Below are 65,640 nucleotides of genomic sequence, written 5' to 3' on the forward strand. Positions count from 1 at the left end.
CTAATTTCATGGCATTTAGTCAATATTCTAATGCTCCCCATTGTGGCATCATCACAGCCAACAGTCTATTTACTGTAAATACAACAATACAACGTTTGACAAAAATGGGCTACTTTGAGATCTTTGTTAACAACTTAGACAAAATTCTTCCTCTACTTCTCTGCATTTCAAATATGACAGCGGAACAACATCTTATTCTGAAAAAAGGTTACATCTGTTTTAGTAACTTCATCAACAACATTTTATGTAACTTTTTTGTAAGCAACTGACATTTTTACCATTTCCCGAACAAGTTGGACAAAAAGTTTAACATCTTCGTCTATTTCTATGCTATTTAAATCTGGCAAAGGAATCCAAGTATATTTTATGGTTCTAAAGATACAGCTGTTTTTAGTAATTTATAATAAAAAAATCCCAATTTCTTCCCAAACAACTGCCGTTTTGACCACTCCCCCAACAAGTCTGACAAAATCTTAGTGTATGCAAAAACATTTTTGAGGCTTAGGACATCTTTGTCTACTTCTCTGCTATTGAAATCTGACAAAGGAATCAATATCTTCTACGGTTTTAACGATACAGCTGTTTTAGTAAATGCTTTAATAAATGTTTTCCCACCTTTTGCAAACAACTGGCATTTTTAACACTTCCCCAATAAGTCAGACAAAAACTTGGTGTATGAAATCTCCCTCTACTTCTCTGCTTTTCAAAGCAAAAATGCAAACAGAAATATCTTCAACCAATAAAAAGTTAAAGCTGTTTGTTGTAGTTTAGAGTGACAAAAAGTATGTAGCTAACGTCAGCTAACCCCTCTATGTCTCATCAATTAGAAGGCCAAACGGACCATTGAAAAATTGTGAGGGTGAGGAGTGAACACAATTATTGACCACAACCACACAACTAATTACCACAAACAACTGCTGACCACAACTGCTGACCACAACTATTGACCACAACTACATAAATATTGACCACAAAAGTAAAGAACCACACAAATACTGACCCCAACCACTGCACTGACCACAATTACTGACCACAAATACTGACCATAACTGCTGACCACAACACTACTGAACCACACAACTATTGAACACAACCACAAAACTACTGACGAAAACTACTGACCACAACTATTTACCCAAACAACTACTGACCAAAACCACAAAACTACTGACATCACAACTACTGACCAGATCCACTGACCATAACTAATGACCACAACCAAACAACTACTGACCATACCGACTGACCAACACTATTGACCATGACTAATGACCACAACCACACAACTATTGACCACAACCATACAAACTACTGACCACACAACTACTTACCACAACCACATAACTACTGAACACAACCACACAGCTACTGACCAAAGTTATTATTAGTAAGGAAAACAACTACTAAGGCAATGCGGGCGCCAGCCGGAAAATGTGCCAGGGGGAAAAACTTTACGTAGAACTTTAAGTTCTGTTCTGACTGGAGATGCGCAGATGTTTGTATACTTGATCTGGGAAACACTGGGGAAGTGCTTTGAGCTCTCATCGAAGAGAGAAGTTTCTCCGGCTCAGTAATGCCTCAAACGTAAATGGTCCGCAACAGTGAAATTGTTTACTTCTATGTGTATTAATGAGGAGGCGGAACACACCTCAATTCAAACGGCTGTTAGAAAATACAACTTTGAATAATTTGAAATTGACAAATTGAAACATTGCCTACAGATAATTAGCATGCAGCGTATCTTGGTTTGAGGGCAGTGTGGGTAAACTATCCTGTTGCTTAACAATCACATTTTGGAACAGTGAGTGCATTCTGACATCAGGCTGGGGTGACTGGCAGCTTCATTAAATAGTACCCGCAAAACACCAGTCTCAACGTCAACAGTGAAGAGGCGACTCCGGGATGCCTTCTAGGCAGAGTTGCAAAGAAAAAGCCATATCTCAGACTGGCCAATAAAAAGAAAAGATTAAGATGGGCAAAAGAATACAAACACTGGACAGAGGAACTCTGCCTAGAAGGCAAGCATTCCGGGGGTCGCCTCTTCACTGTTGACGTTGAGACTGGTGTTTGCCGGTACTATTTAATAATGAAGCTGCCAGTTGAGGACTTGTGAGGCGTCTGTTTCTCAATCTAGACACTCTTGTCCTCTTGCTCAGTTGTGCACCGGGGCCTCCCACTCCTCTTTCTATTCTGGTTAGAGACAGTTTGCGCTGTTCTGTGAAGGGAGTAGTACACAGCATTGTATGAGATCTTCAGTTTTTTGGCAATTTCTCGCATGGAATAGCCTTCATTTCTCAGAGCAAGAATAAACTGATGAGTTTCAGAAAAAAGTTTTGTTTTTAGCCATTTTGAGCCTGTAATCGAACCCACAAATGCTGATGCTCCAGATACTCAACTAGTCTGAAGAAGGCCAGTTGTATTGCTTCTTTAATCAAGACAACAGTTTTCAGCTGTGCTAACATCATTGCAAAAGGGTTTTCTAATGATCAATTAGCCTTTTGAAATGATAAACTTGGATTAGCTAACACAACGTGCAATTGGAACACAGGAGTGATGGTTGCTGATAATGGGCCTCTGTACGCCTATGTAGATATTCCATAAAAAATCTGCCATTTCCACCTACAATAGTCATTTACAGCATTAACAATGTCTACACTGTATTTCTGATCAATTTGATGTTATTTTAATGGACAAAACATTTACTTTTCTTTCAAAAACAAGGACGTTTCTAAGTGACCCCAAACTTTTGAATGGTAGTGTATATTTGCAACCATTTGCATAAAAGAACCCACCAGCATTAACTCTTGAACCGTTGAAGCTAGATACATCAAATCTACTTTCAAATGTTCAGGCTATCCTAACTTTTCATCTACCTATTTTTCTGTAACCAGTCACCACCATTACTACAGCAGACATTACCACTACCTTAATATATTTCCAATACTTTAACCCTTGTTTGGTGTTCATGTTTTTGTTATTCACCCAATGTTCGCGGGTCTGATGGACCCACAACATTTGGTTTTCTTCCTTCAATCCTGTCTCTCCTGAGAACATTGTAGGCAGGCACAATCAAAGCAGCAGATGGAGAGTTTTTATGGAGCCATGTCTCTGAAAGGCAGAGGATGTCAAGGTTGGAGTCTGTGAGAAGATGTTGAATTTGATCACTTTTTGGAATGACACTGCGAATGTTCAAGTGCCACCCTTGTAGTTCCCTGGGCTTAGATGACTCGATCGTGATTGACACATTAAAAAAATATATACATTTTCTGTGGTTTAGTTTATGACGTTTTGTTTCGTTTTGATTAGGGGCAGTTCGGTTGTGCAATTAACTGTCCCTCCCCGCTTGCTTTGGATGCGGGGAACAAATTAAAAAAGCTTGCGTGCCAGAAGCTGAGTCTGAGATCACGTATAGCGACTTGGAGATGTTTGGAGAGTCAAATGTAATCTTGGAGCTTAGAGAGAAATCATGGGATCATAGACAATATTCAGAACATTATGGTATGCTGTATACTGTCCGCTCCCGTGGAACGGTGAACCTATGTGTTTGGTGTTGATATTCTCCGGCAGTAGATTGATTGTGTCATCCCAGCAAGGACGCACTGAGATTATCAGTAGAGCAGCTACATAATCATGGCAAAGTACTGGAGATAAAACACGTCAGTTACTTAGCTGGGGTCGGCGTACACCTGATAGTGTAGTTGTGTGTTCAGTAGTTGTGTGTTCAGTAGTTGTGTGTTCAGTAGTTGTGTGTTCAGTAGTTGTGTTTTTCAGTAGTTGCGGTCAGTAGTTGTGGTTGTGGTCAGTAGTTCTGTTGCTGGTTCTTTGGGCCCTACAGTATGGACGTGGTCAGTGCAGTTGTGTGGTCAGTAGTTATGTTGGTCAGTATTGATCAGTTGTGTTGGTGAGCAAGTGTGTTGTTGTTATGATGAATAGTTGTAATGTCAGTAGTTGTGTGGTTGTGGTCAGTAGTTGTATGGTTAAATAGTTGGGTGGACAGTAGTTGTGGTCAGGAGTTTTGTGGTTGTAGTCCGTCGTTCTGTGGTTCAGTAGTTAAGTGGTCAGTAGTTGTGGTCAGTATTGTAGTCAGTAGTTGTGGGCAATATTTGTAATCCAGTACTGACCAATCTTGGGTTTGAGCTCAATTTAGAGTCGCATAGCAAGGGGCCTCCATCATTCTTAAATGGAAGAAGTTTTAGAACCACCAAGACTCTTCCTAGAGCTGGCCGCCCAGCCAAACTGAGCAATCAGGGGAGAAGGGCCTTGGTCAGGGAGGTGACCAAGAACCCGATGGTCACTCAGAGTTCCTCTGTGGAGATGGGAGAACCTTAAAGAAGGACAACCATCTCTGCAGCACTCCACCAATCGGGCCTTTAATGGTTGAACGGCCATGTGAAACAAGACACTCTGGTCTGATGAAACCAAAATTGAACTCATTGGCCTGAATACCAAGCGTCACATCTGGAGGAAACCTGGCACCAGCCCTACGGTATAGCACGGTGATGGCAGCATCATGCTGTGGATATGTTTTTCAGCAGCAGGGACTGGGAGACTTGTCAGAATTGAGGGAAAGATGAACGGCGCAAAGTACAGAAAAATCCTTGATTAAAACCTGCTCCAGAGCGCTCAGGACCTCAGACTGGGGTGAAGGTTGACCTTCCAATAGGACAATGACCCTAACGCTTCGATCACACCAACAGTGTCATTGCGCAAAATAGTATGCAGCATCATCTGGATACGTATGAAGCAAAAGTTAAACATTCACCTTCTGCTGCCATTTCTGTCAAGCCGTCTACGCATACAGTTTGATGCATATGTTCGATAAATCCAATTTATGCACCACACAGAACACACTGCAACTGCCTCTGTAACGCAATGCTGCAAGGTAAACAGTGTTTCATTGGAAATTAATGTAATTCTGGTGTACCAAAATGCAATGACGCTGTCGGTGTGTTCGAAGCGTAAGCACACAGCCAAGACAATGCAGGAGTGGCTTCGAGACAAGCCTCAATGTCCTTGAGTGGCCCAGCCAGAGCCCGGACTTGAAGCTGATCGAACATCTCTGGAGAGACCTGAAAATAGCTGTGCAGTGACACTCCCCATCCAACCTTGAGAGGATCGGCAGAGAAGAATGGGAGAAACTCCCCAAATACAGGTGTGCCAAGCATGTATAGTCATACCCAAGAAGACTCCAGGCTGTAATAGCTGCTAAAGGTGCTTCAACAAAGTACTGAGTAAAGGGTCTGAATACTTACAGTGGGGCAAAAAAGTATCTAGTCAGTCACCAATTGTGCAAGTTCTCCCACTTAAAAAGATGAGAGGCCTGTAATTTTCATCATAGGTACACATCAACTATGACAGACTAAATGAGAAAAGAAAATCCAGAAAAATCACATTGTAGGATTTTTAATGAATTTATTTGCAAATTATGGTGGAAAATAAGTATTTGGTGATTAACAAAAGTTTATCTCAATACTTTCTTATATACCCTTTGTTGGCAATGACACAGGTCAAACGTTTTCTGTAAGTCTTCACAAGGTTTTCACACACTGTTGCTGGTATTTTGGCCCATTCCTCCATGCAGATCTCCTCTAGAGCAGTGATGTTTTGGGGCTGTCGCTGGGCAACACGGACTTTCAACTCCCTCCAAAGATTTTCTATGGGATTGAGATCTGGAGACTGGCTAGGCCACTCCAGGACCTTGAAATGCTTCTTACGAAGCCACTCCTTCGTTGCCCGGCGGTGTGTTTGGGATAATTGTCATGCTGAAAGACCCAGCCACGTTTCATCTTCAATGCCCTTGCTGATGGAAGGAGATTTTCACTCAAAATCTCACGATACATGGCCCCATTCATTCTTTCCTTTACACGGATCAGTCGTCCTGGTCCCTTTGCAGAAAAACAGCCCCAAAGCATGATATTTCCACCCCCATGCTTCACAGTAGGTATGGTGTTCTTTGGATGCAACTCAGCATTCTTTGTCCTCCAAACACGACGACTTGAGTTTTTACCAAAAAGTTATATTTTGGTTTCAGCTGACCATATGACATTCTCCCAATCCTCTTCTGGATCATCCAAATGCTCTTTAACAAACTTCAGATGGGCCTGGACATGTACTGGCTTAAGCAGGGGGACACGTCTGGCACTGCAGGATTTGAGTCCCTGGCGGCATAGTGTGTTACTGATGGTAGGCTTTGTTACTTTGGTCCCAGCTCTCTGCAGGTCATTCTCTAGGTCCCCTCGTGTGGTTCTGGGATTTTTGCTCACCGTTCTTGTGATCATTTTGACCCCACGGGGTGAGATCTTGCGTGGAGCCCCAGATCGAGGGAGATTATCAGTGGTCTTGTATGTCTTCCATTTCCTAATAATTGCTCCCACAGTTGATTTCTTCAAACCAAGCTGCTTACCTATTGCAGATTCAGTCTTCCCAGCCTGGTGCAGGTCTACAATTTTGTTTCTGGTGTCCTTTGACAGCTCTTTGGTCTTGGCCATAGTGGAGTTTGTAGTGTGACTGTTTGAGGTTGTGGACAGGTGTCTTTTATACTGATAACAAGTTCAAACAGGTGCCATTAATACAGGTAACGAGTGGAGGACAGAGGAGCCTCTTAAAGAAGAAGTTACAGGTCTGTGAGAGCCAGAAATCTTGCTTGTTTGTAGGTGACCAAATACTTATTTTCCACCATAATTTGCAAATAAATTCATAAAAAATCCTACAATGTGATTACATGGATTTCTTTTCCGCATTTTGTCTGTCATAGTTGACGTGTACCTATGATGAAAATTACAGGCCTCTCATCTTTTTAAGTGGGAGAACTTGCACAATTGGTGGCTGACTAAATACCTTTTTGCCCCACTGTATGTAAATGTGATATTTCAGTTTTTTTCTTTTTAATAAATTAGCAGAAATTTCTAAACCTGTTTTTGATTTGTGATTATTGGGTATTGTGTGTAAATTGCTGAGGGGAAAAAATATTTAATCCATTTTAGAACAAGGCTGTAACGTAACAATGTGGAAAAGGGGTCTGAATTCTTTCCCAACGCACTTTGTCTAGTCCTAGAGACAATCCAAGAATTCATATGAAAACTAAATATATGGGCTAATACAAGACAAGCATGCAATCCTTTCATGGTCCCACTATGAATGCTTTGAAATCCCCTGCAGGACCACTGTTGTGTTCCAGAAAACAGAATCATTATATCGATCTGGTTCATGTAAAAAGCTGAACTTGAATATGGGTTGTCAAGTAACCCACACCATGCACATTTTACACATCTGTATTGCTCAAAAATATGAATTCATTTCAGGGTCATCTGGCCAACTCAATGATCTTGCATTCTGGAACAGACAGACCACATACCAACTCAGCACTGATGAGAAACACCGAGTACAATAGGAGAGAAATAACTGGCAAAACAAATGCAGGATTTTATTAGTTGTGGTAAGTAGTTGTGCAGTTCAGTAGCCGTGTGGTCAGTAGTTGTGGTGAGTAGTTGTGTGGTTGTTGTTGTGGTCAGTAGGTGTGGTCAGTAGTTGTGGTCAGTAGTTGTGTGGTTGTTGTTGTGGTCAGTAGTTGTGGTCAGTAGTTGTGTGGTTGCTGTTGTGGTCAGTAGGTGTGGTCAGTAGTTGTGGTGAGTAGTTGTGTGGTTGTTGTTGTGGTCAGTAATTGTGGCGAGTAGTTGTGTGGTTGTTGTTGTGGTCGGTAGGTGTGGTCAGTAGTTGTGGTCAGTAGTTGTGTGGTTGTTGTTGTGGTCAGTAGGTGTGGTTGTTGTTGTGGTCAGTAGTTGTGGTGAGTAGTTGTGTGGTTGTTGTTGTGGTCAGTAATTGTGGTGAGTAGTTGTGTGGTTGTTGTTGTGGTCAGTAGGTGTGGTCAGTAGTTGTGTGGTTGTTGTAGTCAGTAGTTGTGGTGGGTAGTTGTGTGGTCAGTGGCTGTGGTCAGTAGTTCTGTTGCTGGTTCTTTGGGCCCTATAATATGGACATGATCAGCAGATGTGTTGTGGTCAGTAGTTGTATTGTGGTCAGTAGTTGTAGTCAGTGAGTGTGTGGTTGTGGTCAGTAGTTGTGTGGTTGTGGTAGTAGTTGTGTGGTAGTCAGCAGTTGTGTTGTGGTCAGTAGATGTAGTTAGTGGTTGTGAGGTTGTGGTCAGTAGTTGTGTGATTCAGACGTTGTGTGGTCAGTAGCTATGTTCAGTAGTTCTGTTGTTATTTAGTAGGTGTGTGGTTGTGGTCAGTAGTTGTGTGGTTCTCGTCAGTAGTTGCGGTCTGTAGTTTGTCAGTAGTTGTGGTCAGTGGCTGTGGTCAGTAGTTCTGTTGCTGGTTCTTTGGGCCCTATAGTATGGACATGATCAGTAGTTGTGTTGTGGTCAGTAGTTGTGTGATTCAGACGTTGTGTGGTCAGTAGCTATGTTCAGTAGTTCTGTTGTTATTTAATAGGTGTGTAGTTGTGGTCAGTTGTTGTGTGGTTGTCGTCAGTAGTTGCGGTCTGTAGTTTGTCAGTAGCTGTGTGGCTGAGGTCAGCTGTTGTGTGGTTCAGTTGTTGTGTGGTCAGTAGTTATGTTCAGTAGTTCTGTTGTTATTCAGTAGTTGTGTGGTTTTGGTTAGTAGTTGTGGTCAGTAGTTATGCTCAGTGGTTGTGGTCAGTAGTCATTTTGTTGGTACTTTCGGCCCTACTGTATGGAGTCGTGTGGTCAGTAGTCATGTGGTTTTGGTCAGTAATTGTGTGGTTGTAGTCAGTAGCTGTGTGGTCAGTAGTTGTGGTCAGTAGTTGTGTGTTTGAGCCGTAGTTCTGTGGTCAATAGTGTTGGTCAGTAGTGGTCAGTAGGTATGGTCGGTAGTTGATTGGTTGTGGTAATTAGTTATGATCAGTGGATCTGGTCAGTAGTTGTGATGTCAGTATTTGTGGTCAGTAGGTGTGATCAGTAGTTGTGGTTGTGGTCATTAGTTATTTTGCTGGTTCTTTGGCCCTACAGTATGGACATGGTCAGTAGTTGTGGTCAGTAATTGTGGTTGTAGTCAGTAGTTGTGCAGTTCAGTAGCTGTGTGGTCAGTAGTTGTGTGGTTGTGGTCAGTAGTTGTGGTCAGTGGTTCTGGTCGGTCGTTATTTGGTCAGTAGTTTTGGTCAGTCGTTGTGTCCTTTGGACCCTACATTATGGACGTGGTCATTCGTTGTGGTCAGTAATCCAGGTCAGTAGTTGTGTGGTTCAGTAGTTGTGTAGTTGTATGGTCAGTAGTTGTGTAGTTGTGGTCAGTAGTTGTGATCAGTAGTGTTGGTCAGTAATGCTTAGTGTCTGTGTGGTTAAGTAGTTGTGTGGTTAAATACACAGCTGTACATTTCGATGAAACATGGTGAAGCCACAAAATTGCCTACCCTGGAAGCCTGTGTTTCATACTTAAGGAAGTGGATGGCGGCAAATGTTCTTCTTTTAAACTCGGACAAAACAGAGATGCTAGTTCTAGTCCCTAGAAACAAAGAGATCTTCTGTTGAATCTGACAATTAATCTTGATGATTGTACAGTTGTCTCAAATAAAACTGTGAAGGACCTCGGCGTTACTCTGGACCCTGATCTCTCTTTTGAAGAACATATCAAGAATAATTCAAGGACAGCTTTTTTCGATCTACGCAACATTGCAAAAATCAGAAACTGTCCAAAAATTATGCAGAAAAATTAATCCATGCTTTTGTCACTTCTAGGTTAGACTACTGCAATGCTCTACTTTCCGGCTACCTGGATAAAGCAATAAATAAACTTTAGTTCGTGCTAAAGACTGCTGCTAGAATCTTGACTAGAACCCCAAAATTTGATCACATTACTGCAGTGCTAGCCTTTCTACACTGGCTTCCTGTTAAGGTTAAGGCTAGGGCTGGTTTTACTGCTAACCTACAAAGCATTACATAGGCTTGTTCAAATCAAAGTTTATTTGTCACGTGCGCCAAATACAGTGAAATGCTTACTTACAGGCTCTAACCAATAGTGCAAAAAAGGTGTCAGGTGAACAATAGGTAAGTAAAGAAATTAAACAACAGTATAAAGACAGGCTATATACAGTAGCGAGGCTATAAAAGTAGTAAGGCTACATACAGACACCGGTTAGTCAGGCTGATTGAGGTAGTATGTACATGTAGATATGGTTAAAGTGACTATGCATATATGATGAACAGAGAGTAGCAGTAGCTCCTACCAATCTCTCCGATTTGGTCCTGCCGTACATACCTACACGTACGCTACGGTCACAAGACGCAGGCCTCCTTATTGTCTTTAGAATTTCTAAGCAAACAGCTGAAGGCAGGGATTTCTCCTGTAGATCTCCATTTTTATGGAATAGTCTGCCTATCCATGTGAGAGACGCAGACTTGGTCTCAATCTTTAAGTCTTTATTGAAGACTCATCTCTTCAGTAGGTCCTACGATTGAGTGTAGTCTGGCCCAGGAGTGTGAAGGTGAACGAAAAGGCACTGAAGCAACGAACCGCCCTTGCTGTCTCCGCCTGGCCGGTTCCCCTCTCTCCACTGGGATTCTCTGCCTCAAACCCTATTACAGGGGCTGAGTCACTGGCTTACTGGTGCTCTTCCATGCCATCCCTAGGAGGGGTGCGTCACTTGAGTGGGTTGAGTCACTGACGTGATTTTCCTGTCCGGGTTGGCGTCCCCCTTTGGGTTGTGCTGTGGGGGAGATCTTCGTGGGCTATATTCGGTCTTGTCTCAGGATGGTAGGTTGGTGGTTGGAGATATCCCTGTAGTGGTGTGGGGGCTGTGCTTTGGCAAAGTGGGTTGGGTTATATCCTGCCTGTTTGGCCCTGTCCGGGGGTATCGTCAGATGGGGCCACAGTGTCTCCCGACCCCTCCTGTCTCAGCCTCCAGTATTTATGCTGTGATAGTTTATGTGTCGGGGGGCTAGGGTCAGTCTGTTATATCTGGAGTATTTCTCCTGTCTTATCCGGTGTCCTGTGTGAATTTAAGTATGCTCTCTCTAATTCTCTCTCTCTTTTTCTCTCTTTTTTCTCTTTCTTTCTCTTTCTTTCTTTCTTTCTTTCTTTCTCTCTCTCGGAAAACCTGAGCCTTAGGACCATGCCTCAGGACTACCTGGCCTGATGACTCCTTGCTGTCCCCAGTCCACCTGGTCATGCTGCTGCTCCAGTTTCAACTGTTCTGCCTGTGGCTCTGGAACCCTGACCTGTTCACCAGACGTGCTACCTTGTCCCAGACCTGCTGTTTTCTCTAGAAAACTCTCTAGAGACAGCTGGAGCGGTAGAGATACTCTGAATGATCGGCTATGAAAAGCCAACTGGCATTTACTCCTGAGGTGCTGACCTGTTGCACCCTCTACAACCATTGTGATTATTATTATTATTTGACCCTGCTGGTCATCTATGAACACTTGAACATCTTGGCTATGTTCTTTATAATCGCCACCCGGCACAGCCAGAAGAGGACTGGTCACCCCTCATAGCCTGGTTCCTCTCTCGGTTTCTTCCTAGGTTCTGGCCTTTCTAGGGAGTTTTTCCTAGCCACCGTGCTTCTTCATCTGCATTGCTGGCTGTTTGGGTTTTAGGCTGGGTTTCTGTACAGCACTTTGTGACATCAGCTGATGTAACAAGGGCTTTATAAATACATTTGATTGAAATTTGATTGAAGTAGTTGTGTGGTCAGTAGTTGTGTGGTCAGTAGTTGTGTGGTCAGTAGTTGTGGTTCAGTACTTTTGTGTGGTTCAGTAGGTTTGTGGTTCAGTAGGTTTGCGGTTCAGTAGTTGTGTGGTTTTGTTGCTACTTTTCTGGGCCCTACAGCATGGACATGGTCAGTGGTTGTGGTCAGTTGTTGTGTGGTCAGTATTTGTGTGGTTTTGGTCAGTAGTTGTGTGGTTCAGTAGTTGTGTGGTTGTGGTTCAGTAGTTGTGTTGTTCAGTAGTTGTGTGGTTTTGGTCAGTAGTTGTGGTCAGTATTTGGGTGGTTCTGATGCTACTTTTCTAGGCCCTACAGTATGGACATGGTCAGTAGCTGTGGTTGTGTGGTTGCGGTCAGTAGCTGTGTGGTTGTGGGCAGTAGTTCTGTATTTAAGTTGTTTTGTGGTCAGTATTTGTGTGGTTCAGCAGTTGCGTTGTTCAGCAGTTGCGTGGTTATTGTCAGTATACAAGCACACCATTCCAGACCGGTCTGCCTGTTTTACAGTTTGAATGGCTCTTCTAGCTAAAATGGCTGAAGACTTGTAGTGACCAGAATTTTCCCATTGTAGTCTTTGGCTCCTGAAATGCATTGGGATTCATGCAAATATCGTAGTAGTGTGAAAAGTATTATTAGTAGTATCAAAAAACATTTAAGAACACTGACCAGTGGTAGTCTGGACATTTGACAGTTGTTTTGGTGTTGGTAACTTTTGCGGTTTTGGCAGCAGAATAATAATATTATTAAGTATGAACAGTTCGTAATGTTGTGCTTTGCTTTAAGCAAGCACACCTAATTATTTCAGGCCACTAATTCAGCTGATTGGCAAGGTGAGCATCAACAAGCCCAAATTGGAGATGTGCTGCCACAAGTAGGATCAAAACTGGTGGCTGCCTTATTGGTGGCCCTTCTGCCGAGAGCTGTGCTGGCGAGCAGCAACCAACCATTCAGCGTAAGGAAATGTGCTCAAGGAGAAGCTGGACAATTACATTGTGGCCGTCCCAGATAACATTTTCATTCATTTTACCTCATGTTACCAGTTTCATATACAGCGTCTATATGCGTTCTCATTGTGCTGGAAGATGATTATTTATTGGAAAGTCTAGTAATAACTTTGTTTGAACAGATCCCTACTTATCAGCCACTATTAATGGTCATAAATGTTATTTTTTCTTCTCTCTTCCTTTCATGGCTCCTTTCTTCTCTCTTTTATCTCTATCTCTAGCCTATCATTTTATTTTTATCCTTATGTTCCCTTTTTCTCAACATTTCTCTCTTTTCCCCTTGCTCTCTTCTCTGTCTTTATCCTCTCACTTTCCCCTCTGTCCTACTTTCTGTCCATCCATTTTTTCTCTTTCTCTCTTTTTTTCTGTCTTTGTCCTCTCACTTCCCCTCTGTCCTACTTTCTGTCCATCCATTTTCTCTCTTTCTACCTTTTTTCTCTTTCTTTTTCATCCTCTTTTTGTATTGTTTCTCCTCACTGGCTCTACCCTTCTCTCTATCCTTCTCTCAATTTCCCCTTCTTTCTCATCTCTTTCCCCTCTACCTCCATTCTCTTTATCCTATTTCTACCTTTCTCTATTCTCTCGCATTCTCTTTTTCTCATTTTATCCCCATTCCTTCAGCAATTCCACACCTTTTTTCAGGGAATATTTGTTTTTCATTTTTGTCATATGCACAGCGGATTTTGATTACGTTTTTGGGGTATGTTTTGTGTGCGCACACGCTTGCTTAAGTTTGTGTGATTCTTGAGATTGTTGAAGCTTTTTATTGATCTAATTCAATGTTGCATTATGTCAGTACCATAAAGCATTACTTTTTTGGTCACTTCAACCAAAATAGGGTGGGACAAAGACCATAGTATCATGGTAATAATACATTGTAAACAACTACCATGCTTTCCTGTTTACATGCTGCTAGTACTAAACCATATATAGTCACTCCATCTGTGCTAGTACAAGCAACAAAATACATGGCTTTTTGGTCACTAGCATGGCAGGAACATACTATTGTATTTGCACCATGAACCATGAAAAATATGAAAGGTCCATGGTATTTTTTTTCCATTGTACTACCATGGTACATCTTTGTAAGGGCTGTCTAGTTCTTAACCGTACATCCCACACACATTAGGTCAGTTTGAGAGGCTCACAGATCAATGCTAAACTATCAATTGCCTATAATAAAATTGTTGAATTGTGCTGTGTAGGCCTCTATTTGACATCTACAAAAGACTGTTGGGTGGGATGAAGGTGTTTTGTTGAGATGCAAGAAGACAGTCAGTGTCTTAGTCATTTAACTGGAGGGGTAGTTAGTTTGACAGGGGTATCCCTTGGCAACAACAACATGTGGAAGACAGCCTTTTGCTAAGAGATTTCTTCAACCAGAAAAGTGGACCCCCCTTCCTTCCTCCAAAGGAGATTATAGCTTACAAATGCAGGTACTCTCACTCTATCCATTAGTTTACATGTTCCGAGTTGCCCTAATCAGAAAAGACCCCCCCCTCAAAAACAATATGAACTTTGTGAAATAGTTTCAGCAGAAAGGTTTGTTGAGTTCCGTAAATATCCATCCATGGCCTGCCCTATGACATTCCCTAGCCTAGCTTGACTAGTCAGTCAGTGATAGCAGACCTTATTTCCATGAGAATGGCAAGGGGCAGGGAAAGGGTTAAGCCTGGACTGTGGGATAAGGAAGAATAGGCATTCAATGCAACGCTAATTTTCTGCCCCGTGGGACACACCAAGAAAAGAGGACAAAGCCCAGCATAAGACATGCTGAGAACCACGGTATACTGTGTGCACCTGCATGCTCTAAAGCAGTGAGGGAACAATGAGATTTACCGAAACGGGCAATTATGCTCTGAAGTCCACTCTCCTTTTCTGTTGGGAAAGAAGCGGGCAACGGTCTGGAGAAAGTGGATGTAGACCTATATAGGACTTTTACTTATACCAGATTTTCTCAAGCTACAAATAAATGTAAAAAAATGTATATGAAAATCTGTCTCAATGTTAATCCTAAAGCTTAGCTACATTTTATGTAAATGGTGTTTTGTTTAGGAATTTATCATAGAAAAATTGTGACGGTAGAAAATAGAAAAATTATAAAACAAATCTTTATTTCTTTTATTTTTACATTATTATCGTCAAGTGACTTGAAATAACAATACCCTTACTATAAGGGCATTAATAAAAACATTATTCAATACATTTCACAACTCTAAATAAGGCCTGAACCTTAGAAAAGCAGCATTGATTTAAACTAAACAATAACAAAATCCTCAAACATTTGTTCAGTTTTGTTTCAAAAGGTTGTGAAATAAAAACCAACTGCTGTTAACTTGAATATAAATCAAAGTGTGTAGACCCATTTAGATGTACATTCGTTTTCTGAACAGACAGAATTGACAGTCTGAGAGAAAAACTTGGGATTGTCAGCGTCGAAGCCATTTTGTTCAGAATTCATGAAAATAAAGTCCACTTCAACTTTTTTAGATCCCATTGCAGTCCTAAAAACTATTTTCATATAAGGGGGTTTAGAGAAAGGCCAGAATGGGGCAATATCTGAGGTTTGCAAAAACTCATAATCATTGAGGCGTTCCAACTAAAATGTACACTGAAACCAATCAACCAATCAATGACATCATCTTGCCACAAAATAGTGTTTGTGTCAGTGACTGATCGCATCTTTGTATTAAAATTAAGTTTTTCTTTCTTCAGTCCCTACACATTTACTAACCACATCAGTCTGCCACCAGTCAATCCCAGCAGATCAAGTGAGATCAGGTTGTGGGTAAGAGTGAATTCAAAGGTGGGTGAGTGGAGCTGACCCTCCCAGGTAATGCTGCTGGATGTTAGCTGCGGAGACAGAGTACCCCCTCTGGGCATCTGAGGCATCTCCCCCAGGCATGTACATGCTGATCATGTCTCTGAGATGGTCCCCCTGGACCTGGAGACCACGCTGGGCCTGGTGGTGGTTGTGGGTCCCCGTAGGGGAGGGAGACATGCTGTGGCCATCAGACTGCTGCTTCACCATAGACATCACTGGGCTGACCTGTTGGGGGCTGCTGCTGTAGGACATGGGGCTGGATGACAGAGATTGGAGAGTGAGTTACTAATCAATTAAGGCAAATAAATGAGAGGAACTATTGGACTTGAAAAAGTCACAAAATAACAGAAAACAAACCTAAAACCTACATTAACAAGGTGGGAATAGGCTACCAGTATCCTTAAAACAACCTGGCCATTGGTTTTGTTGTTCCAACATCTCAATGACTGTTGATTAGCAACAGTTTAGGCCTATAACTCCCATTGGAAAGGAAATATAGCTGAATACACAGCAATTCCATTCACTGACAAAAGGTAACCATCTAAATTCACCTGTATGCGTTGGCACCATTCATGTAGGCCTGCGCCTGGGCTACGCTGGACTGATACTGAAGTGCTGACAGGTCATAGCGGTGAAGTTGCTGGCTGTAGCCGAGGGCCTCGCTCTGCATCGCCGCCGTGTAGCCCCCGGTGTGGCCCCAGCCATAACTGTCGATTCTGGGGTTTCCACCTTGTCCCTGAGCCGTGGACGCACTCAGCAGGTGGTTACCAGCCGACATCTGATACTGCGCGGCTAGAGTATTGTTCTTCGGCATTAGTTTGGTTTTACGACGGGGTTTGTATTTATAGTCTGGATAATCCTTCATGTGCACCGCGCGGAGGCGCTTGGCCTCGTCAATGAAGGGCCTTTTCTCTGCGTCTGTCAGAGATTTCCACGCGACACCCAGTCGTTTGGATATCTCAGAATTGTGCATTTTGGGATTCTCCTGAGCCATTTTCCGTCGCTCACCGCGAGACCATACCATGAAAGCATTCATGGGCCGCTTGACTTTGTCCATCGGGTCAGGTTGGATTGCAGGTGGTTTGGATCCTGTGTGGCCGCCCCCGTGCCCCCCTCCTGCATTCGCAGGTGGCATCCCTGTTCCAAGATGGTGCGAGGGACCAGAGGACTTGAGTTGGTGCTCCATAATGTTATACATATTTACCATAAACGAAATATACAATTTGTGAACAAAGTTTTAAAATTACGCCTGCTGTCCTCGCAGTGGTTGACCAACCTTCCTTGGTAAAAAAGTCTGAGAAAATGTCAACCAAGCATCCCAAGCATTAGTTGAAAACAATACAATTAAAATGTCAGAGATGTAAATAAAGTCGTAGCAAAAACATCCTGCTACCAACTCACTATTCAGATGCAGACCTTTAGGCTACTCTGAGAATTGAGATCTAGAGATACTGCTGTAGAGTTCCTTCTTGAAATCAAAACTCCCTCTCCCACTGGTAGCTTGGTGATTATAAAACGTATTCTCCACTAAATCCGCTCTTAACTTCCCTCCCTTCCTCCACCCTACTCATTTACATCACTATAGAAGGGGTGCGGTGAATTTGGAATGCACTTGAGTGAATATGAAAAGAGGAGGAATCGCTGAGGGAGGGAAGGAGGGGGGCAGGGGGTCCCCTCAACCCCCCCCCCCCTCTCTCTTTCCAATAGCAAAGACAAACTTTAGTTTGTTACATGTATATATAGTTCATGTTTATTTAATATAAATAATACTTTTGTTTCAGGCTTCTTTCCATAACATAAATGTCATATAAGAATGAAATCTGTAGTGTATTTGAATGACCTAATATATGACAATATACATTCCATTGCCGAGTGCCTGGTAGACCTATGTTTTCAGAGAGAAAGGATGTCAACAAAACAGGATCCATTTCCCAATATAGCCCATGATCCATGCCCCCTCTATCCAGTAGATGCTCCCTGCTGTTCTAAAATAAGGCTAGGTGTGATATTACTAGCAGCTACCAATTGACACCCTTTTCTAGTTTCTATGGTCATCACTTTACACCTCCATTGTTGGTTAGGTGTTCACCCATAGCCATCCATCAGAAAATAGCTAATTCATTATGCTTTGCAGGATCATGCTAAGAGTCAGTGCTTGAGTTGGGCCAGTTCCCAAAGGTGTACCGGCAACTCTTATAGAATATAGGCAATACAATGTGATGAGTACGGACACCTAAATAATAAGACTGCTGGGCCGGCATCATAAATGAGTCCTAACTGGCACCTATTTCAGTTCACTTCAAACTGAATAGAGTGATATAAGCAAGTAGGTTGATTACAATAGCTAAAAATAGACCACAATGTGCACAATAATCCCAGTCCCCCTCAGCTTCAGGGAGATTTGGTTGGTTGAGAGGTCAATCTGTTGATTTGGACTTGTCTAAAAGTCCACAATAATATACACATTATTTTCCTAGCCACCGTGCTTCTACACCTGCATTTCTTGCTGTTTGGGGTTTTAGGCTGGGTTTCTATATAACACTTTGTGAATTCAGCTGATGTAAAAAGGGCTTTATAAATCAATTTGATTGATTTGGAATAGGAATAGTTCCAATCGCCACAGTATTACGGCCATTATGCAATTTATTTGGACTGATTCCAATGACCAAGACAATACAGCCATTATCCAATTCATTTGACTTTATTTGTACTTATGGAGTGAGTGTTCGTCTCCTATTGTGCCAGGGTCATTCTTATTGTGAGCATAATATAGGGGAAGTAGAGGAAACACATCTATGTCTCCTGGTGTTGTGATGGTGACAATCAATTCAGCATTAAAGTGGACAAATAAAAGACAGACAGGGAGGTTTGAAAGCCTCAAGCATTATATACATAATAAAAAAATGATTGGCAATGACAGATTTGAGGCAATGAGGCAAAGGAAAATGAAGTGAAGAGGTTGAGAAGAAAGAGGGAAGAAAGAGAGGGAGGCAAAAAAACAGAGTTGCACAAAGAAAGGGTTGGTGATGGGGGGTTGGTGGCTAGGAGAGAAAGTCCTCAGAGACAAGCAGATTGAAAGCCGCTCTATTCATCGCTCTCTCCTCCGGCTCTTCTCATGTAAATAGCCCTGCGGTCTCCCAGCTATCCGTCACAGGGCAGAAGAACCCAGGCAGTGCCCTTTACGAGCCTCCCGCACACACAATTGCCCTGCCAACAATTGGGGTGCCAGTGGGGGGTGGGCGGTCACGGTTGGGAGGCCAATCCTGGTGAGAGAAATACTGGAGGATGGATACCAGAGGGGAGAGAAATTAGAGGAATGGCCACCGACACTGAGCCAGAGAAGCGTACATTGGTTTAGGTTGGTTGTGTTTAATAACATAAGGAAAAGCAATGAAATTACAAGAGAAACAGTGTGAGAAATTCAAGAGGCTGTTTGATGTCATTCTCAAGTGTAAAAAAGTTGAGGGTGAAGATTTGTTTCTTATTGAGAAAGAAATAGGACGCCAAGATGCTTTTATTTCCTAATAACTGATTCATTTAAGACTTGCTCAATTGACAAACAGAGATCTTTAGAGGGGGCTATAGCCTAAAGAGTAGTTATTTCAGGACACAGGAAAAGTAGCTGCTGCATGTGCAACAGCTTATGGAGATCCTAATAAAGTAAACATAAACTAAACACAAAGACAATATAAATTACTGAAATGTACTCCAATAGCATATCTGAAAAACATGATTACATGGGATTATTTTTCACTTGATCCACTTCATGACTCCACAGTAACTAGTAAAACAATGTATACATTGTACAAAAATTGGTTGGTTTATCAATATGACACTTGAGTTCAAGACTGAGTTATCTTCTATCTCTTGTGGGTGCATTTAAACAGAAAGTGATCTGTATTTCTTAAAATCTAAATGTCAGAAGTATAGGATTGCTGAGTCAAGCAGCAGCACTGGATGGAAGGCACCCAAGACTGGAAAGTATTTGGAATCCATCTGGTGGTAGATAATGGTATAACAACCCAGTCATTATGTAATATATTCATTTTTCCTCTGACAGGAAATGTCAAGCTGTAACATTCTACTCCTAAAATGGGACTGGTCAAGCTTAATGCATTTGCCAAACCTCAACAATACATGTTCAATTTACACAAAATTTAATTAAGTAGTACTCTGTAGTATGCTCAACTCTAACTCCAATCAACTGCAGATATCCAAAGTTGTTTCTCCAAGAAGCAGTCAGACGGTATTAAATCAAAGACATCCAGACTTACATAGAGCAGCATCCAATGTATAAAAGCTTACATTGTTCATGTTAAAAGATATTGATACAAATTTCAGCTAGTCTACAACATCAATGTTTAATTATGTTTGAGCAGCAGACAACTGTTTGCATGATAAAGTTGCTCACAGTATACATACAGTACATTGGTAAAGTATTCAGAACCCTTAACTTTTTCCACATTTTGTTATGTTACAGGCTCATTCTAAAATAGATAACATTTATATACAAACAATACCCCATCATGACAAAGCAAAAACAGGTTTTTAGAAATTATTGCAAATGTATTAAATATAAAAAACAGAAACACCTTATTTACATAAGTATTCAGACTCTGCTATGAGACTCAAAATTGAGCTCAGGTGCATCCTGTTTCCAATGATCATGCTTGAGATGTTTCTACAACTTGGTGTCCAGCTGTGGTAAACTAAATTGATTGGACATGATTTGGAAAGGGACACACCTGAGAGTGCACGTCAGAGTAAAAACCAAGCCATGAGATTGAAGGAATTGTACGTAGAGTTCAGAGAGAGGATTGTGTCGAGGTACAGATCTGGGGAAGGGTACCAAATCATTTCTACAGCATTGAAGGTCCCCCAAAACATAGAGGCCTCCATCATTCTTCAATGGAAGAAGTTTGGAACCACCAAGACTCTTCCTAGAGCTGGCTACCCGACTAAACTGAACAATCGGGGGAGAAGGGCCTTGGTCAGGGAGGTGACGAAGAACCCGACGGTCACTCTGACATAGCTCTAGACTTCCTCTTTGGAAATGTTAGAACCTTCCAGAAGGACAACCATCTCTGCAGCACTCCACCAATCAGGCCTTTATGGTAGAGTGGCCAGACGGAAGCCACTCTTCAGTAAAAGGCATGACAGCCTGCTTAGAGTTGGCCAAAAGGCACCTGAAGGACTCAATGATTTTCTGGTCTGATGAAATCAAGATTGAACTTTTTGGCCTGAATGCTAAGCATCACGTCTGGAGGAAACCTGGCACCATCCCTATGGTGAAGCATGGTGGTGCCAGCATCATGTTGTGGGGATGTTTTTCAGCAGCAGGGACTGGGAGACTAATCAGGATCGAGGGAAAGCTGAACGGAGCAAAGTACAAAAGATCCTGTTCAGGACCTGACGGGGGCGAAGGTTGACCTTCAACAGGACAACGACCCTAAGCACACAGCCAAGACAATGCATGAGCGGCTTCGGGACAAGCCTCACTGTCCTTGAGTGGCCCAGCCAGAGCCCGGACTTGAACATCTCTGGAGACATGAAAATAGCTGTGCAGCGACACTCCCCATCCAACCTGACAGAGCTTGAGAGAATATGCAGAGAACGAGAAACTCCCCAAATACAGGTGGGCCAGGCTTGTAGCATCATACCCAAGAAGACTCCAGGCTGTAATAGCTGCCAAAGGTGCTTCAACAAAGTACTGAGTAAAGGGTCTGAATACCTATGTTAGTGTTTTTAAAATACATTTGCAGAAATTTCTAAACCTGTTTTTGCTGTCGCCGTGTGTAGATTGAGAGGAAAAAATATTTAATCAATTTTAGAATAAGGCTGTAACATAAATGTGGAAAAGGGGTCTGAATTCTTTCCACAACGCACTGTATACATTTGTCTAGTCCTAGAGACAATCCAAGAATTCATATGAAAACTAAATATATGGGCTAATACAAGACAAGTATGCAATCCTTTCATGGTCCCACTATGAATGCTTTGAAACCCCCTGTAGGACCACTGTTGTGTTCCAGAAAACAGGATCTGGTTCATTTAAAAAGCTGAACTTGAATATGGGTTGTGGTTGTCAAGTAACCCACACCATGCACATTTGTATTGCTCAAAAATATGAATTCATTTCAGGGTCATCTGGCCAAGTCAATGATCTTGCATTCTGGAACAGACAGACCACATACCAACTCAGCACCGATGAGAAACACCGAGTACAATAGGAGAGAAATAACTGGCAAAACAAATGCAGGATTTTATTTGGTAACTTTATTGAAGTCATCCCCCTCCCCCAATTTGTAAAATGAAACCAAACTAATGAATAAAAAAGTGGTGGAAAATAAATAGTTTGTACTGGATTTTGATTTGCCTATAGGGTTTGTCGAGTCCAAATATCTTTGCACCCAAAGAAAACTCCCAATACCCCCCTCTGTACACCGTTATGCTCTCCCCAAAAACTTGTAGAACAAGGGGTCAACGCCAACCCGTGTGAAATGTCGATTATACACACTAGAAATATCTACCAACATGTTTGGAACACCACTAAGAGTATTCAAATAATTGCTGTACTTCCAAGGGGGCACATGGAACAAAAACATAAACAGATTAACAATGTCATCCCTTGTTTCTGTTTAAAAACACTCCTGCAGAAAAACTACTGCATATCAGCAATGGATAGTGATACAATATAACTTCGATGCAAATAAAGAATGGAACTGAATGATGCAATCCCCATCACCCAAGAAGTCACCATTTCCTATTGAAATGGAGTCGCAAGGGTCCAAGTAGACCACAAGGAAATCAAGTCTGCTGCTAATACAAACATAGCAAATCTCGTCTGTGGCCAAGTAAAATACAATTCTTGATTTTTATTAAGCAAGGCGATCCATAGAAAACCAAATGAGTGGGGCTGAGCTGAGAGACCGCAGAGGGCATGGAAGAGGAGGAAAACAGGAGTTCCCCTACCCCATTTAAGAGCGCAAAATTGGGATACATGGGAGGCTTGGTTAGGTGGGTGATAGGTAGGAAACGGGAGATGTTAGAGAATGAGGAATTGGGGGGCGGGGGGGTAGTGGGATGATGATGATGATGGTCCATAGAGAGTGTTAAGGTACCACCAGCAGGCAGGGTGCCAGGGGTAGTCTAGATCAGGTCAGCCACATTCATTGGCATCTCTTCTACTGTGGTGTTGTAGAACGTCTCAATGTCCCGGAGTGTGCGCTTGTCCTCTTCAGTCACCATGTTGATGGCAACACCCTTCCTGCCGAAACGACCTCCTCGCCCGATCCTGGCACACAACAATTAAAGACCAGATAAATACGAACCCTGCCAATCGGAATTTAGAATCAAAATGGTAGCGAAATAAATACGATATGAACGAACAAACCAGGAGGAATGAGACCAGGACATTATAGAACAAGTCAGAAAAAGTAGGATATTGGTTTGTGGTTAGCTAGTTAAATTTCAAAGATGTATGAAATGGAGGACGTCAGAAAAGCAGGACCTCCTGATTAATCAGGAAAATTCACACCCCAATATGAACCATGTTGATTGCCAAAATCAAAACAGCAGTGACATAAGTTACTCCTATGGAGCTTTGTTTTTAGTATAACTCAGGGTCCCTCCTACCTGTGAATGTAGTTCTCACGATTGGTTGGCAGGTCATAGTTGATAACCAGAGACACCTGCTGGACATCAATTCCTCGGGCCTGAAAGCAGCAACATGATCAGCACCTCTGCTATGCCTGACCTCTAGCTGCCATTGCTTTATTACCCTGAACCCTGGTGCAGGCTAGCTTGGTTCCATGTGAATCAGTTGGTAAACGTGCAGCGCTAGCAACACCAAAGGTTATGGGTTCGATTCCAGAGAACATACAAAATATGTGCAACTTGACTAAAACTTTGGTATTACTGAGAATAGGCTAATTAAATAGATCATAGAGCTCACTTACACATTTAATTTCACTGTAAAGGAAGTCACTTTGAATAAAAGTGTTTGCCAAGTTGATTAACATAGTAAGAAAAATTATATTTATTACATTCAACGAATGAAAAGATTCAGGTCACAGTGTGCTCTGCCCAGGTAGTAGGGTGCTGCTGCGTCTCCTGAACTCAACTCACCAGCAGATCTGTGGTGATGAGGACACGGCTGGACCCAGAGCGGAACTCCCTCATGATTAGGTCCCTCTCCTTCTGGTCCATGTCACCGTGCTGGTAGGAAGGAAGGTGTCACACATTTTACATTTAGTACTCTTATGCAGACCCACTTATAGTCAAACACGACAGTCAGCCTGGATCTGTGAACACCACAAGCACTTAATTTTACATTATGGAAATCAAAAACCAAGAAATGCTGATCTAACCAGATCAACAGGATGTTTTCCACACAAATAGAGGCACTAAGAAGCAATGGAGGAACTTGAGAGGATTCTGCATATAATGTAAATTAATGCTGACACCTCAATACAATTTATAACCTCCATGGGATCGGTGACACCCCCCCACGGGACAGTTGAGCTAACATGTGCTAATGTGATTAGCATGAGGTTGTAAGTAACAAAAACATTTCCCAGGACATAGACATATGATATGGGCAGAAAGCTTACATTCTTGTTAACCTAACTGCACTGTCCAATTTACGGTAGCTATTACAGTGAAAGAATACCATGCTATTGTTTGAGAGCACAGTTATGAACTTAAATTTATCAATAAACCACAGAATGCTCTTGTGCAGGTCAAGGGCAGTCAGGTCCGGGGTGAACCAAGGGCTATATCTGCTCTTAGTTCTACATTTGTTTTGAATGGGGCATGCTTATTTAAGATGGCGAGGAAAGCACTTTTAAAGAGCAACCAGGCATCCTCTACTGACGGGATGAGGTCAATATCCTTCCAGGATACCCGGGCCAGGTCGATTAGAAAGGCCTGCTCAATGAAGTGTTTTAGGGAGCGTTTGACAGTGATGAGGGGTGGTCGTTTGACCGCGGAACCATAACGCACGCAGGCAATGAGGCAGTGATCGCTGAGATCCTGGTTGAAAACAGCAGAGGTGTATTTAGAGGGGAAGATGGTCAGGATGATATCTAAGAGGGAGCCCATGGTTACGGATTTAGGGTTGTACCTGGTAGGTTCCTTGATAATTTGTGTGAGATTGAGGGCATCTGTCTTAGATTGCATAAGTGTTTAGCATGTCCCAGTTTAGGTCACCTAACAGCACGAGCTCTGAAGATAGATGGGGGGGGGGGCGATCAATTCACATATGGTGTCCAGGGCACACCTGGGGGCTGAGAGGGGGGGGGGTCTATAACAAGCGGCAACGGTGAGAGACTTGTTTCTGGAAAGGTGGATTTTTAAAAGTAGAAGCTTGAGTTGTTTGGGCACAGACCTGGACAGTATGACAGAACTCTGCAGGCCATCTCTGCAGTAGATTGCAACGCCACACCCTTTGGCAGTTCTAGCTTGTCGGAAAATGTTATAGTTAGGGATGGAATACAGTGTCATCTGTATGTGTGCAGCGCACGCATGTCTACAACTATAACCGTTAGTGATGCTAAGGATAAGACTTCTGGCTTTCCCAAAAACCTTCTCATTAACTAGAAAATGTGCAGTTTTGTCACAAAACAATGCCACCGATGTCGCAAGTTGAGGGAGCGTGCAACTGGCATGCTGACTGCCGGGATGTCCACTAGAGCTGTTAGCAGAGAATGTAATGTTCATTTCTAAACCATAAGCCGCCTTCAACGTAGTTTGAGAGAATTTGGCCATATGTCCAACAGGCCTCACAACAGCAGACCTTGTGTATGGCGTTGTGTGAGCGAGCGGTTTGCTGATGTCAACATTGTGAACAGTGCCCCACGGTGGTGGGGTTATCGTATGGGCAGGCATAAGCTACAGACAAATTGCATTTTATCGATTGGCAATTTGAATGCACAAAAATACCATGAGATCCTGAGGCACATTTTTTTTTAAAGGTATCTGTAACCAACAGATGCGTAATCCATATATTAGGGCCTAATGAATATATTTCAATTGACTGATTGTCATGAATTATAACTCTGTAAAATCTTTGAAATTGTTGCATGTTGCATATTTTTGTTAAGTATATAAAAGAGGCAAATTTTGGTCAATTTTGCCTGAAACTAAATGACCCTCATTAACCGGTCAACAGTTACATTTTTTCTAAACAGTAAAATTACGTGACCAACAGAAAACACTATCAGAGATCTGTATATAATGACGAGATGCTTATGTTTCTTCCCCCCAAAAATGGGAGTCGTCCCAAGGCGGAAAGGCAGGCGACAAGCATAGGCCCAAAATAAGCCAATAGAAATGCATTGGACAGATTTTGGCGAGAATGAAACCTCTCGCTTTTTTTCTCTTCCTCTGATACTATGCATGCATACCTACAAGGACCCAACACTTTTTTATTAAGAGCTTAATGGAAACATGAATCAATAGCAAGCCTATCGTCTTCCAGTCAAAAGGCTATAGCCTGTTATTAACCTCTCTGGGCTAGACGGGACGAATTCGTCCCACCTACGCAACAGCCAGTGTAATCCAGTGGCGCGATTTTGAAATACCTTAGAAATGCTATTACTTCAATTTCTCAAACATATGACTATTTTACAGCATTTTAAAGACAAGACTCTCGTTAATCTAACCACACTGTCCGATTTCAAAAAGGCTTTACAACGAAAGCAAAACATTAGATTATGTCAGCAGAGTACCCAGCCAGAAATAATCAGACACCCATTTTTCAAGCTAGCATATAATGTCACCAAAACCCAGAAGACAGCTAAATGCAGCACTAACCTTTGATGATCTTCATCAGATGACACACCTAGGACATTATGTTATACAATACATGCATGTTTTGTTCAATCAAGTTCATATTTATATCAAAAACCAGCTTTTTACATTAGCATGTGACGTTCAGAACTAGCATACCCCCCGCAAACCTCCGGTGAATTTACTAAATTACTCACGATAAACGTTCACAAAAAACATAATTATTTTAAGAATTATAGATACAGCACTCCTTTGTGCAATCGAGGTGTCCGATTTTAAAATAGCTTTACGGTGAAAACACATTTTGCAATATTCTCAGTAGATAGCCCAGCCATCACGGCTAGCCATTTAGACACCGACCAAGTTTAGCCCTGACCAAACTCCGATTTACTATTACAAAAGTTTGATTACCTTTGTTGTCTTCGTCAGAATGCACTCCCAGGACTTCTACTTCAATAACAAATGTTGGTTTGGTCCCAAATAATCCATCGTTATATCCAAATAGCGGCGTTTTGTTCGTGCGTTCCAAGACACTATCCGAAGTGTAAATAAGGGTCACGAGCATGGCGCAATTCGTGACAAAATATTTCTAAATATTCCATTACCGTACTTCGAAGCATGTCAACCGCTGTTTAAAATCCATTTTTATGCCATTTTTCTCGTAAAAAAGCGATAATATTCCGACCGGGAATCTGCGTTAAGGTAAACAGAGGAAAGAAAACAATGCATTCGGTCGACGCGGGCACGCGCCTGAGTCTCACAGTACTGTAACCAGCCACTACCCAAACGCGCTACTTTTTTTCAACCAGAGCCTGCAAAGCCACGATTCAGCTTTTTGCCGCCTTCTGAGAGCCCATTGGAGCCGTAGGAAGTGTCACGTAACAGCAGAGATCCTTTGTTTTGGATAGAGATGACAAAGAAGGCCAAGAAATGGTCAGACAGGGTACTTCCTGTACAGAATCTTCTCAGGTTTTGACCTGCCATTTGAGTTCTGTTACACACACAGACACCATTCAAACAGTTTTAGAAACTTTGGAGTGTTTTCTATCCAAAGCCAATAATTATATGCATATTCTAGTTACTGGGCAGGAGTAGTAACCAGATTAAATCGGGTACGTTTTTTATCCAGCCGTGTCAATACTGCCCCATAGCCCTAACAGGTTAAACATGCAGCTCCTGTAATGAAGCAGCTAATAAAACCATTTTCAAACATTTGCCCAAATGCAATTAGTTGAAAACAGTTCTAAACGGCACACCTAATGCGAGCAGTTCCATATGTGACTGAGATAAAAAATCTTTTAGAAACTTAAAGGGAATCTAGTAGCAACTACTATGATGGGTTTCTAATATGACTAGGATTGTACCTTTGGCTTCTGGACAATTAAATAATGTTATGAAAACCAATAGAACCAGGGATGCAAACTGGTGAGGGCCCAAAAAGGTGACACTTTTTTGCACTAAAACATGCAAAAACAATATCCCTGCTAGGGGGGATAAAAAATAAATATAAAAATATCAGCTTTAAAATCCTAATTTCTAGTGATTTAGGCTGGATCCCTTCTTGAAATGCAGGTTTTACCTAATTAAACAAAGAATATGATCGACATGATCAGTCTGTGTAAAATAAGTGGTTAATGTGAACCTAACTCACAGCTAAAAATGTAAAGAAAAAAATAATGTAAATGTTTCCAATGTTATTTGTTGCCTAGACTTTAGTGGAAATGACACTCAAGTCTTGAGAAAAAAACAACACTAAAATTGCAGTTAGCCAACATTGCACTTGGAAAAAAATACTCTTAAAGTAGAAACAGAATGAAACAAACTTATAGTTAGTGGCCACTATAGTAGACATCGATCAAGTGCACAAGGCTACCTGCGCAGGAATAACATTCAGAGTAAAACATTAAATAATCCCCCCTCACTTAAGTGTTACTGTCAAGTTCAACACAACAAAAGCAATATCTTTGGGCTACACATTATTACATTGTACACTTTCTGCCTGTGGACATCTGTTCTACAATGTGCCAGCAGAGCATGATAAAATCTTTGCCTCCACGTTTCTATGGATGGATTTTTGCAAGGCTACTTTAAAGCAAAATAAGATATGATTATTTGAAGTAAAACATTCAGGTTTTAAACAATTATACTGCCTCAAGCTCCCAAAGTGGTGGGGGGGACACTGAAGGTCAACAGTAGGCAGTCTATAGTCTACGTAGCCGAATGGAAGGCGCGCTTTACAAGTTGAGAAATAAAAATAGCTCAATTTTAAATTGTGGCCACTAAAGTGAACACGCGATTGTGTTTAGAATTGTTATTTGTTCCGCAATGACTGGGCTTACAAAAGCAGCTTTCACTCCAGTAGTCTACAGGCTTTTTGAGGACCTACCCGCGCCGTCTTGACAGATGGTAGGTAGGCTATTCCGCTTCTCAAACTAGGCTCTGTATGCTGTGCGTGAGATAAATAAAATGCATGCCAACTAACAAAAATACACACGACAATTGAATTCCACAAAATTATGCAAATTAACATATAGACCGATAAGCATGACTGGTCAACTGTATTTTCGGCAAATAACCAATTAGCATCTATCGGTAAGACAACGCTGTGGGACATGGACAGCGAGCTGGAAGTGCAGGAGCTCTTACCAGGGCAGAGACTGTGAAGTCCCTGGCGTGCATCTTCTCAGTCAGCCAGTCCACCTTTCGGCGGGTGTTGATGAAGATCACAGCTTGGGTGATGGTCAGGGTCTCATACAGATCACACAAGGTGTCCAGCTTCCACTCCTAACAAAGGAAAGGGGGTTGAATTGAGTCTGAAGACATGGGAAAACTTCAAGCCTAAGACCTGGTCAAGAACACCTATTTCAAGCTATCGTGCCAACCCAAATTACACTATCCATGCAAGGAAATTTTGTTTTGATATTACTGTGTTCACATTTTCCTTATCCAGCAGTTTCAGGCTAGTAACCTGGCTAGTGCAGTAAATATTGTCTCAGCTCATTAGTGTGAAAGGGGGTACACTACACATAAGGTTGGTTGATATTACAGTATTAGCAAACGTCTAAATTATGAAGAGCATGAGGTTGCTTTTAAGTTAAAGCTGTGGAGAGGGACAAAGAGGCCAGCCATAGTGGAGAGCAGTTGACTTCCTCTGCCAAAGAACATTGTTCCTGCAACAGCTTGGGAGACGCCATAAAGAGGCCAAGTGAGAGGTTTCACTCTAGCCTACATCTGTCCAAAATAAGCCCAATGTGTTTCTATGGGCTTATTTTGGACCTAAGCTTGTCGCCCGCCTTCGGGACGACTCCCATTGTTAGAGCGGAGACATGAGCATCTCTTCATTATATACAGATCTGGAGACGCAGAGGGAACTTGGGACCCCAACAACATTTCCAAAGTGCTCAAGAGGATATAGCTAAACTCATCAGAATCATTGTAGCAAGCTCTTTTCATACAAAATCAACCATCTTGATAATCAAATACTACAATTTTAAGAAAGGAAAGGCCATTTCTAAATGTCTCATTGATTATCATTCCATGTTAACAGGACAGTTACTGTGTTGTATTGACCAAAAGGGGCTACTTCATGACTTGACTTATTCCTGTTAGTAGAGCAAAGGGCCTCACAAGATTGTAATAATGAGTATATAAATAGAGCAATACATTCATTATACGTGTGTGTATACACACATACACACACACACACAAACGCATCCATTACAGCAATACCTCTTTCTCCACGTTGATGTAGAACTGGCGGATACCCTCCAGGGTGAGCTCTTCCTTCTTCACCAAGATACGGATGGGCTCACGCATGAACTTCTTGGTGACCTCCAGCACATCCTGAGGCATAGTGGCAGACAGGAGAACCACCTGGAAAACAGGGTTGAGAAAGGTATTAGGTCTATAGAGCAATCACTTGACAAAGGAATACATGGGTCATTGAAGATTACTATGGTGTGCTCAGCTGTTCATCTCCCTCTTGCTAGCTTTTTCTTTCTCTAGGAGCACTACCAGGGAGGAGGGTCAGGACAAGTACTAGCTAAGATTGAGAAAAGCACAGTACATTCTACATGAAAAAAAAAAAAATATTCTACATTCCCAGAGATTATGCTTAATTGACCCTTTGCTATGCCCCGCCCCAGAATGTGGGGAACCAATCGCAACGCTCCAATGGATAGCAACTGCCGTCAAGTCTGACACTTGGGACAAGATCACATTTAAGTCGCATGAAAGCCAGCGGCAAAAATAGTTCAAAAAATGTATTGTTTAAATGGATAAATAATTGAACACTGCAGCAGAAGTACTTGCTACTGTGATTCCTGAAATGCAGAGCATGTTGGGCAGGTAGGAGCGCTGGGCCAGTAACCCGAAAGGTTGTTGGATCAAATCCCCGAGCTGGTAAAAATCTGACGTTCTGCCCCCGAGCAAGGCAGTTAACCCATCGTTCCCCGGGCACCGATGACGTGGATGTCGATTAAGGCAGCCCCCCGTACCTCTCTGATTCAGAGGGGTTGGGTTAAATGCGGAAGACATTTCAGTTGAATGCATTCAGTTGTACAACTGACTAGGTATCCGCCTTTCCCTTTTTCTAATCCAAAATTAAAAACTTGTTACAATATTTGCTAGCTCAGCTGTCTAAACTCAGTCTCATTAAACACCAAACGTTGCTAACGCTAGCTAGGCACGTAATACAACTTCTTCTCGAAATGTGTTAGCTAACTAAGTTAGCAATGATATGAAAACAACTCCCATCTGCTGTACACATCAGGATACCATGAGAGCACTAGTGAATTCAGAGTATTTCAATGTCTAGCTACACTACAAAGCAATTGCAATGACAGTTCACAACATACCCAAGAGTTTGCTGATTAGCAAGGGGTAGTCTGTAGGGATGTGCATCTTTCCCTTTCAAGACGATTCGATACGCATCTATACTGAACAAAAATATAAACGCAACATGTAAAGTGTTAGTCCCATGTTTTAAGCTGAAATAAAATATCCCAGAAATGCTTCAAACGCACAAAAATCATTTCTCTCAAATTTTGTGCACAAATTTAAAACAGTATGATCATTACACAGGTGCACCTTGTGCTGGGGACAATAAAACGACACTCTAAAATGTGTAGTTTTGTCACACAAGACAATGACACAGATGTCTCAAGTTTTGAGGGAGTGTGCAATTGGCATGCCGACTGCAGGAATGTCCACCAAAGCCAGAGAAATTAAATGTTAATTTCTTTACAATAAGCCACCTTCATTGTTTTAGAGAATTTAGCAGTACGTCCAACCAGCCTCACAACCGCAGACCACATGTAACCACGCTAGCCCAGGACATACACATCCTGCTTCTACACCGGTGGGATCGTCTGAGGGGAGTATGTGTCTCTGTAATAAAGCCCTCTGGTGGGGAAAAACTTGTTCTGATTGGGTGGGCCTGCAGCACCCCTGCCTAGTCATGTGAAATCCAGAGATTATGGCCTAATGAATTTATTTAAATTGACCGATTTCCTTATATGAACTGTAATTCAGCAAAATCGTTGAATGTTGTATTTATATTCAGTGTAGATACATGGGATCTAATACGTTTTCATTTTAAAATTACTCCGTTTCATTAGAGCAAGGATCTGGCGGACCCGGACCAATCTTTATTTGTTTTACTCAGTCAACTTACTGTTGAGCGTTAGAATAGTAGAATACACCATGTGAAATGTAGTTATTTTATTTGTAAATTAGTCTAACGGGCAGTTATCTAAAATTGTAGAAACATTGTGGAATTACCAACCGGTGGGCCCCCGTCGATTTTGATAGTCACTCTCACTCAGATACCATATAAATAAATAAAAAAGCGAACATTTCTCTGCACCCTGTAGGTATACAGACCTGCATGCCACTGCTGCCTCATGAGTTCAGATTGTGGCACCCACCCCATCAAAGTTGCCCATCCCTGGATTAGAGGAATGAATCGATGCACTAACATTTGCTGTAGGGCTGACCCCATTTATTAGACTGGTCAGTCAATAGGCTGATGGTCGACCGAGATGTCTTTAGTCGCCTGTCTGAGTGGACTGATCCATTGTGGAGGCCGTGTGGATGGCACAGTCCATCACTAAAACACATGCTACTGAAATTGTATACGTTTATATTACATAACAATGGTGCAACACTAATAAAAATACTATTTTATAAAAAGCACCTTCTCCCGCGTTGGATAGCGGTCGCGGTCCGTGGTTCTGAAACATCAGTGAACTGTTGAATTGGCGCCTTTTCCTAGACCATGTCGCTATGTGCATAACAGCAAAAGTTAATCAGCATATTGGTGTTGAGAACAATGCGGTGGAGTCAGCAGCGGAGATAGGAGATGAGAAAATAGCTCGCCTTAATTGTCCAAGAAAAGTGAGGAGAGGAAAACAACTTAATTAGGTCAATAATCAATAGCCTAACTTCTAAAATGTGCCTGGCTTTATAAATCATCCATATATATATATATATATATATATATATACACATACAGAAATAAGACAGATCCTTCTTCTGTTGCCTGTTTGTTTAATAGCCTGATTCCGTGAGCATCTAGCCTCACGCAACCACACAATCTCCAGATAGCTCCCGAGTGGCACAGCAGTCTAAAGCACTGCATCGCAAGGCTAGAGGTGTCACTATAGACCCTGGTTCGATCCCGGGCTGTATTACAACTGGCCGTGATCGGGAGTCTCAGAGCAGCGGACAATTGGCCCAGTGTCGTGAGAGTTTGGCCGGGGTAGCACGTCAATGTAAAATAGAACAGCCAATATGGTATTAGAATGTATTTAGTGTCGTTTACACTGTTCCAAATTGTCAGAAACACATTAGCCCTCTGTTGATCTCCTTGTTAATATTACTATTATGATCATCATGATAATAAGTAATATCATTAGTATGCTTAGCCTTCATTAACCATAAGTTACTTAGGATTATATTTCAATACTTATATAGGCTACTGTTTCAATCAATAATTTGTTCATGTCATCACACAGCATACAAGTCATTCATGATTGGAAACGCAAATCAAGCATTTTAGTTTGGAAGTCAAATAAAGCAAACCTTGAATAATTAGCGTAGACTAAAACCATCCCATTTCGAAAATTGCATTCAGCAATGAATGCGAATGTTTAGTCTGAGGTAAAAGGCTTTACAAAAAAAAAAGTTAGACTCCGGTAGGCTTATCATTTATTTAGTAGTTTACATTGTTCCAAACAGTCAAAAAGTTTCAATATAATTTAACAGCAACAGTTTTGCAACATTTATTTTACATTCTATACTGAACAAAAACATAAAACAACTTCAAAGACTACCGAGTAACAGTTCATAAGGAAATCAGTCAATTGAAATACAATTCATTAAGCTATGGATTTAAGCTATGGATTTCACATGACTGGGCAGGGGGAGCAGCCATGGGTAGGCATAGGCCCACCCACCTGGCAGCCAGGCCTAGCCAATCAGAATTAGTTTATCCCCACAAAAGGGCTTTATTAGACAGAAATACTCAGATGACCACGTAGGTGAAGATGGAAGTGGAAGTCCTGGGCTGGCGTGGTCACATGAGGTCAGCGGTTGGATGTACTGCCAAATTCTCTAAAACAACGTTGGTAGAGAAATGAACATTCCATTTTGCTCCTTACCTTTTTCTTGATCTGTAGTATTTTCCACAATGAGTCAAATTTATTCCACACATCTGAATTCTCCTTTACCTCATGAGCAACCAGTAAACATTCCCGCTTTAAGTCCATCTGTCACATCCTCTGCATCCACTTAGCTGTCACATGTACGCAGTGTTTGTTATAACCAAGTTATTGATGTGATGATATGCTACAAGTCAGGCCCCATCAGTCATGTGCATGAGATGCATATACATGTTACGTAAAGAGAGCAAGGGTTGCGAGAGTATCCCAACTGCACACTCCCTCAACTTGAGACATGTGGCATTGTGACAAAACTGCACATTTTAAAGTGGCCTTTTGTCCCCAGCAGAAGGTGCACCTGTGTCATGATCATGCTGTTTAAAATCAGCTTTTTGATTTCCCCCCCGATTGATGAGGAATTGAAAAATTGTATGGTTGAACAGGATGAGGAAAAAGGAATGGCAATCTAAGTTTGGTTGCAAAACCGATTGGCAAACATACTACAAATTGAGAAATACTGTGACTAAACTGAATAAAAGAAGAAGAAACTACAATGAAAGAAAAATTATATAAAGAAGGATAAGTAAAACGCTTTGGAGCACCATAAATTACATTTCAGACAAAAAGCCAAACTCAATCATTCATTGAATCAGCTGTCTCATTCATCACATAACCCACTGATATTGCTAATGACTTTAATGATAGTTTGCTAATCTTGCCTATGGAAATAAGGCATGACGTGCCAGCAACAAACACAGACTACACATCCAAGTATATCTGATCAAATTAGTTAAGACAAGCATTGTAATTTTGAATTCTGTAACGTGAGTGTGGAAGAGGTTAGTAAATTGTTGTCTATCAACAATGACAAGCCACTGGGGTCTGACAATCTGGATGAAAAATTACTGAGGATAATACCGGACAAAATTGCCATTCCAATTTGCCATATCTTCAATCTAAGCCTACTAGAAAGTATGGGCACTCAGGCCTGGAGGGAAGCAAAAGTAATGCCGACACCCAAGAATAGTAAAGCCCCCTTTACTGGCTCAAATAGCAGACCAATCAGCCTGTTACCAACACAGTGTAAACTTTTTGGGGAAAAAAATGGTGTTTGACCAGATAGAATGCTATTTTACTGTAAACAAATTGACAGACTTTCAGCACGCTTATAGGGAAGGACATTCATTAAGGACGGCACTTGCACAAAAATGATTGATTGGCTGAGAAAAATGTATGATTACAAGATTGAGGGAGCTGTTTTTTTAGACTTCAGTGTGGTTTTTGACCTTATCGATCAGTCTGCTGCTGGAAAGACTTGTGTTAAGGCTTTACACCCCCTGCGATATGGTGGATAAAGCATTACCTGTCTAACAGAACACAGAGGGTGTTATTTAATGGAAGCCTCTCCACATAATGCAGGTAGAACCAGGAATTCCCCAGGGCAGCTGTCCAGGCCCCTTTTTTCAATCTTTACTAACGACATGCCACTGGCTTTGAGTAAAGCCAGTGTATATATGTGTATATATGCAGATGACTCAACACTATATGCATCAGCTACTACAGTAAGCAAAATCACTGCAACATTCAAAGAGCTGCAGATAGTTTCAGAATGGGTGGCAAGGAATACGTTTGTCCTAAATATTCCAAAAACGAAAAGCTTTGTATTAGGGACAAATCATTCACCAAACCTCAACTAAATCTTGTCATAAATAATGTGGAAACTGAGCAAGTTGCGGTGACTAAACTGCTAGGAGAAGACCTGGATTGTAAACTCATGGTCAAAACATATTGATACAACAGTAGCTAAGATGGGGAGAAGTCTGTCGATAATAAAAAAGCTCCTCTGCCTTTTTAACACTATCAACAAGCCAGGTCCTACAGGCCCTAATTGTTTCACCTGGCCTACTGTTCAGTAGTGTGGTCAGGTGCCACAAAAAGGGTCCTCTGAAAATTAATTGGCTCAAAACAGGGCAGCACAGCTGGCCCTAAAATGTACATGGAGAGAAACAATAATATGCATGTAAATTTCATGGCTCAAAGCTGAAGAGACCGACTTACACACTACTTGTTTTGTAAGAAGTGTTGACATGTTGAATGCACCGAGGTGTTTGTTTAAACTACTAGGACACAGCTGACACCCATACATAGCCCACAAGACATAGAGGTCTCTTCACAATCCCCAAGTCAAGAAGAGAAAATGGGAGGCGCACAGTACTACGTAGAGCCATGACTACATGGAACTCTATTCCACATCAAGTAACTGATGCAAGCAGTGGAATCAGATTGTTTTTTAAACTGATAAGAATACACCTTATGGAACTGCAGGGACTGAAGAGACACACACATACACATAAGACATGCACTCCACACACGTACACATGGATTTTGTGTTGTACATATGTGGTAGGGAGTATTGGCCTGAGGGAACACAATGTGCTATGAAATGTAATATCTTAAAATGTACTAGCGTAATGTTGCTGGACCCAGCTAATAGGGATCCTTAATTACAATAACAAACAAACGTGACTGGGGAACTATGCCAACTTCATAATGTAAAATAATGTGACCAGTGAAATTAAAATACCATCTGCTTTATCTCCTAACGCATTGCACAAGTTGGCTGCAGGAATTTCCTTAAAGAGCTACAAATATTAACCTCTTATGGCTAGGGGGCAGTATTTTCACGGCTGGATAAAAAACGTACCCGATTTAATCTGGTTACTAATCCTACCCAGTAACTAGAATATTCATATACTTATTATATATTGATAGAAAACACCCTAAAGTTTCTAAAACTGTTTGAATGGTGTCTGTGAGTATAACAGAACTCAAATGGCAGGTCAAAACCTGAGAGATTCCTTTACAGGAAGTGGCCTGTCTGACCATTTCTGGAACTTCTTTGCCATCTCTATCTTTTACAAAGGATCTCTGCTCTAACGTGACACTTCCTACGTCGTCCATGGGCGCTCAGAGCCCGGGAAAAACCTGAATGTCGTCATCCCAGCCCCAGGCTGAAACACATTATCGCCTTTCTCAAGTGGCCGATCAAGGGACTGTGGGCTTAGGCGCGTGACCTGGCCGCCCCCGTCTTTGTGATTTTTCCTCTGTTTGCCGAAAAGGAGATTCCCGGTCGGAATATTATCGCTTTTCTACGAGAAAAATGGCATAAAAATTGATTTTAAACAGCGGTTGACATGCTTCAAAGTACGGTAATGGAATATTTAGAATTTTTTTGTCACGAATTGCACCATGCGCGCGACCCTTATTTACCATTTCAGATAGTGTCTGGGACGCACGAACAAAACGCCGCTATTCGGATATAACGATGGATTATTTTGGACCAAACCAACATTTGTTATTGAAGTGGCAGTCCTGGGAGTGCATTCTGACGAAGACAACAAAAGGTAATCAAACTTTTATAATAGTAAATCTGATATTGGTGAGTGCTAAACTTGCCAGGTGTCTAAATAGCTAGCCGTGATGGCTGGGCTATGTACTTAGAATATTGCAAAATGTGCTTTCACCAAAAAGCTATTTTAAAATCGGACATATCGAGTGCATAGAGGAGTTCTATATCTATAATTCTTAAAATAATTGTTATGCTGTTTGTGAACGTTTATCGTGAGTAATTTAGTAAATTATTAGCAAATTCCTCCGGAAGTTTGCGGGGGCTATGCTAGTTCTGAACGTCACATGCTAATGTAAAAAGCTGGTTTTTTTATATAAATATGAACTTGATTGAACAGAACATGCATGTATGTATAACAATGTCCTAGGTGTGTCATCTGATGAAGATCAAAGGTTAGTGCTGCATTTAGCTGTCTTCTGGGTTTTTGTGACATTATATGCTAGCTTGAAAAATGGGTGTCTGATTATTTCTGGCTTGGTACTCTGCTGACATAATCTAATGTTTTGCTTTCGCTGTAAAGCCTTTTTGAAATCGGACAGTGTGGTTAGATTAACGAGAGTCTTGTCTTTAAATAGCTGTAAAATAGTCATATGTTTGAGAAATTGAAGTAATAGGATTTTTAAGGTTTTGAAAATCGCGCCACAGGCTGCCAGTGGCTGTTACGCAAGCGTCCCACCTAGCCCATAGAGGTTAACAAGAAGTTCATCTTTAAGCCGATGTATAATTCTTGTATGTTTTATGAATTTTTATTATGAGTATCTGTTTGAATTTGGCGCTCTGCAATTTCACCGGATGTTGGCCAGGTGGGATGGTAAGCATCCCACACCCCCTAGAGAGGTTAAGTACCCTGCTAAAGATCTGGGGCTGATTCACTTGACCTCTTCTTACTACAGCTATCTGCCCCACTCATTGGTGAACCTTAACCTGTTAGGGCTAGGGGGCAGTATTTGCACGGCTGGATAAAAAAATGTACCCGATTTAATCTGGTTACTAACCCTACCCAGTAACTAGAATATGCATATACTTATTATATATGGATAGAAAACACCCTAAAGTTTCTAAAACTGTTTGAATGGTGTCTGTGAGTATAACAGAACTCATTTGGCAGGCAAAACCCTGAGACAGATTCTGACAGGAAGTGGATACCTGATGTGTTGTATTACCTTTAAACCTATGCCATTGAAAAACACAGGGGCTGAGGAATATTTTGGCACTTCCTATTGCTTCCACTAGATGTCACCAGCCTTTACAAAGTGTTTTGAGTCTTCTGGAGGGAGATCTGACCGAACAAGAGCCATGGAACGATGATGGCCCATTAGACACCTGGCGCGCGAGTTCATGTTGGGTACCCTCGTTCCAATACGTTATAAAAGAGTATGCATTCGTCCACCTTGAATATTATTCATGTTCTGGTTAAAAAAGGCCCTAATGATTTATGCTATACAACGTTTGACATGTTTGAACGAACGTAAATATATTTTTTCCCCTCGTTCATGAAGTGAAGTCCGGCGGGCTTAGATCATGTGCTAACAAGACGGAGATTTTTGGACATAAATGATGAGCTTTTTTGAACAAAACTACATTCGTTATGGACCTGTGATACCTGGAAGTGACATCTGATGAAGAGAATCAAAGGTAATGGATTATTTACATAGTATTTTCGATCTCCCCAACATGGCGGCTAGTCTGTATCGCAACGCGTATTTTTCTGGGCGCAGTGCTCAGATTATTGCAAAGTGTGATTTCCCAGTAAGGTTATTTTTAAATCTGGCAAGTTGATTGCGTTCAAGAGATGTAAATCTATAATTCTTTAAATGACAATATAATATTTTACCAATGTTTTCTAATTTTAATTATTTAATTTGTGATGCTGACTTGACTGCCGGTTATTGGAGGGAAACGATTTCCTCAACATCAATGCCATAGTAAAACGCTGTTTTTGGATATAAATATGAACTTGATAGAACTAAAAATGCATGCATTGTCTAACACAATGTCCTAGGAGTGTCATCTGTTGGAGATTGTAAAAGGTTAGTGCATAATTTTAGCTGATTTTATGGTTTTGGTGATGCCCGTCTTTGAATTGGCAAAACATTACACACAACTCTTGTAAATGTACTGTCCTAACATACTCTAAATTTATGCTTTCGCCGTAAAACCTTTTTGAAATCGTAAAACGTGGTTAGATTAAGGAGATGTTTATCTTTCAAAGGGTGTAAAATAGTTGTATGTTTGAAAAATTTGAATTTTGACATTTATTTGGATTCAAATTTGCCGCTCTTGAAATGCACCTGCTGTTGATGGAGTGCACCACGGGTGGGACGCTTGCGTCCCACCTAGCCCATAGAGGTTAACTTCTTAGAGCTAGGGTCTATTTTCCTGAATTTCCACCTGACTGACGTGCCCAAAGTAAACTGCCTGTTACTCAGGCCCAGAAGCCAGGATATGCATATAATTGGTAGCATTCGATAGAATTTTTTTTTTTTGAAGTTTCTAGAAATGTTAAAATAATGTCTGATACTATAACAATTGATATGGCAGGCAAAATTAAAAACCAGAATTATTTTTTTTTAGCTCCCAGGCTCTTAATGGAAAGCTATGGGTTCTATGTAATTCCAGCACCCAGATTGCAATTCCTATGGCTTCCACTAGATGTCAGTCTGTTCATTCTTTCAGGCTTGTTTCTGCACAAGCAATGCGGAGTTTTTGTACAGACTCCCAGTTCAAAATACGTCTGTTGGCGCGTGGTGAATGAGGACGCGGGCTTACTAATTTTACTTTTCTATTGAACATACTTCTTTCCGTATAAAATATTATAGTTGATTTACATTTTAGGATACCTGTGGATTAAATAGAAACTTAGTTTGAACAAAGATTAGCGGTAGCTTTTTGGACTCCTTTGTCTGCATGTTGAACGAGTAGATTACTGAAATCGATGGCACCAGCTAAACTGACTTCTTGGGATATAAAGAAGGATTTTATCTAACAAAAACGACCATTCATGTAGCTGGGACACTTGGGATTGCAAACAGAGGAAGATTTTCCAAAGTAAGTGATTTATTTAATCGCTATTTGTGATTTCATGAAGCCTGTGCTGGTTGAAAAATATGTTGATGTGATTTTTTTGAGGACTGAGCCCCACATGGTATGCTTTTGCTGTAAAGCCTATTGTAAATCGGACAACGCAGTTCGATTAAGAATTTAAGCTTTTAAATGATATAAGATACTTGTATATTCATAAATGTTTAATATTATGATTATTTCTTTGAATTGCGCACACTCCAATTTTACCGGATGTTGTCGACTGGTGTCCCACTGACAGGATGCCTATCCCTAAGAAGTTTTTAACCTGTATTTTTAACTTGACAATTGCTACCAGTGTTATCCCTAAGAATTGGGAAGTTGCACATGTCCTCCCCCTACATAAAGGGAGAGATCTTTCTGATTTTGATAGTTACCACCCAATCTCCAAGTTAAAGTATGTTGCCTAGCCAAGGCATTAGAATCCTTGACAAACTCCCAGCTAAGAAGGTTTTCAACTTCTCACTAATATAAATATGCACCAGTTTGATTTTAGATATGGACATCATACTGTTTCAGCCACTATTTTTGTTTTAGACGTGCTACTCATTTAAAAACGGTCTGAAACGGGCATGGACAAGGACTCTTGCAAATGGTTGAAGAGCCATCTGACTGACAGGACCCAATGTATGCTTTCTGATTCTGTCAAGTCTAGTTTCCTCGATATTACAAAAGGTGTACTGCAGGGGTTGGCATTGAGACCTGTTTTCTTTACTGTTTATATAAATAATATTGGTCTATGTATTAACCTCTCTAGGGTAGGGGGCAGTATTTTCACGGCCGGATGAAAAACGTACCCAAATTAAACGGCCTACTACTCGGGCCCAGGAACATGCATATTATTAGTACATTTGGAAAGAAAAACAGTTTCTAAAACTGTTTGAATGATGTCTGAGTATAAAATAACTCATATGACAGGCAAAAACCTGAGAAGAATCTAACCAGGAAGTGAGAATTCTGGTGCTTGTAGTCCTTTCAAGTCATTGCCAATCGAACACAGTGAGTTAGGGTTCATGTTGCACTTCCTAAGGCTTCCACTAGATGTCCACAGTCTTTAGAAAGTTGTTTGAGGCGTCTATGATGAACAGAGACCGAACAAGAAGGCTGGGAAGTTGTAGACCCATCAGTTCATTGGCGCGCGTTCATGTGAGAAGGGACCTGTGTTCCAAAACGTTTTTCAAGACACAGGAACCGTCCGGTTGGAATATTACTGAAGTTTCACATTCTAAAGGCCCTAAAGATTGATGCTTTACAACGTTTGAACGAACGTAAATAGAATTTTTTTTTTCCTTTTGTTTTCGGCACGCTTCCTACATTTGGAGTAGCTGAACTGAACGCGCGAACAACAAGGAGCTATTTGGACATAAATTATGGAGTTTATCGAACAAAACAACATTTATTGTGGACCTGGTATTCCTGGAAGTGCCTTCTGATGAAGATTATTAAAGGTAAGTGAATATTTATAACGCTATTTAATATTTAGATGACTCCAAAATGGCGGCTATCTGTATTGCCTAGTGTATTTTTCTGAGCGCAGAACTAAGGTTAATGCAAAGTGTGCTTTCCCAGTAAAGTTATTTTGAAATCTTTCACAGCGTTAGCACAAAGGAGATGTTCATCTATAATTCTTTGAATAACAGTTTAATATTTTATCAACGTTTATGACGAGTATTTTTGTAAATTGTAGCGCTGATTCACCGACAGTATTGAGGCAAAATATTTTCTGAACGTCACGTGCCAATGTAAAATGCTGTTTTTAGATATAAATATGAACTTGATCTAACAAAAAATGCATGTATTGTGTAACATGATGTCCTAGGAGTGTCATCTGATGAAGATCGTCAAAGGTTAGTGCTTCATTTAGCTGTGTTTTGGGTATTTGTGATGCATGCTAGTTGCTTGGAAATGGCTGTGTGGTTATTTGTGTCTATGTACTCTAACATAATCTAATGTTTTGCTTTCGCTGTAAAGCCTTTTGGAAATCGGACGACGTTGTTCGATTCAGGAGAAGTGCATCTATAAAATGGTGTAAAATAGCCCTATGTTTGATAACTTTGAATTATGACATGATTTGTCACTGGCTGTTGAATAGTGTGGGACGATTGCGTCCCACCTACCCTAGAGAGGTTAAATCCTGTAATATTCATCTGTATGCAATACATTTGTAGGCTATTGCACCGACTGTTAACCAAGCAATGTTAAAGCTGCAATCTGATTTTGTTGCATTACAGAAAGCTCTTGATTTAAAACTTGTACTTAATGCAGGCAAAACTAAATACATACTCTAATTCACTGAAAAATGTCTCAGATGGGCTACAGTCTTTCATTGGATGGCTCTCATTGAGCGGGTTCCTGCCTATAAATATCTGTCCGTTTGGATTGATAAAGATCTAACGTTTAACAAAATATACTGACGACCTTGTTAAAAAGCTAAGATTTAAAGTGTATTTAAAAAAGAAAAAGAAAAAAAGATCTTGCCTCTCCATTAACAGCAGGAAGCAGATTGTGCAGTCAACTTTCCTGACAGTTCTTGACTACGGTGACACCATTTACCAGAATGCAGCAGCCACTACTCTCAAACCATTGGATGCAGTCGACCATAGCGCCCTTCGTGTTATTACAGGTGACAGTTTTAATATTCATCACTGCATCCTGTATCAGAAGGTCAGCTGGACCTCATTAAAGTTCTGTAGATCACTTCATTACTCCCTTCTTTTTTGCAAAGCTCTGCTCCACAAGCTTCCAACATAACTCACTTCACTGTTGAAATACAAAAATATGAGCTACCACACTCATTCACAGGGTTGGTTAACTCTTGAGTTCCCACTTGTGTCCACAAAGTTAGGTAAATCCGTCTTTAGTTTTAACGCGCCAGTTACCTTGCAGAGCAAATTACACCTGGATTCCCTGGTGCCGATTGGGTAGTTTAAAACTGTTTAATGAAGTGTGCAATTGTTTCAATTGACCATTATAACTTGGAATAACCTGATGTAATGTATTTATAGCTGTCTTGTAGTTTATCTTTTTGTTGCAAATGAGACATGACACTGGTCTCAGTTGGGCTACATTGAATAAATAACAGTAAATAAAAGGTAGAGCATAACTTCCTAATGTACTGTTAGACACAATCTGTCTTCATACCTGTGTGCTAGTGCCAAGCTTCTGGAAAATCTCGTAGATCTGGTCCTTGAAACCCCGGCTCAACATCTCATCAGCTTCATCCAGGACAAACATCTTGATGTACTTAGCAGCTGAGGGGGAAGATGAGCACTTGGTTTAGACAAAACTTGAACACAAAAATGAAATGTCAATACTCTTCATTAAACAGAAACATACAGCTGTAAACAATGTTAAGAAAAGTTTGACAAACGATTGTTATCTGAACAAATCTGGCAACAAAAATAAATATACTGCTCAAAAAACTAAAAGGGAACACTAAAATAACACATCCTAGATCTGAATGAATGAAATAATCTTATTAAATACTTTTTTCTTTACATAGTTGAATGTGCTGACAACAAAATCACACAAAAATAATCAATGGAAATCCAATTTATCAACCCATGGAGGTCTGGATTTGGAGTCACACTCAAAATTAACCTCAATGGGCAAGGCGGGACGAATTCGTCCCACCTACGTAACAGCCACCTGAATTCAGTGGCGCGATTTTTGAATCGTTTGAAATACTATTACTTCAATTTCTCAAACATATGACTATTTTACAGCTATTTAAAGACAAGACTCTCCTTAATCTAACCACACTGTCCGATTTCAAAAAGGCTTTACAACGAAAGCAAAACATTAGATTATGTCAGGAGAGTGCCCAGCCAGAAATAATCAGACACCCATTTTTCAAGCTAGCATATAATGTCACAAAAACCCAAACCACAGCTAAATGCAGCACTAACCTTTTATGATCTTCATCAGATGACACACCTAGGACATTATGTTATACAATACATGCATGTCTGTTCAATCAAGTTCATATTTATATAAAAAAACAGCTTTTGACATTAGCATGTGACGTTCAGAAAAAGCATACCCCCGCAAACTTCCGGGGAATTTACTAACAGTTTGCTAAATTACTCACGATAAACGTTCACAAAAAGCATAACAATTATTTTAAGAATTATAGATACATTACTCCTCTATGCACTCGATATGTCCGATTTTAAAATAGCTTTTCGGATGAAGCACATTTTGCAATATTCTAAGTACATAGCCCAGCCATCACGGCTAGCTATTTAGACACCCGGCAAGATTAGCCTTCACCAAAATCCTATTTCCTATAAGAAAAATGTTCTTACCTTTCCTGTTCTTCGTCAGAATGCACTCCCAGGACTTCTACTTCAATAACAAATGTAGGTTTGGTCCCAAATAATCCATCGTTATATCCAAATATCCTCTGTTTTGTTCGTGAGTTCTAGACACTATACGAATGGTAAATAACGGTCGTGCGCATGGCGCGACAAAAAATGTCTAAATATTCCATTACCGTACTTCGAAGCATGTCAACCGCTGTTTAAAACCAATTTTTATGCCATTTATCTCGTAGAAAAGCGATAATATTCCGACCGGGAATCTGCAATAAGCTAAACAGCCGAATGAAATTTCTCCACGGGGGCGAATCGTGCACGCGCCTCATTCAATGGTCCTCTGATCGGCCACTTGGATAAGGCGATAATCTGTTTCAGCCAGAGGCTGCCTCGTCATCGTTCAGGTTTTTCCCGGGTTCTGAGAGCCTATTGGAGCCCTGGGAATTGTCACGTTACAGCTAAGATCCTTACTCTTCAATAAACAGATGCAAGACGCACGACTCCTTGTCAGACAGGCCACTTCCTGCATGAAACCTTGTCAGGTTTTTGCCTGCCATAGGAGTTCTGTTATACTCACAGACACCATTCAAACAGTTTTAGAAACTTCAGGGTGTTTTCTATCCAAACCTGAACAATAATATGCATATTCTAGCTTCTGAGTTGGTGTAGGAGGCAGTTAAAAATGGGCACATATTTTTTCCCAAATTCTCAATACTGCCCCCTAGCCCAAACAGGTTAAAGTGGAAAACCACACTACAGGCTGATCCAACTTTGATGTAATGTCCTTAAAACAAGTCAAAATGAGGCTCAGTAGTGCGTGTGGCCTCCACGTGCCTGTATGACCTCCCTACAACGCCTGGACATGCTCCTGATGAGGTGGCGGATGGTCTCCTGAGGGATCTCCTCCCAGACCTGGACTAAAGCATCCGCCAACTCCTGGACAGTCTGTGGTGCAACGTGGCGTTGGTGGATGGAGCGAGACATGATGTCCCAGATGTGCTCAATTGGATTCAGGTCTGGGGAACGGGCAGGCCAGTCCATAGCATCAATGCCTTCCTCTTGCAGGAACTGCTGACACACTCCAGCCACATGAGGTCTAGCATTGTCTTGCATTAGGAGGAACCCAGGGCCAACTGCACCAGCATACAGGGGTCTGAGGATCTTATCTCGGTACCTAATGGCAGTCAGGCTACATCTGGCGAGCACATGGATGGCTGTGCGGCCCCCCAAAGAAATGCCACCCCACACCATGACTGACCCACCGCCAAACCGGTCATGCTGCAGGATGTTGCAGGCAGCAGAACGTTCTCCACGGCGTCTCCAGACTCCGTCACGTCTGTCACGTGCTCAGTGTGAACCTGCTTTCATCTGTGAAGAGCACATGGCGCCAGTGGCGAATTTGCCAATCTTGGTGTCCGCTGGCAAATGCCAAACGTCCTGCACGGTGTTGGGCTGTAAGCACAACCCCCACCTGTGGACCTCGGGCCCTCATACCACCCTCATGGAGTCTGTTTCTGACCGTTTGAGCAGACACATGCACATTTGTGGCCTGCTGGAGGTCATTTTGCAGGGCTCTGGCAGTGCTCCTCCTTGCACAAAGGCGGAGGTAGCGGTCCTGCTGCTGGGTTGTTGCCCTCCTACGGCCTCCTCCACGTCTCCTGATGTACTGGCCTGTCTCCTGGTAGCGCCTCCATGCTCTGGACACTACGCTGACAGACACAGCAAACCTTCTTGCCACAGCTCGCATTGATGTGCCATCCTGGATGAGCTGCACTACCTGAGCCACTTGTGTGGGTTGTAGACTCCGTCTCATGCTACCACTAGAGTGAAAGCACCGACAGCATTCAAAAGTGACCAAAACATCAGCCAGGAAGCATAGGAACTGAGAAGTGGTCTGTGGTCCCCACCTGCAGAACCACTCCTTTATTGGGGTGTCTTGCTAATTGCCTATAATTTCCACCTGTTGTCTATTCCATTTGCACAACAGCATGTGAAATTTATTGTCAATCAGTGTTGCTTCCTAAGTGGACAGTTTGATTTCACAGAAGTGTGATTGACTTGGAGTTACATTGTGTTGTTTAAGTGTTCCCTTTATTTTTTTGAGCAGTGTACATGGACATCACTCACAGAGGAACTTGCGGTTCAACATGTCGAACACGCGGCCTGGTGTTCCAACCACTATGTTGGGAGCCTCAGCCTGGAGCTTTGTCACCTCGTTCCGGACGTTGGTTCCGCCGATACAGGCATGGCACGAGGCTCCCATGTAGTCGCCGAGGGCCAGGATCACCTTTTGGATCTGTTGAAGAGGGGGGAAGTCAAACTCAAAGCCAGCAGTTGTCACAAAGTACTTTTACTGTAACACAGCCTAGACTAGGGAGCAAGCAGAAGCACAGTGGCCAAGGAAAGCTTCCATTGGCACGTATTTGTTTACATGTCCATGGTCTCTTAGTAGGTAGGGCAAACCCATTTTGGTGATTTTTGGTATATCATTCAAATCACAGCATGTTTTTGGACTCATTGAGCAGTTATTACCTGATTAAGAACAATACAAAATGTTGAAAGTTGAATTTATAAAACTAACGTTAAATGATGCTGTCGCTGCTTCCTGATAAAACATTGATAAAATAACCCAATGTCAAATCACAGCTTGAAAGTGTCCAAATCAATATGCAGAAACAGTTTGTGATATTTGTATTTATTATGGATCCCTTGAATGAGTCCAAAAACATGCTGTGGTTGAGATAGATAGATAGATATCTCTCTCAACACATTGTGTGCCCTCAGGCCACTACCACACCCATATGTAGATGTGTATAGAGCATATGTTGTCATGCGTATGCATCTTCACAGTCCCCACTGTTCAATAAGGTGTGAAAAACGAAATGTACCATCTACACATACATGTGCAACAATAGTGATATCACTTGCATTTTTTTCTTCTTCTGACGAGCACTTTATAAAACTGCACACACACAACAAAAACACTTGTTTTGACAAGTGGCAATAAATAACTCATCGATGAGGGAGAGATATGCGCTGTGGAAACTACCACAAAAACTGGGGATATTTTCACATCACAGGTTGGAGAACACAGCCAGCTACATTTTGAGATTGGGGTCACCGAAACAGAAAAGCAACACTGTCAATCACTCAAATCGATTATCATGTTGAAATCAATTGTGAGAGAGGGGGGAGATGAGCTTACACATTCTGTTAAAACTAACAGCTCAAAAAGCTGAGGAATCTGGCAATAATGTTTACATCACTGGTTAGAGAACAATTGGTAGAAGACTGCTAGCTACATTTTGAAGTGTTGCATTTTGATTCAAGTGGGTCGCCAATGCAGTAAGTAACGCAACACTTTTTTGTTAATCACTTTCATCGATATCACCTAAAATCAATAGAACTGGGGCAAACATTTGGGGTGTAGAGCAATTTAAACTAATACCATTCAAAGGCCACACGGAAACCTGGAATAATAACCTATAAATGGTTGGTTAGATGAGAACTTGTAGAAGGCTTAAAATCTGTGTTTTGAAACGTTGGATGCTTATTTTGGGAGGCTGCCATCATGGGAAAGTGAACAAACCACTTTTTCTGGTAGCTTCAACTAATCATGACGCGGCATAGGATATTAACAGTGACAACTGTTGGCTGCTATTTAAAGCCAGGTGTACACTGAGCCTCTCACATTAAAAACTACCGTCTTTCCTGTAGTGTTTAGCCAACTAAACAACGTGGCACACTAAACAACGTGGCACAGATGGGGGTCACACACTACAAGATTCTTCACTCGGTTGTGAGAATTCTCGACACCACGCCGTCTCACGAAAACAACAATGGGATTAGATTTAACACAGCTACAACGAGCTGTGTCTCAAAGCAGCCTCAAACGTTTTCAGTCAGACATTCACGCGTCCCATACAGAGTTGAAATATCTAGCCAACATTGTCAATTGAACAACATTGCTTGTGAACTTCAGAGCTGTAACAATGACTATTTGGCTTTGGCTAAAGACAACTACAACTGCATACTAGTAGTAGTCATTGCACCTGCTTGAGAGTACACATTCTGGGTGATGCGAAACAAGGTCAACTCCCTGGCTGCTTCTCTGGCGAGCTCTCATTGGCTATTGCTAATGACCATTCTCAAAATGTGTCCTTGCACATCTCGCACTAAAAGAGCATTGCAAATTGTGCCGATAAAAATCAAACAGGTTTGAAAATATCGGGATGTCTGGGACTGCTCAAAGACTAGATTGGTAGCCCTCAGATTGTGTCTGACCTGTTCACATTAAACGAGTGTCGGTGATAGCTGCACCCTTCAAGTAGGCGACGACATGGGGATTTTGTTTCTCCGATCTCAAAAACTTCTGGGACAGCTAAATCGGGGCCAAAATCGTGTAACGTACCCCCGGCTTAAGTGATCATTTTTCTGTCACATCCGTGTATTGGTGTGTGGCCAGTGACTTTTATAGAGAGAATGTCCCTGATTGTTTGTGTCTTATGAGAGTTTGAAAATGAACTCAGTTCCAAGTCCTGCGCACCCCATTGGTTTTGTACAGTTTATTATGCGAAGTTAATGACCTGTTTTAAGCAATTGATCTTATGTCACCAATTGATCTTATATCATTGTGATGACTACAGTTTTATACCATCACCAATTTTATACCACCACCAATCTGAGCAAAAAAAGGATGTAGATTTCCACTACATTTTATGGGATGAAAATGCAAGCTTGTGTAAGGCAGTAAAACCTGTCCACATTAAGGAAATTAGCGCAATATAAAATAATTCAAACGTCAATTTAAGATGTTATGTTGCCTGCTCTATTGATTACAAATTGAACCATTCAGAGTTTCAAAGGACACTTCAAGATTTTTCAGAGTAAGATGAACTCATGGATACCATTTCTATGTCTCTGCATGCAGTTAGAAGGAAGATGCTAACTAGCGCTAGCGCAATGTCTGGAAGTCTATGCTACCTACTAGCTTGATAGTACTAGTAGATAGCGCAATGACTTGAAGTCTATGGTAACACTAGCTGGCATTGGCTCACTAAACTACCTCTAATATTCTTCATACTGGATGCAGACATAAAAATGGAATCCTTGAGTTCATCTGACTCTGGGGAAGTAGATAAAGCGCTTCACTGCCAAAATCCCAAAGAATCCCTTTGAAAATGCTCTCAAACAATTTAACCAGGCGCTCTAGAGCCTCCATAGTGTCAGTGCAGTAGCCTGAACATTTGACTTCCCTAATCTAAGTCACATTTTAAGTACTTCCATGTTCAAGATAATTTTAGCATACATGTTCATTAGTTTGTTAGTTGTCATCAGACAAGCAACAATACTTTTGTAACTCATGAGTTTGTGCCCTTAACATGAACCAGCCTGTTGCTCACTGCACAGGCAATTGGGAAGAATCTCTCTCATCCTGACAGATACAAGACTCAGTCCCACTCAAACACACCGCCTTGCCCAGTGACAGGGGTGGCACATTACAGCATCAGGCTACAGGGTTTGATTCACACAATGGAGCAGAGTCAAGCCAAGCTGTACTGTGCTGGCTATTCATCCACCATAGGTTGCTAGAACACTGCTGAAAGGCCCACGTGATATTAAAATATCAGATCCAGCATGGTACGTTTGAGTTGGCACGAAAGTGTGTAAAGGGTACAGAAGTTGCATTTAATGTGGACTGTTTTTAGGGCAATTTAAGTGTGTGTGTAACCTGCCTGCTGAGCCAGCTCTCGGGTGGGGGCGAGGACCAGGGCCTGGGTGCCCTTAAGCTCGATATCAATCTGCTGGAGGATGGAGATGGCGAAAGTGGCAGTCTTCCCTGTGCCAGACTGGGCCTGTGCAATGACATCATAACCTGGTGGGGAATGAAGGCTGGTATTCATTAGTGGACACCATAACAAAACACTAACATAAAAAAAAAATCAGGTGTTTCTTATTGGACAAATTCAGACCGGTCCCTCCCAGTTGGTTCCAAGTGAATATGACCATGGATAAGTTTTATAGGCATTTGGTTCACTGTTTAGACTCATGATTAAGAAAGTCTCCAAACCTGACATGTAGGATGCAATGGAATAAATAAAAGCCAGTGTACTAATGTTCCACATAGAAATTAAGATGATTAATTAAGTATAGAAGCAACTTCCGTCAACAACAACTTATGCTAGATATTAACAGAAAAAGACCACAACAAAAATCAACACTATTGGCATTGAAGTTCTACCCATCTTGGAAATGAACATGCATGCAGAGGTCTCCCACAGACAATATCCTTTGTGTGGGAGTTGATTTTAGGAAACTTCAACTTACCCTTGATACAAGGGAGGATGGCCCTCTGCTGAATGGCAGATGGTTTCTCAAAACCATAGGCATAGATTCCTCTCAGGAGAGTCTCACGCAGGGCCATCTCATCAAAGCTGTCCACAATCTCATTCCAGTTACTCTGTGGAGAGAGAAAAATACCAGACCACGGTTAGTCTATATAGTACCCAGATACTGTACTCCTTACACAGATTGCCAGTACTGTTTTACTGCCAAAGGAGAGATGGAAAACCAAGCAAGACCCTGATTGTGGGCAAGAGATGTATGCATCTTCTCCTCCACCCCATTGGACTACATGCCATTCAAATATTCAACAATTTAACTGGTCCTTCACCCAACTTTTGACAAACTTGCCTGACACAAACAAAACATTTAACTTTACCTCAATGATGCCATCTGGCTCCATGCCCTCAGGGCCATTGTCTCTGTTGGAGAGGTCTCTGGAGGAAACGTCCACATGTCAATACTAGATGATACGTGTTTCATAACACATTAGCAAATTCTAATGATATCATGAACAAAAACATTTCTAACCAGTAATGTATCAGGGGTCTAATGCCAGAGTTTATGATTGTAATGGGGATGACATGCCTGAATACATCTAGAAGGTGTTTGATGCCAGAGAGAGAGTGATTGTAATGGCATGACATGAAGTGCCAATGACTGCATCGAGGACCCCCATGTATAATAAACTCGCATAAGATGGTGGTGCTGGCGACCAACGATGCAGAAGTTGGGGCGCACACACAACCAACATTTGTGACGCCACTCAATTTAAAAAATATATATATTTCATTATGTCTTCCCAATGCAGACGACTCGAACACGCCCATGCAGTTACTTGCACTCAGAGAGATTTTGAATAGAATAATGGTCATGGTGGATACATTGGTGGTGCTTCTCTGGCTGGTTAGGCCCGAGTGCTCATGGTGGATAACAAATTGGTGGGGGTTCGCTAGCTAACTAGGCCCGAGTGGAAATGGAAATGATTAAACTACTAACCTTGGCTAGCTAACAAGCAAAACGACGCATTCAACAGGGATAGCTAACCATACTAATTGGAAGTAGCAGTCACTCAACCGGATGGCCCATCCGATAGAAAATCCTTCAATTTTGTAATAAAGAAAAAAATACAAATAACGCACCGCCACCAGGCCTAGCGACCCTTTACCCGAAAAGCATGTGCTCGTAGCGCACAAGGTTAGCTGAAAGGGTTGCTCCACCAAAAGAACAAGCGACCCAGCAAACTCGTACGCATAATATTTCGGATAACAACTGTAGCTAGCGAGACACTAGCTACCTGGAGTTGGTGTTAACGTCTGTTAGCTAATGTAGCTAAACGTGACCAAAGACACTGCTGGACAGAAACTAATTTGTTTACCATGGCGGGGCTCGCTGGTGAGACAGGCCACCATTTTCCCGCAACCCCTGTCTGGTGTTCGCCTGCCAAATTATAACTAGTTAGCCATCTTAACCGATGTTAGCAGTTCGCCTTCACCGAGCATTACTCGATTAACGTTCGTGGGCTGGCCAGCAAATCAGTGTTTACAATAATACAGGGCACAATATGAGCCAACTACCTAGCTAACATGGTATAACGTGAAAAATGTACTACGGGCTTGCAGTTAAACCTGGCCAGCTAGCTAGTGGCTCCAACACGGCTACCACTAGCTAGTTTACAGTTGCTAACGTTAGTTAGCACTAAAGCGACAGCACAAGGAAACCATTAATGTTTCATTTTTATAAAGGAATTGCGGGGCAGACGGGTTATTTCATCGAGCCATGTATAACTGGTCATAATAAAACAATGGAACAATTTGCAGGATTCTTTACCTCTCTTCATAATCTGCCGACATTATCACAAAGGGCGAATACGCCGCGAAAATGTTTTATATACCACAACGTGGTTTGGAAAGCTCAAGTTTTGATTGCTGAAGGGGACTATCATTCAATATTGGCAACACCCAGAGTCATATGTTTAAACCCATTGTGACATATTATTGGCTATCTAAGAAGTCACTAAACGTATGGTGTCCGCCTTTATTTGACCATAATAGGAGCGAAAAGGAGGACTCGACATTGGGCTCCTCCCCAGCAACAACACCATTGGAAGCAGAGACCCTAATAAATGACTAAGTCTATGATTAGAACCAACATAACGAACAATGCTTTCATTGGATTTGTTGATTATGAGGCATAATACAATAAATACACTATTTGAACTCCACTAGCCATTACCTTATCACAAGATAGACAATTAGAAACCATGTTTCATAAAATGTATACAAATAAACTGAACATAAGGTTGTGTCCCATCAAGACTTTCCAACTCTGTAACACTGGCTATCCCCCAACCCTCAATGACACCAAGGACAAAAAAAATATTACTTTGTTTAGTGTCCTCATAGGATCTCATGAGAGTACACTACATTTGGCCTAAATCAACAAAAGGAACAAATAATCAGATATGAAAGTGAGTGGTTGTGAGGAAGAAAAAAAAGCAACAACGTCCATATTGTAAAAATGGTGATACCTAGAGAGCTAGGGGAAGGGAAGTGTGAATAGTCTTCATCTTTTTTCATTATGTGATAGCTAGTTGTTTCAATATAACTCACAGTGAGAGCTTGCAATGACAACTGTTTGTACATTAGTCTCCTTAACTTTGGCATATCCAGCTGGCCAAAACTGAAAGGCTGCTCCAAGGCTAGGAACTTACAGTACTGTGGGGGGAACAGTGTGAACTAAAGTTAATGTCAATATCAATAGCAAATGCAATGATATAGTAGAGTACTGTTTTTATGACAGATATCAAAGCAAATTACTTTGCTACCGGTATGTGTGTAGCATACCGGTAGCAAAGTAATTTGGAAACAACGTTTTTGAACAACATGACTGAATAGACAGATGGTGCTTTAGGTTCTGTTGATACTGAAATAGGAATAATGATATTAAAGATAACCCACCTGCAGGACAAATGCACCATTGTCACTGTCATTGTTCTACATGCCCACGTTCTGGGAAACACATATAAACATGGGATCAACAACAGCAATCACAAAAACATGGTATCTATCACAAATAAACCACAACAAATAAACATTGCCTACCAAAAACCTCAAAGCCATCTTACCTTTTTGAAGAAACCCTTCATTTATTTTATTTTTTATTTTATTTAAACCTTTATTTAACTAGGCAAGTCAGTGAAGAACTATTTCTTATTTACAATAACAGCCTACCCTGGCCAAACCCTAACCTGGACGATACTGGGCCAATTGTGCGCCGTTGAATGGGACTCCCAATCACGGCCGGTTGTGATACAGCCTGGAATCGAGCCAGGGTCTGTAGTGACGGCTCTAGCACTGAGATGCAGTGCCTTAGACCGCTGCACCACTCGGGAGCCCCAACCCTTCCACCCTGTGATGAAATAATTTTGCTCTTTCTTGATTGCCTAAGCTTGTGCATGTTTTGTGATGTGCTGAAAATCAAGAGAAAGACATAGGTGAATATGAATGTACTGAGGGATTTAAAAAATACAAGTATAAGAATGACCATTGAGAGAAGCAGATGTGTGATCCTATAGATCCAAATGACCGATGGGGTGTTTGTATTGGCCTAAAGGCAGATTTATACTTTCCACATTCGTATAACTGCATGGGTACATACGGATATCATTTTAAAACTATAAATGGGCTTTAATCCCAGGGAGGTACACTACATTGACCTTTGGGCAGTGGTGGTTGAGGGTGCGCTGGGAGTCGAAGTACATGATGGCGCGCTGTGGGACGTCCACACACACCAGAGACCACCTCCAGGTGGATAGGGATAAACATTAGCCTCTTCTGGAAGAAGTCCACCTGGAAAAAAAATGTTTGGGTGGTATCTTAATTTTTACACATTTTCCCTGTCAACTTTTCTTTACTCTTCAGGTATATTACCAGGTATATTTACAGACATGTTGATCGATGTACATTGTCCATGTACAAAAAACTATTACGTAAAGTACTTCTGACATGCCATTACAAAACTACATAAACAGTGTATACAAACAAACAAACACACTTGACAACATGCAATTGAAATATCCCCAGGGATAACTCAAATTTTCCGTCCACTGTTTTACCTGTCATAGCCCTTTGTTCTCAACTTGTCGACAAAAAAAGCTGTTGAAAAAATGAACCTGAAATAAAGAGGAGAGGACAGCAGCCATGATGTGAATGGGAAGACAATAGACAAGGTGAGTGTTAAAGCACACACAATAGTGGGGCATTCGTGTGCTGGGGAAAAAATGCTTGCAAATGAGGAATGGGCATAACATGACCGATGAGGTAAGAGGATGCCAGCACCTAAATGTCATCCTCGTTTCTCTCTCCTAAACATATACTGCTCAAAAAAATAAAGGGAACACTTAAACAACACAATGTAACTCCAAGTCAATCACACTTCTGTGAAATCAAACTGCCCACTTAGGAAGCAACACTGATTGACAATACATTTCACATGCTGTTGTGGAAATGGAATAGACAACAGGTGGAAATTATAGGCAATTAGCAAGACACCCCCAATAAAGGAGTGGTTCTGCAGGTGGTAACCACAGACCACTTCTCAGTTCCTATGCTTCCTGGCTGATGTTTTGGTCACTTTTGAATGCTGGCGGTGCTTTCACTCTAGTGGTAGCATGAGATGGAGTCTACAACCCACACCAGTGGCTCAGGTAGTGCAGCTCATCCAGGATGGCACATCAATGCGAGCTGTGGCAAGAAGGTTTGCTGTGTCTGTCAGCGTAGTGTCCAGAGCATGGAGGCGCTACCAGGAGACAGGCCAGTACATCAGGAGACGTGGAGGAGGCCGTAGGAGGGCAACAACCCAGCAGCAGGACCGCTACCTCCGCCTTGGTGCAAGGAGGAGCACTGCCAGAGCCCTGCAAAATGACCTCCAGCAGGCCACAAATGTGCATGTGTCTGCTCAAACGGTCAGAAACAGACTCCATGAGGGTGGTATGAGGGCCCGACGTCCACAGGTGGGGGTTGTGCTTACAGCCCAACACCGTGCAGGACGTTTGGCATTTGCCAGAGAACACCAAGATTGGCAAATTCGCCACTGGCGCCCTGTGCTCTTCACAGATGAAAGCAGGTTCACACTGAGCACATGTGACAGACGTGACAGTCTGGAGACGCCGTGGAGTACATTCTGCTGCCTGCAACATCCTCCAGCATGACCGGTTTGGCGGACTGGCCCGCCCGTTCACCAGACCTGAATCCAATTGAGCACATCTGGGACATCATGTCTCGCTCCATCCACCAACGCCACGTTGCACCACAGACTGTCCAGGAGTTGGCGGATGCTTTAGTCCAGGTCTGGGAGGAGATCCCTCAGGAGACCATCTGCCACCTCATCAGGAGCATGCCCAGGCGTTGTAGGGAGGTCATACAGGCACATGGAGGCCACACACACTACTGAGCCTCATTTTGACTTGTTTTATGGACATTACATCAAAGTTGGATCAGCCTATAGTGTGGTTTTCCACTTTAATTTTTAGTGTGACTCCAAATCCAGACCTCCATGGTTGATAAATTGGATTTCCATTGATTATTTGTGTGTGATTTTGTTGTCAGCACATTCAACTATGTAAAGATAAAAGTATTTAATAAGATTATTTCATTCATTCAGATCTAGGATGTGTTATTTTAGTGTTCCCTTTATTTTTTTGAGCAGTGTATATTTTACATTCATATTACTAGACAGGTTCATTTTCTCACCTCTTCTGGGACTGTATCCATGACTAAATCCCCATACATGTTCATGATCTGTCATTCCAAGACATCAGAAAAACACTAATATTTATATTATTTAGTCACAATGTTTCCAGAATCACACACTGAAAAATACATGAAAATAGCACACTTTATTCTATACTGATTAACAACTCGGTATCTAGGAAATATTTCATAAACTTCTAAAGTAAAAATAAATAAATTCTCACATCACATTGTAGGTGATTTGGACTGACCAAGACAGACCAAATGAGATGTGCTAATAGTGTTATTTTCAAATGTTAATGAGTCATTGAGACAGTTCAGTCCATACAATGTGCTGAGATCATCCATTGGAGGACATAGAGCCCCCTCACCATGGCAGTCCCAGACAGACGCTGGTAAGACTGGATGAGTTGCTGCACAATCACTTTCCTTTGTAAGGGACAACAACGAATGAGACACCTTTCAACATAAAAATACTAAACACCATGGTCGTGTTCATTTGGCACCAAACGGGAGAACACATTCAAACCACAGTGATACAGGGAGAGGCTACTTGGATTTGTAGAAAAACATTCATTTTCATTTCCCATTGCAAAACGCTTAAAATACTTTTCCATTGTGTGCCTAATGAACATGACCCAGGATGATGATAATGTAATGAGCATGATGAGGTAAAGGCCAATTATTGTGAATTGGGGAAGTTCTTGCTGGGGAAGATGTCCTGTAGTTTGTCCACATGGATAGGGATCATGCTCCCATACTGTTGCAGGAACTCATCCAACATACCTGGAAGAGGGAGAGGGCAGTCACATTGCCACATAAATTACATACTGTATAACGTATTTTATTACCAAATTAATGTTATTATTACCTTGTGTTATATTGTGGGTGGATGGAAAAAGTCATTCTGATACAACATACAACTTCTGGTTGGCATGTTATATGCTAAATGGCATCTATTTATGTTTCATGACACATCCAACAAATTCTGTCCAAAAAACAACAACATTATACATACCATCTCCAGCCTCTATGTCATCCCTCTCCTGAAAGCAGCCCTGAGATCCCCCATTCAGATGGGATCTCACTGGCTTCTGTCTGCTGTGGAGGTATCTGTTCCTGACATGTCACCTCCTCATTCTAGTTCACCTGTACCCTAGGCCCAGAGTTCCATCCCATTTAGCCTGCTGGCACCACGTCCTCCAATGCAGGGCCAAGTGAGGGAGAAGGTTCACAGTCCTACTAAATCTATGCCAGCGCAGCAATCACCGTACCCTAAACCCATTGGCCTGTGTTTTTATTTGTGCGAGGCTTCCAGAGTCTCTGGCTGTGTGTCTACTCTGATCATGCGATGGTGATAGAAGTGGTGCAGTCCAGTCATCCTCTCCTGGTTCTCCCCAAATGAAACCCCCATCTTCCTCCTGGTACATATCCATATGTTCTTCCAAGGCCCACATGTTAGCTTCCTCCTCATGCCACCCTAGTTTGAGATGCATGGAAGTACTAAGGACATGGTGAGGCATGGAGTCCACTTGGTTTCCTGGTCCGGTCACCTCCCGCCTGTCTGTTGCCGGGACCCCTGCCAGTGTCAGTCCATTGGTCCAATGGTTCTGTGCAAAGCTGCCTCCACTGTCTCACATCTATCTGTCTCACATCTATCACCCCACCAACACCACTTGCTGTAGCGTCTGCCTGGAATACACAACAAGTTAAGTGAACATAGTTGAGGATCAAATAATAGTAAATACTGTTACGACAGTAATGGTAGTAGTAAACCAGGTAATAATTTCTCGTGTTTACTTAACATGGATTACTGAAATAAGTATTTTAATCCGGGAACAAAAATAAATTCATTTCTGCAAGACTGCAAATGTATCTAGCCCAATAATGCACTAAAGGAGCCTGACGTTACTCCTTAGTCCAAGGACCTCACACATTCTAAAGCTTCTTCGGGATCGGTGTCCCTTCCACGGGACGGTTGAGCTAATGTAGGCTAATGCGATTAGCATGAGGTTGTAAGTAACAAGAAAATTTCCCAGGACATTGACATATCTGATATTGGCAGAAAGCTTAAATTCTTGTTAATCTAACTGCACTGTCCAATTTACAGTAGCTATTACAGTGAAAGTATAGCATGCTATTGTTTGAGGACAGTGCACAATTTTGAACATGAAACATTATTAATAAACAAATTAGGCACATTTGGGCAGTCTTGACACAAAATTTTGAACAGAAATACAATGGTTCATTGGATCAGTCTGAAGATTTGCACATACACTGCTGCCATCTAGTGGCCAAAATATAAATTGCACCTGGGCTGGAATAATACATTATTGCCTTTCTCTTGCATTTCAAAGATGATGGTACAAAAAAATACAAAAGAACGGTTGTTTATTATCTTTTACCAGATCTATTGTGTAATATTCTACCACATTCCTTTCACGTTTCCATAAACTTCAAAGTGTTTCCTTCCAAATGGTACCAAGAATATTCATATCCTTGCTTCAGTGCCTGAGCTACAGGCAGTTAGATTTGTGTATGTCATTTTAGGCAAAAATTTAAAAAAAGGGGCTAATCCTTAAGAGTGCAAATTGGCTCTGGATGCCAAAACATCCAAATATTCTAAACGTGAATCAATTCTCAATTGCGGTACGGTTCTACTATCATACCACATCAAAATAATTTCACAAATGCAAAATACACACTAAACGTAGTGTTTAAACCAAGTTTAACACAATTGCAGCCGACAATATTTTTCAGTGACAACACGTTTGTGGCGTCTGTCTTCCGTTTATACACTGGTGTTCGGATACGCTTATAGCTAGCACAGGTCTTCCATCTGTTTTATGTAAACAAGCACTGTAACATGGAAATATGGCCTTGTGGGAGCCTAACCTTATAAATGTGTGTTCACCACGGAAGACAGATGCCAGAAACGTGTTGTCACTGAAAAATACTGTTGGCTGCAACTGTTTTAAAACACTGTAGAGTAAGTGTGTATTTTGCATTTGTGAAATTATTTTGATTTGATATGATGGAGGGATTTATGTTAAGTTTTAGTTTTTTGACAATTTTTTCCCGCCGATAAAGATATGATCTATATGCTTCCAAAACCGTACTGCAAGCGATGCGTGCTAATGTTCAGACCGAGCGTCGCGGCTCTTAACATAATTCCCCTGAAGACGTCTTCCTCCAATTACTTATGTGTAATGTAATAAAAACTGAGAGTCGTGATTAAGGGATACAAATGTAGGCCCATCTCGCAAACTGGGATTAGCTAAGTTTGTTGTCAATAAGAACCTCCGTTTAGTTATTAGGTCAAATAAAATGTAACACACTATACTTCAGCCAACTGGATAGGAGGTCAGAATATAATTATCTCATTGGCCAAGTTGTCTTTCATATGAAGCACAGCCCAGAAAAACGAATTATCTAGCTACATGGCAAAATGGTGCGTGTCGGTAAGATGGGAATGGTAAGTGGGGGAGAAAACAACTACCTACCATTTAGCTGTAGCGTTTCCCCGAAAGAGATACCTGTCAATTATTTGTTTTGTGTGTTTTTTTTTTTTTTTTTTTACATTTACTAAATCAAATCACATTTTATTGGTCACATACAAATGGTTAGCAGATGTTAATGCGAGTGTAGTGAAATGCTTGTGCTTCTAGTTCCGACCGTGCACGTAATCTACCAATTTCACAACAACTTCCTTATACACACAAGTGTAAAGGAATGAATAAGAATATGTACATATAAATATATGGATGAGTGATGGCCGTGCTGCATATGCAAGATGCAATAGATGGTATAGAGTACATTATATATATATGAGATGAGTAATGTAGGGAATGTAAACATTATATAAAGTGGCATTGTTTAAAGTGACTAGTGATACATTTATTACATCCAATTTTTTATTGTTAAAGTGGCTAGAGATTTGAGTCATTATGTTGACAGCAGCCATTCAATGCTAGTGATGGCTGTTTAACAGTTTGATGGTCTTGAGATAGAAGCTGTTTTTCAGTCTCTCAGTCACAGCTTTGATGCACCTGTACTGACTTAGCCTTCTGGATGATAGCGGGGTGAACAGGCAGTGGTTTTGTCACGTCCTGACCAGAAAAGGGGCTGTTTGTTATTGTAGTTTGGTCAGGGCGTGGCAGGGGGTGTTTGTTTCAGGGTTGTTTGGGTTATGTTCTATGTTAGTGTATTTCTATGTTATTTGTAGTTGGTCTATTTCTATGTGGTGTTTATTGGGTTGACCTTCAATTGGGGGCAGCTGCTTCTCGTTGCCTCTGATTGAAGGTCTTATTTATAGGGGTGTTTGTTCTATGGGGGTTTGTGGGTAGTTATTTCCTGTTTTGTGTTCGTGCACCTGACCTGACGGGACAGTTTAGTGTCATTTGTAGTTTTTGTATACGTGTTTCTTTTGTTTTCCTTCTTTAATAAAATAAGAAGATGAGTTTACACGTTCCCGCTGCGTTTTGGTCCAATCCCTACGACACCCGTGACAGGTTTGGGTGGTTGTTGTCCTTGATTATCTTTTTAGCCTTCCTGTGACATCGGGTGGTGTACAGTTAAAGTCGGAAGTTTACATACACCTTAGCCAAATACATTTAAACTCAGTTTTTCACAATTCCTGACATTTAATCCTAGCAAAAATTCCCTGTCTTAGGTTAGTTAGGATTACCACCTTATTTAAAAAAAGTGAAATGTCAATAATAGTAGAGAGAATGATTTATTTCAGCTTTAATTTCTTTCATTACATTCCCAGTGGGTCAGAAGTTTACATACACTCAATTAGTATTTGGTAGCATTGCCTGTGAGTTGTTAAACTTCGGTCAAACATTTCGGGTAGCCTTCCACAAGCTTCCCACAATAAGTTAGGAGAATTTTGGCCCATTCCTCCTGACAGAGCTGGTGTAACTGAGTCAGGTTTGTAGGCCTCCTTGCCCGCACACGCTTTTTCAGTTCTGCCCACACATTTTCTATAGGATTGAGGTCAGAGCTTTGTGATGGCCACTCCAATACCTTGACTTTGTTGTCCTTAAGCCATTTTGCCAGAACTTTGGAAGTGAGCTTGGGGTCATTGTCCATTTGGAAGACCCATTTGCGACCAAGCTTTAACTTCCTGACTGATGTCTTGAGATGTTGCTTCAATATATCCACCTAATTTTCCTACCTTTTGATGCCATCTGTTTTGTGAAGTGCACCAGTCCCTCCTGCAGCAAAGCACCCCCACAACATGATGCTGCCACCCCTGTGCTTCACGGTTGGGATGGTGTTCTTCGGCTTTTCTCCAAAAAGTGCAATCTTAGTCCCCATGTGCAGTTGCAAACTGTAGTCTGGCTTTTTTTATGGCGATTTTGGAGCAATGGCTTCTTCCTTGTTGAGCGGCCTTTCAGATTATGTCGATATAGGACTCGTTTTACTGTGGATATAGATACTTTTGTACCTGTTTCCTCCAGCGTCTTCACAAGGTCCTTTGCTGTTGTTCTGGGATTTATTTGCACCAATGTATGTTCATCTCTAGGAGACAGAATGCGTCTCCTTCCTGAGCGGTATGATGGTCCCATGATGTTTATTCTTGTGTCCTATTGATTGTACAGATGAACGTGGTACCTTCAGGCGTTTGGAAATTGCTCACAAGGATGAACCAGACTTGTGGAGGTCTACAATTTATTTTCTGAGGTCTTGGCTGATTTCCCCATGATGTCAAGCGAAGAGGCAGTGAGTTTGAAGGTAGGCCTTGAAATACATCCACAGGTACACCTCCAATTGACTCAAATGATGTCAATTAGCCTATCAGAAGCTTCTAAAGCCATGACATCATTTTCTGGAATTTTCCAAGCTGTTTAAAGGCACAGTCAACTTAGTGTATGTAAACTTCTGACCCACTGGAATTGTGATATAGTGAATTATAAGTGAAATAATCTGTCTGTAAACAATTGTTGGAAAAATTGCTTGTGTGATGCACAAAGCAGATGTCCTAACCGACTTGCCAAAACTATAGTTTGTTAATAAGAAATTTGTGGAGTGGTTGAAAAACGAGTTTTAATGACTCCAACCTAAGTGTATGTAAACTTCTGACTTCAACTGTCGCCCCACTATTGTTATTTACTGCTGCTCATTAATTATGTTATTCTTCTCTTACTTAAAAATAAAAGTTGGTATTTTCTTAACTTAACCTTAACTGTTGGTTAAAGGCTTGTAAGTAAGCATTTCACTAAGGTCAACACCTGTATTCGGCGCAAGTGACATAACATTTGATTTGATTTTGAAGTACATTGTAATTACACTTATAGGTGCTGTAACAACAGTTATTGTACAATGAAGTTTATTTTCACAAAGATTATAATAAAACAGGTTCACCGTACTGTGTTTCACTTCACTTGAAGATGATTGCTCATGAACACCTACATTAACATTATACATTATATTATTTTGAACAACATTTCACTTACATTATACCTCTGAAGCCAGAGAAACAAACCCAACATCCCTTTTCAAAGGCAGGAACTGTCACGAATTGCTAGGAGTGGTGGTAGGAGTCAGGCGCAGAGAGCAAAGGTAAGGAAATAATGAATGTATTTTTCCCGGTACAAAAAACGGTCAACGCCAACACAACAGGCGGGTGAACAAAAATGACCAACCCAGTAACAATGGGCACACAGTCCGGAAAGATAAATCACGGCGAATAGCCAGCACATCCAAAAAAGCACACTGACAGAAAATAATCCCGCACAAACCTGGGCGGGCTAAGCAGGTTTAAATAAACACAAATCAAGACACTCAATAAGGAACAGGGGCAACCAATAAGACATTATATACAGAAAGGGAAAAAGGGATCAGCGGCGGTGTAACGATCGTCTGGAAGAGGGGACCAAGATGCAGCGTGGTAAGTGGTTATAATGATTTTTAATGATACACTTCAAAAAAACAAACAGGGAAAACGAAAGCCAACAGTTCTGTCGGTGCAAACCACACAACAGAAACAAATACCCACAAAACCCCAAAGGAAAACAGGCTGCCTAAGTATGATTCCTAATCAGAGACAACGATAGACAGCTGCCTCTGATTAGGAACCCTACTCGGCCCAAAACAAAGAAATATAAAAACATAGAAAAAGGAACATAGAACGCCCACCCAATGTAACACCCTGGCCTAACCAAAATAAAGAACAAAAAACCCCCTCTCTATGGCCAGGGCGTTACAGGCGGCTAGTAGGCCGGCGACGACGACCGCCGAGCGCCGTCCGAGCAGGCAGGGGAGCCACCTTCGGTGGGATTCGTGACAGGTACACAGTATTTACAAAGGTTATACCATTATGTTTCACTTTACATTAAGCTGCTTGCTCCTGGGTAGGTACATTATAGTTACATGCATATCTGTTGTAAATACACTGCTCTTACATTTCATTCAGTACATTCTTTAAGCCAAATAATATGGAACTAAGATAACTGAAGCTGTAGTTAATGATAGGGTGTGCATTGTTACAGCAGCTGATGGAGTCCTAGCCTAGTTTATTTAGGTGGTAGTGACTTATGTAGTCACATGTTACAAGGTTACATATGTCATGTCTTTGGCATCATTAAAACTGAAGACTTATTTATTAAATAACTCTCTGTAATTATTAGTGCACAATTGATATATAGAATTCCACAGCAAAGTCCAATTCTATTTTAGATTCCTCGCACGGGGGCGTCATAAATGTATATTATCAAAATGACCCAAACGTGCGTCCTAGTTTTAGAGTCCTCACACGGGGCGCCATAAATGTTGTGTCTTTGGCGTCATTAAAACTGAAGACTTATTTATCAAATAACTCTCTGTAATTATTATTACGCGATTAAACTGATTAATCATGTAACTGTAATTAACTAGGAAGTCGGGGCATCAAGGAAAATATTCAGATTACAAAGTTATAATTTTCCTAATATAACTTTGAGATATTTTAATATCTGATCAATTAGTCTTCGAATTAATGAATTATTCTTTACCTCATGTTAGTGTCATTCCAAACATCATAAGTTGTTGGTTATCTGCACAAACCCAGTCTTCACTATGAGTCATCCATACATCAATTGTCTTAAATAATTTATTTACTAACTAAGTAATTCACAGAAATGCATAAACAAACAGTAGATAGTTACAAGGAAATGATAGTGGAGTTTCCCTAGTGGGATAAACCGGTATCGCAGCTTAGTGGACAAAAAGGGAAGTGGTGGTCGGCTGAGATAAGACACTAGAGTTGATAATTATAACAATTGAAATGCTATTCCTTTGCACATGAACGCTCACTGATTCGGGAATAATTGCAATCAAAATACATATTTACGCCCAGTGTGTCGACGGAATTTCTGTTGAAAAGTTTGTTTCTGTTGGAGAGTTGGTCCGCCCTCTCTCTCTCTCTGCCGTGGTTAGCATGTATAGTTCAGAGTGACATTCAGCAATGTCGTTATAGAATAGATGTTTCGGCGGTTGTCGGTCTTTGGGTTCAATGATACCAAAGTCCTAGCTGCAGACTAGTAATTAGTATCAAAGATTTGTTCTTATTCTGTCGGTATCGATAGTCTAAGAGTTTAACCACGTGGGATGGTTAAAAGATTCAGCAATCTACTTAAACCTTGTTTCCCTCTGTGATAGAGGTACTGGTCTGGTCTCAAACCTTGTCCCTCTCGTTATCGAGGTAAGCTGGTCTGGTGATAGAAAACCCAGGTGGGGGTTTTATTCAGAAGAGCAGAATAGGCGGTCCTCTGATTTAGTTAACCTGTTGGGGATAGGGGGCAGTATTTGCACGGCCGGATAAAAAAT

General features: G+C 41.4%; 2 protein-coding genes and 1 pseudogene across 2 annotated transcripts; all 3 read right to left on the reverse strand.

The window, feature by feature from the left end:
- Positions 1-14,745: 14,745 nt before the first annotated feature.
- LOC106560691 (transcription factor Sox-19a) lies at positions 14,746-17,000 on the reverse strand. The gene is made up of 2 exons (XM_014123813.2): positions 16,028-17,000; positions 14,746-15,732 (listed from the first exon to the last, which is right to left on the reverse strand). The coding sequence occupies exons 1-2, from the start codon at positions 16,681-16,683 to the stop codon at positions 15,453-15,455; spliced, it is 936 nt and encodes a 311-aa protein (XP_013979288.1). The 5' UTR covers positions 16,684-17,000; the 3' UTR covers positions 14,746-15,452.
- Positions 17,001-21,732: 4,732 nt separating this feature from the next.
- Positions 21,733-53,048, reverse strand: LOC106560692 (eukaryotic initiation factor 4A-I). Its single transcript, XM_014123815.2, has 11 exons — positions 52,907-53,048; positions 51,456-51,513; positions 51,062-51,194; positions 50,470-50,609; positions 46,862-47,030; positions 43,560-43,669; positions 29,997-30,140; positions 28,914-29,051; positions 23,604-23,693; positions 23,112-23,191; positions 21,733-22,770 (listed from the first exon to the last, which is right to left on the reverse strand). Exons 1-11 carry the CDS (start codon positions 52,927-52,929, stop codon positions 22,626-22,628), a joined length of 1,230 nt encoding a protein of 409 aa, XP_013979290.1. The 5' UTR covers positions 52,930-53,048; the 3' UTR covers positions 21,733-22,625.
- A 636-nt stretch (positions 53,049-53,684) lies between these two features.
- Positions 53,685-57,843, reverse strand: LOC106560683 (sentrin-specific protease 3-like; annotated as a pseudogene).
- Between the last annotated feature and the right edge of the window lie 7,797 nt (positions 57,844-65,640).

The sequence above is a fragment of the Salmo salar genome, chromosome ssa10 (genome assembly GCF_905237065.1).
Source record: "Salmo salar chromosome ssa10, Ssal_v3.1, whole genome shotgun sequence".
NCBI classification, from domain to species: domain Eukaryota; kingdom Metazoa; phylum Chordata; class Actinopteri; order Salmoniformes; family Salmonidae; genus Salmo; species Salmo salar.

Bases quoted from the DNA above. Each gene is read 5' to 3' on its own strand.
- LOC106560691 (XM_014123813.2), bottom strand. From the start codon at position 16,683: ATGGTAAATATGTATAACATTATGGAGCACCAACTCAAGTCCTCTGGT. The intron at 15,733-16,027 runs GTGAATTTAGAT...TCTGTCATCCAG, and splicing joins AATGGTGCCAACGCATACAG to CCCCATGTCCTACAGCAGCA.
- LOC106560692 (XM_014123815.2), bottom strand. From the start codon at position 52,929: ATGTCGGCAGATTATGAAGAGAG. The intron at 29,052-29,996 runs GTATTGCTGTAA...TTCCTTTGTTAG, and splicing joins ACATCAACGTGGAGAAAGAG to GAGTGGAAGCTGGACACCTT. The intron at 23,192-23,603 runs GTGAGTTGAGTT...TGCTGCTTTCAG, and splicing joins TCATCACCACAGATCTGCTG to GCCCGAGGAATTGATGTCCA.